Below are 72,089 nucleotides of genomic sequence, written 5' to 3' on the forward strand. Positions count from 1 at the left end.
TCCAGAATATGCTACACTGCAACATACTGTTAAAATATGTACCCTGGTTTAAATAAGCCTTACTCTTAAGAAGCATGCTTAGATTAGGGGGCTGACTAAAATGCAAATGTCGGATATTAACACACAGTTAAGCTTAGCCAATTAGCACCAGAGATCATATAAAAATATTACACTGTATATACTGTAGCAATAGCAATAGCACTTAGACTTACAGCATGCCCCATAATACTTTACCTAGCAAGAATAGAAGGCTGAGTCAACCTCGAACCCCATCAAGATTGAACTCCTCACTGTGGGTAGTTAGTCTGTAATACTGCATTCTAACTACTGCATCACCACAGCTCCTCAACTATACTACCCAACTTTTTTTTCAACCTTCCTGTAAATAACAAATTAGCAGCTTTGCTTATGGTGTTTGATACAGGAAAAAACTTTTACAATGTGACATTTATTTTACGGTACGAAGTCTAAAATAGCGCAGTCGCTGAAGTTGATGGCTTCCCATATTTTTTCTTAGGTGGTTACATTTGTAGATGAAACATGAAATAGTTGTCATTTCTTCTGTTTCCGACTAATTTGGCTTCACTAGAGTGAGGAAAAATAGCTGTTATAAGAGGGTCTTTGAGTTGAACCTTTGCCATATGTTGTGACTCGGAGGCTTGAGCCTGCTCTGTTGGAGGACACAAGCTCGAGTGATGAGGAAGAGGAGGATTTGGCCTTGAGGTTTGAGCCTGCTTTGCTGGAAGATTTGGAATCATCTACCTCCCCTTCTTCCCTGGTTGTGCCTCAGGTGTCGGCAGATAATCAGGAGAGAGTGCCGGAGTCCTTGGCTGAGGATCAAGCCGAGGAATGCTGGTTTGATACAAGGCAAAGATGCAGGCAGGAGCGGGAAATGCAACGTAAAAGGAAAGGTCAAATCAGGGACTGACTTCAGAGACTGACATGCCCCTCAGGAAATAAAAGAGGGCGTGTTAGTTCTGAATCCTCGTTCGGGACAATTTGTTTATTCGGAATAGCAGCTTGACAAATTCTCTGTGCACCGTTTGCCTTTTGATTTATGGTCTTGTTTGTTATCGGACTTGGCAGGCAGCTTCTGGAAGACTGCCAAGGACTTCTCCAGTCAAAGGAATTTAACTCTATCGTTCCTGGTCCTGTCTGTTTATTTATATTCCTTTGGAGGCTTGGACTCTCACTTCATGGTCACAGGTGAGACAGAACAGCCATAGATGCCCCATTTCTTTCCAATGCGATTTCTATTCAGGGGTTGCTTTTTGAAATGTACCTAAAGCCGCAATTTTAACAGAGCTGGTGAAAACAAGTCATACCTCTGTCTACTACTACAAAGGAAGGAAAAGTGTCTCTTGGTAGCACTTGCCTTACTTGTGCTTGGATATTGTAGGGATGGTAGTTGGAGTTTTCTGATATCTTACAATAGTATCTTGTATTGTTCATATTATATGGTTAATTCATTAGTAAACCACTACCTATTAATAAGTGTAAAATATAACATAGAATTTTTTTCTTTTTTCCCCTTCTCAGTATTTTGTTTGTACTTTTATTTTATTTTTTTGTTTTCTTTTTCTTTAAGATTAATGGTTGATTTGTTAATTATGCATGTATAAACACACTCACACTCATACATAGTGCAGGTGCATTGGACATCCACTCTCATGAATTCCCTGTGTATCTACATTAGGAAGCTTTTCCTATACAAACTGAAGCTTGCAAAAGAAATACTTATATCATGTTTGCTTGATTATAAAAGCACTCCGTTACTTAAACTATTCAAATACATTTGAACATTAATTTGTTGCATTCTCCTTTTCAGACACTGAATACTCACATTACAATTATTTCCCCCAAAAAGGAACCTAAATGCATTATATAAAATACTGAAAGGGGTGTGGGGGGGGAAGAGTTGCACCAAAGCTGTTTGGCAGTAGTAACAGTTAGTCTGAACTATTAATTTTTATTGTCTTGTTTTACATCAAAGACACATAAAGTCTTTAAACACCTTCAATCTTCTAAAATAACATTTGCATATCTAATAATAAAGCCATTTTGCAGATGATCTTGATGCTTTATTATTAGATATGCAAATGTTATTTTAGAAAATAGGATTTTCAACAGTATGCATAATTTGTTCACACACATACACAAAGAGACAAATCTAAACCAAACAAGCTACATCTTTTATTGGGCACAGCAATGACAGGCAATATTTCTATCTGTATTTTAGCAACCTCAGAAAATCTATGAATGGAGATGTGGTAATCTTCCTTTAACTGGGACTCTTGGCAACCATTTATCACAGTACTGGCCGTGGAAACATCACCCCAGCTGTCCATTGTCATGTTCCCCACCTCTCCTGCATGCAAAAGCCATGTGTATCCCTTGTTCTAGATTCAATTCTTAAGGCTGAGATGTGCATGCATAAACCCCAGAGGTATATTCAAAATTGCATTTGACATCTCAAGAGGGACAACAATTATAAAACAGACTGTGAAGATCAAATACTGCAGGCCACTTTGCTCCTAAAATTCTACAAGCCATCTGTTATGGGCACCGATTATCAAAACATACTCAATTTGCAATTCTACACAGTCTATTTCACTAAAACAGATGCATAATCACAAACATAAGAGTAATGGCACGACTGCAGCATTTTGCAAAAAAAAAATAAAATAGAAGTGCCATTTCCAAAAGAAAAAACATTGACACCATTATGCCCAGGGGGAAGGGTGGCCACGCCTGACCTGGATGTTGTTCTTAAAACATTAATGTCATTTGGTTTCGTTTCATATTAATTTCATTTGGTTCTCATTCCCAAAAGTAATCAGCTACTATCTTTCTCTAGCTTATTCATTAGCCTACTGCAAAGACTTGTTTTATCATCACCAATTTCCTTCATTATCAAAGTTTCTTTGTCTCTTACTAGACAGGATGCATGTAAAAGGTAGGAATTTAGAAAGTACTTACAAAGTACTTATAAACTATTTTTAGTTTTATAATAACTCCTTTTCAACAAATTAATTAAGAAGCATAGTTAAAATAATTGCTTATCAAAACTTCAGAACAACACCTTGTGGATTTATTGAAGGAGATGTGTGATAACATAATAATGTTAAAACTAAAAATATATATTACTTTGGATATTTTCGTATAAGCCCATCTGCAAATAAGTTGACATTTGAACTTTTAATCACACTATCATGAAAAATCAGCTGATTTTGGATGAGAAGCGAAACATCTTCAAGAAAAACCAGAAAGTCCAGTTGTCTCTTGAAAAAGCACCTTTGGGACACCTATATCTTGGATGACTGAGAATCTCCATGAATATCATAAAAAATGTGCCATCCATAGATAAGACAACCTGCATTTTCCTTGGTATTTTGGTTAAAAATTTATGAGTCTGTTTATCTGCAGATGAATTTATACAAAAAATACAGACGCTTTTAAAAAGTATTACCATATACAGTATATTCATGCATAAGCTCATCTGCAGATAAGCCAGACCTGATTTTTGGGGTGCATTTGTCAATTAAAATTCTCAGCTTATCTGTATATGATAATAGCCAATGTTCTGAATACCCACCTATACTTTCCCATCCCTGCTCCAAAACACATTAAGGAGAGCAACTGGTGGCCATTTTGCTGGTTAGGAATAGGAATGAAAATAAAATCCATGAGTTGCTTTAATTGTTTAGCCAACGAAGTGCCACTCGCTGGCTTTATTGGTGAGACAAAACAGGGAACAGAAGTAATGGCAGCACAACTTACTGAAGAATAGTTCCTGCTACTCTATGATCTGAAGGAAACTCTATGATCTGAAGGAAAGGACTTTAGTGCAGCCACCTGTCTGTGACCTATATCTATTTGCTTGAAAATGTTGGTCCTTTTCTGGACTGAAAGCTCTTCCTAAGTTCAGTTCAAAAGCGTGAAATCAGTATCTTGGATTCCACATTAGACAAACAGCCTATGGAGAGCCTTGCATAAAACAATATATTTCATGTTCAATCAAAACTCAAATATTACATAGAACATGGCCTTTTATCTTAACAAAACAGCACAAATGAGAAGTGCATATATGGATCTGATTGGGTTCAACTGTAGGAGTGTAATCAGGGGTGGGATTCTACCAGTTCGCACCTATTCGTTAAACCGAATGTTCTATTTGTTAGAACATTCTAAGCAGTTTGGAGAACCAGTTGTTAGAAGAAATTACTGGCCTAATCCTGTAAGGAAGGCAGGAAGGAAACATTCTGGTGTTGCTTACAGAAACTCCCTCTCCGTTAACCCTTATTACATTCTTGGCAGGACTAGACTTCCTGTCTCAGGAACTTCTCTGGAGTTTTTTTCCTCCTCCTTTGCTGGTACTTTGCTTGTGTGGAGTGACCATTCAAATTTACAATGGCACTGAAAAAAGTGACTTATGACCATTTTTCACACTTATGACTGTTGCAGCATCCCCACAGTCATGAGAGGCTAGCGAGGAGATGCGTGCCTCGATGTGAGTAATGTTGAGTTGGCCATGCCCAGCCAATAACATGACCACCAAGCCACGCCCACCACCAAAGCCACACCCACAGAACTGGTTGTTAAAAATTTTGAATCCCACCACTGAGTATAATGTTATATGGGAATGACTTCAGAAGTCAAGGGCAGAGATGCTAACTGAGGAATAACAAGATAAGATAGTGTAGCCTCAGCTGCATAATGGGTGGAAAAGAAAGAAAAAACCGCCCTAACTTCTCTGGTTATAAAAGACACAGTGGGAGATTGTTCTACCAATATCAGACCTGGAAGATTGGATATCATCCTTTCCAAGTAGACCAGACAGAAAACACAACCAGATGAGCTAATTCTACCTTATCGTAAGGCTACCTTAACAGTATATTTTATTAAACTGTATTGGCTATATGAATCCTTTGGGAGCTGCATCCAGCTCACCAGAATAAATTCATCATCTGTGCCATAAGTTGTATCACAGCCTCTCCCAGAAAGTCACTCCCTGTCATTGCCAGTTTGGGCAGGTTTTATAATAGGACCACTTTTAGTGTTCATTTATTTCCCGTACTGTCCTCTCTTTGTTCTGTAGTGTAGATAATTATCTGGTCACTCATTCATTCATACTTTAAGTTTAGAATAGGTTATCAGTACTCAGCTATCAAACACACTCTTTAATGTAAATAAACCATTAAGATAGACTTTGGCTCAAACTGAGGAAGATATATACATACAATATGTATGAGGAAAAGAAAATAGATCATCCACCAGTGCCTCCCCAAAGCTGAGACCTTCTCCTTCCTTCCCATAAAACAAAGCAGTGTTTGATGTTTACAAAACTGATAATAGCCTGAAGTCTGTCAAGGCTGAAATTTAGCCAACAACTTGCACTCTGTTTCCCCAGCCCAGGTAAACAAGTTGATGTCAGTGTAAAGGTCAGTAGAATGTTTTATCTAAATCTACAGAGTCTTGGGACACCTTAAAGACTAACACATTTATTACAACAGAAGTTTGGATGGGCTACAGTCCACTTCATTTGATGCATGGAGTGTTATCCTGAAACAGGCATGTTACTATATACAACCATGATTTGCTTGGAAAGAAAGAAAAACGGAGAATAGCAAAGATAATGGTCAGGGGGGAAATGACCATATCTTTTACATTTAATTTTCACCTGGCTTCCTCTTTTACTATTTTCCTTTCTCTTCCTCCCACCTACCTTCCAACCATGGCACTTTTCCTTCTATTATTCCCTTACAAGACCTCTACAAAAACACATTATCCAACAACACAGACATTACTTAATAAAAGCCATACCTATGGTATTAGGGTTGGTGATGGATTCTCTCTGCAAGAATCTGGGTTGTCCAGTCTAATTTAGTTAAAGACTCATTCATAGGGAGAAGGACATTTTAAACATGCCTCTCAGTAATTAAGATCTGAAAAACAGATGTATTTATTTATTTCATGTCTGGCAGCAGACTGATCAGCAGGCATATCAATTACCTGATCACAATCTCTTGCTAATTATAGAAAAATATATTTTCTTTCTACTAAGATATTACAGTATTATTATTTATAACTTCATTCCTATGAAAGTTTCATACAAATCTGTTTCTGTTTAGTATTTGTTTCTCCTCAGCAATTCATTTATTTTGGGGGGGTCATATAAAAGTGGCCACTCCAATCCCTGCTATATACACAACTGGAACTACATGGAAAATAGCCACATTCTGTCAAAGTGTCATATCAGATATCTTTTAGGTCTACAAGTAGAACAGCTTACCTACTGATAACTTACATAATATAAAAGATTTCTTGTGAATGTTCCTCTCCTCATATTTTCCAAATGATGAGAAGCTAGATTTTTCTTTGACATTTATTTGGAAGCAGTCTTTGTATTACAGTAGGGATTTTTCACCAATCCTCCTTCTCACCCTCTATCTCAAATTAAGGTGAAGAAGTACAGGTATAAAACGGGTGGTACCTAGCTCAACAGTAGCAACTATGAGAAGGATCTAGATGTCTTAGTGCAGGGGTTGCCAACCTTTTGGATCCCAGGGCCCACCAAATTCATACTTTTAAATCCCGAGGACCACTAATATGATTTTTTTTAAAGCTAATATATTTAATATATAAATTTTTATATTAAATATAAATTATAAATTAATTATATATATATTCTGAGGTTCTCGCGGGTATTTGTATGTGGATCTTTGGTTGTTCGGGTTTTCTCCTGCGTAAGATTCGAAGTATCTAGGCAACGTTTCGATGAAATCTCATTCATCATCTTCAGGCTGCTGTCTTCGGCTCTGTGCTTCTCAGAGTGCTTCTCTGTGCTTCTCTGTGCTTCTCACTCTGTGAGAACAGCTCTGTGTGTTGTAACAGCTTGGGTAATGGGTTGTGTGATGACCTTGTGAGTTTTATTGCTGTGGTATCCTTGGTCTTGTGCTGTGATTTCCTGGGTCGTTTGCTATGTTGCAACTACTTGAATTCTTGCAGTGTAATTTCCTGAGTTTTCTGATGTGATATCCTGAGCGGGTGGCTGTCTAGCATTCTGGGTTTGGGTCTGGCTTCGAGTTTGGGGTCTGTGTCTGTGTTCTTGGCGTGCATCAGCTTGTTTGGTTTTGGGGTCGGGGTGTGTGACAGCTGGCAAAGCAGCCATGGTCTGGTTTCTGGACAGTGGTTGTCCTTCATTTATAGGATAGGTTTGGGCCTGGGTCTGATGAGCAGGATTGGCGGTGGTGTCCCGTGTTGTTTTGGGTCTGGTGTTGGTTTTCGTGGCTGGGACTCATTTGTTGGTGAGGGCTAGTTTCCAGATGTCTGATAGGTGGGAGGTATTGTCCCGTTTATTCATGTTATGCAGGCATTTCTCTATTTTGATGGCTTCCCTGATTATTCTCTTGCTGGAGTGTTCAGTGTTGGATATTAATTTGGTTCCTTCGAAATTAATTTCATGTCCTGTGGCTTTAAGTTGCTGGAAGAAGGAGGAAGTATTTTCTTCTTTTCTGACTGCGTTTTTGTGTTCTGCGATGAATGCATTTATTCTCCTGTTGGTTTGTCCAATGTATGTGGCTGGGCAATTGTTGCGTGGCATTTCATAAACTCCTCAGTTTTCTAGCTGGATCTTGTCTTTGGGGTTTCTTAGGATGTTGGCTATTTTTTGGTCAGTGCCGAAGGCTGTCCTGATATTGTGTTTGTGGGGAATTTTGCTGATTTTGTCTGTGGTGCCTTTGATGTAGGGGAGGAGTGCAATACCATTGTCTTGTTCTGTGTCTTGCTTTTTGGGGGGTATCTCTCTTTGGGTTAGGTTGGTAATTGTGTTTCTTTAGAATCCGTTGGAAATTAATAAGTTCGTGAGGGTGTGTAGTTCTGTCCTCAGGTGGTCTTTATCAGCGAGGCATTTGGTTCTGGAGATGAGGGTCTTGGCTACGGAGTTGATCTGTGCAGGGTAGTGATAGGATTGTGCATTTAGGGAGTGGTTGGTGTGTGTTTTTTTCTGGTAGATGGTGTATCCCAGGGAGCCATTGGGTTTTTTGTAAATTAGGACATCCCGGAAGGGAAGTTGGTTGGAAGTTGGTTGGTTGGACATCCCGGAAGGGAAGTTGGTTTCTGTTTCCATGGTGAATTGTATTTTGGGGTGTAGGTTGTTAAGATGTGTGAGGAAGTTGTCCAGTTTTTCTTTCCCGTGTGGCCAAATTACGAAAGTGTCATCTACATATCTGAGCCAGAGTTTGGGTTTGTGTTCAGATTTGTCTAGAGTGTTGGTTCCAAAGTGTTCCATGTATAGATTAGCAATGATGGGTGAGAGGGGTGATCCCATTGGTGCTCCTTCTATCTCTTTGTATCTTTGTCTATTGTGGATGAAATATGTGTTGGTTAGGAAGAGGTTGGTCAGATCTAGGATGTGTTTGGGGGGGGTTGTATTTGTTTTGGATGGCTGTCAAGGCTTCTTTGATGGGTACTTGGGTGAAGAGGGATATGACATCGAAGCTTACGAGTAGGTTGCTGGGTTGTAGGTTTTGTTTCTTTATTGTTGCTATGAAGTGGAAAGAGTTTTGTACGTGTGAGGTGATGGATTCTGTGTAGGGCTGGAGTTGTTTGGCGAGAAATTTGGCAAGATTCTGTAGAGGTGAGCCTATGGAGCTGACTATGGGTCTGAGTGGTATTCCTTCTTTGTGTATCTTGGGGAGACCATAGAGCTTAGGGCATCTGGGGATATTCTCTGCTGGATCTCTTCACTGATGGGAGACACTTTTATTTTGGATTTGGTGGTTTTTTCTAGATAGGTGGTGGGGTCAGCATTTAGAGGTTTTTAAGCGGGGTCTTGGAGTAGATTGGATAGTTTGGAGTGGTAGTCCAATGTATTCATTACGACTGCGGTGTTGCCTTTGTCTGCTGGGAGAATGACTATGTTGCTGTCTTTCCTCAGATTATTTGGGGGCAGGGGAGGAGGGGGAGAGAGAGAGTGAGAGGGAAAGCATCTCTCGCATTACCAGGGGAGGAAAGGAGGCAAAACAAAGCTCGCTCTTTCACCAAGACCTACAAAACGCCAATCTACCGCATTCCAGGAGATCTTTAAAACCACCAAACACTCCCACTTGCAGTTCCCGCACCTCCCGGCTCAGGACCCTGAGATGCACGCTCCCACACACGGTGGCGGCAGCAACAACAGTCCCCTCCCCCAGCACCCGCTGTCAGCTCTCCCCATTAGTTCTCTAGCTTTGAATTGCTCCTGCTCTTTCCTCCCCCGTGCCCATGTGCAGGCAGGAAAGGAAAGGGAGATGGAGCCCTGTGCAGCTTTCAGCTCTTCTAGCCCTTTCTGCCTCTCCCAACACTGAAGCCTCGGAAACACAGGCAAAGTCGCCGCCGCGGTAGCGCCCTGAGTTACTTGTTTCTCCTCCTCCTCCTCCAGCACCTCCTTCTCTGGGTAGGGTGATTCTTAACTAACCAACCATGCTAAGGCAACTCAGGGCACTATCGCTGTGGCGGCTTTGCCTGCATCTCCAAAGTTTCAATGTTGGGAGAGGCAGTGAGGGCTGGAAGAGCGGAGAGCTGCGCACAGCTCTGTCTCCCTTTCCTTTCCTGCCTGCATGTGGGAGGGAGGGGGAAGGAAAGAGAGGCAGGGGCAATTCAAAGCTAGAGAACTAATGGTGAGAGCTAACAGTGGGCGCTGGGGGAAGGGACTGTTGTTGCTACCGCCACGGTTTGTGGGAGCTGGTTGGTGCATGCATCTCAGGGACCTGACTCCGGGGTCCCTCGAAGAGCCGGGAGGTGAGAGAACTGCACGGCCCAGATTAATTGCTTTTGGGGGCCATTTCTTCTGCGGCCCACCAAAAATTTTCCACGGCCCACTGGGGCCGCTGTGCTAGTGGACCACCACTTAAGCACGAGCCAGCAATGTGGTGCAATGGCTTAAAAAGTCACAGGCTGCATCAGCAGAGGGATATCATGACCAAAATCATGAGAAGGCTAGTACTGCTTTACACTTGTGATGACCCAGGGTGGGATACAAAACAAACAGTCACAGAAAACAGGTGAAGCTCCTTTTATTCCTTCACTTTGCTTCCAAGCTTCGAATATTCTTGACGGAAGACAAAAAAACTCACACACAAACAGTTACAAGAAGAAGGAAAAAAGCAACAGAAACCAGGCAAGATAAGGGATGGATAGATAACACACACTGGGAAGGATGCCAAACTCGGAGAGGAACCATAAACTAGAGATATTTCCATGCTTTGTTTCCAGCATTCACCTGTACATATGCTCATACTCTTATTCAGTTGTCACAGCTGCAGCCCACGAAGAGGATCAAAGCCCTCTCCTCCCGAGTAGACCAGTTCTCTCCCTAATCCTCTCCTCTCTGCATGCCCTAGGATGGAGAGGGGATGGGCCTGGGTCCTCCTCTGACTGCTCAGCCAGCCTCTGCCCCTCCCCAGCCTCCTCCACAACCTCCAGAGCCACACTTCCACTCCCTGTCAGCTGTTCCTCCTCTGACTCAGAGTCAGTCTCCACCAGAGGCTTGACAACACTGCACTAGCAAGGCCACACCTGGAATACTGTGTCCAATTCTGATCACCATGATACAAATAAGATGCTGAGACTCTAGAAAGTGTGCAGAGAAGAGCAACAAAAATGATATAAAGGATCTGCAGGAGGGTCTAGCCTAACAAACAGAAGAATTAGGGATGACATGGTAGTTGTCTTCCAGTACTTGAGGGATTGCCAGGGGGGGTGGGGTCCCTTCCAGCCTTATAAGCATCTGTAGTCAATCTCCTCTTACTCTTTTCCTTTCAAGAAGTTTAGCAACTCTTTCATTCAAGAAGCTCTATCAGAATGGTATATATACAATCCATTTAGGAACAGAGAGATGTAGATGTTATACAGTATATTATGTTACGGCCACATATATGGGATTTCACATGACTTCCACCCTTTATTTTCGCACAATGTGAAATTTATTTCCTATCTGTTTTCAGTTACAGTAAGCACCAGGACACACTACATTACCAATCTAAACCTTATTGGGATTGTCAGCCAGATGCTGTTCTCTGGAGTTCAAATTCTCTGTGGGAATTGAACTCATGGAACCTCACTTTTTAGGTGACATTAGCTATGGGAACTGTTCAGGTTCTGGTGCTGGGCAATTATACTTCTTTTTGAGGTCTTGAACCTCAAAGAATAACATCTGGCTACAGCATTGACAATTACTAATAAAGATTTAACTAGTAGCACAAATGCAGCTAAAAATAATGATAATCATGAAACCATTTTCTGCATCGTTGGCAGCTGTAAGAAATGAGAGGAGCAAATTAATTTTTGACATTAATAACACATTACATGTATATCGTAATTATAATCCCCACCAAAATACTACACTCTGCAAAACAGATCATGGTAAACTTTAAGAAGAGGAATTATGATGAAGAGATAGCAGAGGATAGTCAAAGAATATAGAGAATTGAAAACTGAGCTCAGATTTGAAACAGGAATTTTCCAGATCATACACTTAATTTAAATCTATACTATTATTCTGTGTGCTTAGAGAGCACTTCATGAACAATAACAAGTAATAAGATAACAAGTAATAAGATAACAAGTTTAAATTAGATACCAAGTCAATGAATAAACTATTCAGATAATAAAGCATTGCTAAAGGAAAAATCAATGAAAAATGAAGATGGAATTGTTCCATTTGACTTCATTGATTCTTCTTAGCAAATATAGAAACCAGCTCCCATTTAACAGATCTTCTCCCTTGCAAATAACGCCTCAGTTTCAAGATAAATTAAAAAACAGTATTCACAATCTTCATTTATTTTTGTTTCCTGATACCTATACAAATTTATTTGAGCAACTTTCAGAAGAAGCCCTATGGCACCACCTGCAGGATAGTTCAAAAATATTCTCCTGCTAAGAAAAAGTATAAATCATGGAATGTGTTAGAAATATGGGATCAAATATAATTACACAATATCTGATACCATTATAACTCCAGACTTATACTCTGAGTTGCAAACAAATTTTGAGGAGGATTAAATGTTGGAGTTCTTTCAAACTATATTTTTCCTTCTAAAATAGTATACAATCCCATTGCATATTGGCCATTCGCTAGCAACAAAATTACTAAATGAATTCTCACTATATGAGTACCTATTCTTAATATATTTCTTTCATGCTTACTGAAATAATTTGAAATAGACTTTTTTTAAAGTCCCTATAACTTAAAATTACAATTGGTCTCATCTTACGATAAAAATGTAACCAAACAATGCAATATTGGACAATCTTTTGAGCTTGTGAAAAAAAATATCCTAAATTTAGGCCTATCTTTTTGGGGCAGGGACATATTTGAAATTTTAAATCAAATAATAAGCAGACTCACAGCATTACTGCCTAAGACTTGCCTGCTTACAGAACAACCGCCATCCATAGTGAGCAGGTCAGTTACAAAACAACAGACTAAACTTCAGGCTCAATAGAGAAATCCAGTAGAATGCTAGAAGATGCCAATAGAGCCATCACAATAATTCCTACTACCATGATAACTCAACCCAATAAACTGATATATGCTACAGCTTTTCTAAACAAATGCAGCATACAGATAATCCTTAACTTGCAATCACAGTTGAGCCCAAAATTTCCATTGCTAAGCTTTACTTACTTTACTTTACTTTATTGTCATTGCACCTCGTACAATGAAATCAAACACCATCTTCCGGGCAAATCATGACCATGAAAATAAACACAAACACACATCCTTCACACTCCACACATTGAATCTAAAACTCTCAACATCGCACTAACACTGGACTATACAGCAGAATTCAAAAGAGCTACTGCCCTGGGATAGAAGCTGTTTTTCAGCCTATTTGTCCTTGTTTTTCCTAATTCTGTCCCGTCTGCCAGATGGTAATAGTTCAAAAAAAGGGCTCCCAGGTTGAGATGGATCTTTGAGAATGTTTTGAACTTTCTTAAGGCAGTGGGAGCTATAAAGCTCTTCCAAAGAGGGGAGAGCGAAACCAATGATCTTCTGGGCAATCACATTAACCCTCTGGAGTGCTTTCCTATCTGCCCCTGTTCAATCGGTACACCATATATAGATGCAGTAAGTTAAGATACCCTCTATGGTGCAGTGGTAGAAGGTCACCAGCAGTTTTTCATTCAGTTGTTGTTAAGTTTCGCTCCAATTTACAACCTTTCTTGCCATAGTTAAGTGAAACATTGCAGTTGTTAAGTTAGGAAGGCAGTTGTTAATTGAATTGGGCTTCCCCACTGGCTTTGTTAAAAGATGGCAAAAGATGATCACATGACCCCAGCACCTTGCAAGTGTCAAAAATACATCCCAGTTGCCAAGTGTCCAAATTTTAATCATGTGACCATGGGGACACTGCAACAGTAATAAATGTGAAAAGTCTGTTGGGTATAACATTGATACACCAACTAAGTTTGGGTGAATAAATATATAAACCAAAGTTTTGGGTGTTTGTAACTTGTAGCTTTAAGCACAAAACTGCTTGTAATTAACTAATTAAGGGTGCGGTTACAAACGGCAATAAAAGGCAGTAAGAGAAACGTAACCTCTCTCTGCTTGTTATCTGCTTGCTACTGTTTGTTTGCTACTGTTTGCTACAACTGTTTGAATACCTGAACGAAAGGACTATTTCATTGATGTGCTGATATCCTGTGAATACTCAGCGTTGTCTTCAAAGGGAAAGGTATCAGAGGAGAAGATATCTTTACAAGCAGATAAGGATATAGAACTGACTAGTAAATGGACTAAGTTACTGAATGGATATATTTGTGAATGACATATGGACTGATTGACAATGTTTAAACTCTAATTGGATTAAACAACTATTTAAACTACAAACAGTGTTTGTAATCAGTGTGTGTAAACTCTAGGGCCCTTCCTCTCTCATTTGGCTGCCTGGCTTGACTGCTGCTCCACATTCTGTTTTTGGGGGTTTGTCCCCAAACACTAACATTGGTTATGGGCCCAGTGAGCACAGTCTAACTAACCAGGATATAGCAGTGAGAGTTGGTGTGAGTTGCACATTACTGTAAAAACAAACTGTTTTTCATTAGTTTTTAAATAGTTACATATCTGAAGAGCAATGGCACAAGTAAATTTGCCAAATCTGTCCATGATATCCAGACTAGATGGAACAAACTATGTTTCATGGTCAATGGAATGTAGTTTACTTCTATGAAGAGAAGGTTTGTGGGACATAATAACAAACCCACCAGATGTGACTAACTTAGATCCTAATGTTGAAGAGGATGACAAAAAGATACAAGACTATAAACGAAAGAATGAGCAGGCTTTATGCATCATAGGACTGACTCTCTCTGACCAGCAACTTATCCATATCCGTGGAGAGGAAAATGCTGCAAACTGCTGGGAGAACCTCAGGAAGATATATGTTCGGGACAGTGTAGGAGCTCATATATATCTTACACGCAAACTATTTCAAACACATCTTCAGAAGAATGGAGACATGTTAACTCGTTTAAATTGTATGAAGAGCATTTTTCAGGAATTACAAGAAAAAGAGCTTATATTTAATGAGTTGCAACAAGTATACATCATACTGTCTTCATTAGATCAAAGCTATGATGATTATGTGACTGCTTTAGAAGTATTGCCAAAAGATAGTTTATCATTAACCGAGATTACTGGCAGGCTATTAGAAGAAGCCAGAAGAAGGTGTGAACGTGACCAGCTGAGAGAAGATAAACCTAATAAAGAAGAGAAAGTATCTTCAAAGCTTGAAAGAAACCAACTAAGTAAATTAAAGCACCCGGAAGAAGAGAATTTATCTTCGACGGCATACACAATTAAAAAGTGTTTTAATTGTGGAGGCAGAGGACATTTGGCAAGATTCTGCAGAAAAGAAAAAAGCCAGAATGTAAAAAAGCCAAAGAAATCCTTTGAACTAGCCACGTTTAGCAACTGTGATGTGAAGAATGATTTATGGGTGGTGGACAGTGGTGCATCCCACTGCATCACGAGAGATAAGAAAAAATTTATAAAAATGTCTAAAAGCTCTCAACATATATCACTTGCTAATGGCTGGAACCTCAAGGCCAAGGGAGAAGGTATTGCATACTGTCCATGCTTAAACCAGGATATAAAAATGTTGTATGTACCACAGTTAAAGGTGAACTTGCTTTCTGTAAGGGTATTAGACAAACTAGGTTATGTAATTACATTTAAGGATAATAATTGCATAATTGAAAAAGATAACAAAAGGGTAACTGCAGCTTTAAATGGAACATTGTACGTATTACATGATAGTAAGAAAGGGGAGGCACAGACTGTATTTAACAATATAAAGCCTCATAATGAATGTATCCATTTATTGCATAGGCGTTTGGGGCATGTAAATTTTAAAATGCTAAAACGTACAGTAGAGCTGTCTGATGGAATAAGGTTAAAACCTTGTGATAAATATTTGCGTTGTAATGTCTGCTGTGAAGATAAGAGTAAAATATTGCCTGCAAATAGGCTAAATGGTTTCAAAACTAAAGAACCTTTAGAAGTAGTATTTGCAGACATTATAGGTCCAAAGAAACCCAGTATGGGGGTGCTCGATATATACTGAGCATTATGGACCATTATTCTAGATATGGGTTTTGCTACCTAATGAAAAGCAAAACTGAAACATATCAACATTTCTTCAACTGGTTAAAATTTGCAGAAAGAAAGACTAAACGGCAACTGATAACCCTGGTGACAGATAATGGTACGGAATTTGTTAACAGCAAATTCCAGAATAGATTAGAGGTAGCTGGAATACAGCACAAGAAATCTGCACCATACAGACCACAACACAACGCATTTATTGAGAGAAGAGGCCAAACACTACAGGCAATGGTTAGAACAATGTTAACTGATTCTGGATTACCTGATTCTTTGTGGGGGAAGGCCACAATGTGTGCTAATAACATATTGAACAACGTTGTTAACACAACTACTGGTGAAATACCATTCACCATGTGGCATGGCAGGAAGCCTGATCTGAGTTATCTGCACACATTTGGTGCACCAGCATGGGTGCATATCCCTACACAACTCAGGCGTAAAGGGCAACATAGAGCTAAACAATTATTCTTCGTTGGTTACCAAGCAAACCATAGGGCATATAGATTTTGGGAGAAAGGCACATCTAAGGTGTTATGTAGTGCCAATGCCCAATTTCTAGAGCACGTAGGATGGGATAAGTTAGAACAGGATAACAATAAAGAAGTAATTATTGAATCCTATAGAAATCCCATTAATTATCCCTGTAACTTTAAGAATAAAGTAAAGAGAGAAATACAGGCAGAGATAGAGCCCATAAAGGAAGAAATAGTTCCAATAGCTGAGCAAGCAGAGGAACAGGAACAGGTAGTAATTCAAAAAAGTCCTCATACAAGCCCTGTAATTCCCAGAAGAACTACACGAATATCTAGACCGCCTGATAGATGCCAGGCTAACACAGTGTGCCAGATTAATAAAGTTCCATATACTGTAGATGAAATAAAAATGTATCCTACTAAAGATAAGGAAAATTGGTATGCAGCAATGAATAAGGAATTGAAATCCTTAAAGGATATGAAAGTATATGAAAATGCGAGATTACCTGTTGATATAAAACCCATTGGCTGCAAATGGATTTTTAAGATAAAAACTGAAAAAGATGGTAATATAATCCATAAGGCACGATTAGTAGCCCAAGGTTTTAGACAAAATGCCAATGACTATGATGAGGTATTTGCACCTAGCCTTAAAGCAGCAACATTAAGGGCAGCTTTAGTGTGGGCAGCAAGCAAGAAATATATAGTCAACCATCTAGATGTAGAAACTGCTTACTTGCACGCTCCAATAAGACATACTGTATACATGAAAAAACCTATTGGATTTAAAGGTGAAAATAATTATGATTATTGGTTGTTAAAAAAGAGCCTCTATGGTCTTAAACAATCAGGCTATGAATGGAACCAGTATATTGTAAAGGAACTAAACAATATAGGGTTTAAAGCTGGTTTAGCCGATCCATGTCTATTTAAAAGGGAGACAAATGGGAAAATATCATTATTACTATTATTCACAGATGATATTGCTTTGATTACAAAAACTAATGATGAAGCCAATAAAATAATAGCATCATTAGCTAAGAAAATAAAAATCAAGCAATTAGGGAGATAAAGAAATATCTAGGTTTGAATATACTGAAAACACAGAAAGGTTTTAAGATATCTCAGGAGGATAAGATATCTAAATTGCTAATAGATTATAAGATGGAACTTTGTAAGACTGCAAAGACTCCAATGAGTCAGGATATTTGCAAAATGGATGCTCAAAGTCCAAAATTTGATAAAGTAATATATCAATCTTTGATTGGTAGCTTATCATACATTAGCAATTGGTCAAGGCCAGATATAGCTTATTGTATTAATCAACTGGCACGACATAATAATGATCCACTTCAATGTCATTGGAAAGCATTAAAGAGAATTTTAAGATATCTTAAAGGAACATTACACCATGCACTGTATCTAGAACCAAAAGGTGATCTAATACTGAGTGCTTATTCAGATGCTAGTTTTGCATCAGAAAGAGACACAAGAAAGTCGACTTCGGGAACAGCCATAATGCTGGGTAAGACATTAATAGGTTGGAAGTCAATAAGACAACAGCATATAAGTTTGTCTACTATGGAAGCAGAATTCTCCTGTTTGTCGTTATTATGTACTCAATTAATCATGTATAAGCAGATGATGAATGACATGGGATTAACTGTAAATTATCCTATAATTGTACATGAAGATAATCAGGCAGCAATTCAAATGGCCACAAATATTGCAGTAAAAACTAGGAGCAAGCATACAGATTTAAGGTACTTAAACGTTAGACAATCTGTAAAGAGTAAAATGATACAGCTGGAGTACTGCATGTCGGAGGACAATATAGCTGATAACTTTACTAAAGCCCAAGGTGCCATTAAGCACCAAGAGAGTTGTGTAAAGTATGGTTTTAGATTGTAAGGGCATTATATATTTATATCACCCAAAAGGGGAGAATGTTGGGTATAACATTGATACACCAACTAAGTTTGGGTGAATAAATATATAAACCAAAGTTTTGGGTGTTTGTAACTTGTAGCTTTAAGCACAAAACTGCTTGTAATTAACTAATTAAGGGTGCGGTTACAAACGGCAATAAAAGGCAGTAAGAGAAACGTAACCTCTCTCTGCTTGTTATCTGCTTGCTACTGTTTGTTTGCTACTGTTTGCTACAACTGTTTGAATACCTGAACGAAAGGACTATTTCATTGATGTGCTGATATCCTGTGAATACTCAGCGTTGTCTTCAAAGGGAAAGGTATCAGAGGAGAAGATATCTTTACAAGCAGATAAGGATATAGAACTGACTAGTAAATGGACTAAGTTACTGAATGGATATATTTGTGAATGACATATGGACTGATTGACAATGTTTAAACTCTAATTGGATTAAACAACTATTTAAACTACAAACAGTGTTTGTAATCAGTGTGTGTAAACTCTAGGGCCCTTCCTCTCTCATTTGGCTGCCTGGCTTGACTGCTGCTGCACATTCTGTTTTTGGGGGTTTGTCCCCAAACACTAACAAAGTCGATGGTCACTTTTTTCAGTGCCATTGTAACTTCAAACGATCACTAAATGAATGGTTGTAAGTCGAACATTACCTGTATACCAAGGTGATGCACTAACCCCACTGCTATTCTGCATAGGCTTAAACCCCTCAGGCAGAAAATCAGAAGAACTGGATAAAGATACAAGTTCAAGAGCGGAGCTACTACCAACTACCTCCTATACATGGAGTACAGCAACTTGAATGCAAAGAGTGAATGAGATATCGATTTGCTGATCCACCTAACACAATCTACAGTCATGGTATCATTTGGACTAGCGAAGTGTGGCCGGATTGTATTCAAGAAAGGGAAAGTATTAAGACTGATGGGGTGCTCACTGAGATATGGGAATTATTTTATTGATGGTTAGAGAAAAAATATGAAAGCTAGAAATAGCTAATAGATTAGTGAAATATAGAAAATAGGCTTATAGAATTAAGCATGTTAAGAAAAGGAGTGTTATAGTCATAGAGATATTATGTATATTAATAAGAATAATATAAAAATAGAGAATTAATACCAAAGTAATGAACACGGATATAAATTTTAATTGTTATTTGTACCCAGATGACACACCGTTAGATGGAAGATGAATTGCATGTACTTTAAATAAAATCTTTAAAAATTGCAAAAAAAAAGAAAAGACTGATGGGATGGAACTATCAACATGGAAGACATGCAGACCACTTACAAGTTCTTTGGTATCACACAGTTACATGGGAACCATGAGGAGAGGGCAAGGAAGACAGCAGCATCCAATTACCACCAAAGAATCAGACAGGTCATCAAGAGTCAGCTCAGGAGGAAGAACAAGATCCATGCCATCGATCTGTATGCCCTACCAGTCCTCAGACACTCTGCCTGTGCTATATGGGACATGTTTCTCTGTAGGGTGGAGAATTATATTAAGTGCTGTTTTAATTCCACTCTTTAACAATAGCGTCACAATACAGTGAGGGCTCCTGTATGCTCTGGGTTTCATTTATGGCAGTGGCGTTGACACTTGCCAAACTCTGCCCAATTTCCAGCTGGTGTACAGTCTCAGAGTGTTGGATTTGGGGTGGAAGTTTCCAAGTCCTTCTTTGGCCAGCTCACTACACCGGCAGGGTGTCTGAAGACTGGCAGGGCATACACATTGATGGCGCGACTTACAACAGTTCGCTTAGTGACCATTCAAACTTACAACAGCACTGAAAAAAGTGATGACGTAGGACCATTTTTCACACTTATGACCGTTGCAGCATCCCCATGGTCATGTGATTTACATTCAGACGCTTGACAACTCATTCACATTTATGAGGATTGCAGTGTCTTGAGGTGATGGGATCTCCTTTTGCAACCTTCTGACAAGCAAAGTCAAAGGGGGAAACCAGATTCACTTAAAAACCATGTTACAAATAGAATAGAATTAGAAGAATAGAATAGAATAGAATAGAATAGAATAGAATAGAATAGAATAGAATAGAATAGAATAGAATTCTTTATTGGCCAAGTGTGGTTGGACACACAAGGAATTTGTCTTTGGTGCATATGCTCTCAGTGTACATAAAGAAAAAATAAAATACATTCATTAAGAATCATAAGATACAACACTTAGTCATAGGGTCCAATAAGCATACTAGGAAACAGTCAATATAAATCGTAAGGATACAAGCAACAAAGTTAGTCATACAGTCACAAAAGAGGGAGGGGATTACTAATTTAAAAACTGCAGTGATTCGCTTAACAAATGTAGTCAGCAGAGTCATACAGTGGGGCAAAACTCACTTAACAAATTTCTTACTTGGCAACATGCATTCTGGGCTCAATTGTGGTCATATGATTACCTGTACATTTGTTCCTACAAAAAATGTGCCTGTCAGGTCACATTAGAGGTCTCCAAACCTTGGCAACTTTAAGACTTGTGGACTTCAACTCCCAGAATTCTACAGCTGGCTGGAGAATTCTGGGAGTTGAAGTCCACAAGTCTTAAAGTTGCCAAGTTTGGGGGACCACCAGACAGAAAAAGAAGACCACAAGGAACTAACTAAGGCAGCCCAGTGGTCTTATTTAAGCAGAGTGTTTTTCAACTTTGTCAATGGTGGGGAATTGAGGGAGCTGAAAACCACACATCTTAAAATTGTTAAGGTTGAAAAACATTGTTCTAGCATATCAAATTCCTGCTTTTCCAAAGACAAGCTAAGCTTGGTATCCGTTCTACCCTTTTCCCTCCAACTCCATTCCCCCACACGCCCAGAAGCAGCAGCCGACATCCGCCCGTCCCAATCCCAGGAAAGAAGCGCGTGTCAATCCTGCTGGGTCGAACTGCTCCTCCCTTCCACCAGGGGCGCTCTTCGATGTCAAAGTCGCCGTGCACGTGCGCTTTGTTTTGGTGACCGCAAGAGACCGAGAAAGAGAGACGGGGAGGGGGGAAGCAAAAAGAGAGAGCCGTTCGTGAGTCAGCGCGCCTGCGCATACCGGCAGGCCTCGCCCCCCCGAAGGGCGGAGAGAAAAGGGGAGGAGCTACGTGCGCAGGCGTAGAGAGCACGTTTCCGTGCGGGAGTTGGAAGTCCTTGCCCCTCTCTCCTGGGTGCCTAATTAGCGGGGTGGTGGGAGGGGGGGAAGGGCCAGAGGTGGAGCCTCGGGCTGCGAACTGACTGAGACGCGGGCGGGCTCTGTTTCCCGGGTGGCGTCGGCGGCGCTCCCAAAATGTCGCAGACTGCCATGTCCGAGACCTACGGTAGGGAGCGGTGGCCCGGGGTTGAGCTGCGAGGGGCGGGCGGGCGGGCGGGAGGGTAGGAAGGAGAGGGTTCGCGAAGGGTCTGCTTTCTTTGCTACCGAGAGAGCTACGGGAAGAAAGCAGGTTCAGAAAAAAGAAAAAAAAAATAGGGCGCCAAGCGTTACGTCCAGCGGAAGAACCTTTCCATTGGCTTGCCGGGGACTGGCTTTGCGTAATAAAGCCGCCCTTCTGTTTTCTTTTTAACGAATGTAAGATGCTCCCTCCCCGCGATAGGATCGCTCCTGGAGACATGAGAGCCTCGCGCATCTCTACCCGGGTTTCTCCCCTTTGGAGCAGGAAGGGGAAGGGTTTCAGGTCTTCGCTAGTAAGCAAGCAAGGTAGAGAGGGGTGCTGGGGGGAGACCTTGACAGCGTACTTGAAACTGGCTTTTTACAAATACCAGGTAGTCCCTGACTTACGACCACAATTCAGCCCCAAATCTCTGCTTAGGTGAGTTTTTGCCCCATTTTACGACCTTCCTTTCCCACAGCGGTTAAGCAAATCACTGCAGATGTTCAGTTAATCACACAGTTGTTAAGGGAATCTATTCTCCACTGATTCTGCTTGTCAGAATGGTGATCACATGACCCCAGGACACAGCAACAGTCATCAGTATGAACTAGTTGCCAAGCGTCTGAATTTTGATCACATGAGCACGGGGATGCTGCAAAGGTCATAAGTGTGAAAAATGGTCGTGTCACTTTTTCAATGCCGTTGTACCTTTGGTCACTAAATGAAGTGTTGTAAGTTGGAGACTACCTATAGTCAAAACTCTGATTCCTTACATTTTGACCTGTCTGATTTATCACTCTAATATCCCCATAATAGGTGAGTTGCTTTCAACCTTTTCTAATAACCCATGATCCGGTGTCAACCAAACCTGCATTTAGAAATGAAGCTTACCCATTGTGGTGGTGTTTTGGTTGCAACCAACTTGGGTTAGAGAAAGACTGTGACCCAACAGTATATCTCACCCACTGATTAAAATTGCTGTTATCACTACTATAAATGAAGATTGCCACACTGTTAGGTAGTGGTTTGGCCTTTACGAAAAATAAGGTTGTGAAACGTATTTTGTATTTCTGGATGAAGTAGAAGCTTCCAGCTAATGTAACTTATACTTCCTTCTGCATATGGCTCCTTAAAAATGCTTAATCCTGTGTGTACAGTGAGTGTAGCAATGTAGTAAGCTCTGTATTTGTAAAGGAATTTAGAGCTGACCTTGTGGAAGATAAAAGAAAGCTATTAAGTGGGGAAAGAAAGGAGCTGGCCATTAATGGCCATTTACACAGTTCTGAGGTAGAGGGAGGCCTGAAAAAGAGATTTAAAATAGTTTAGTATAAGATGGGTCACAACAAAATTGGGCAGGCTTTCAAAATATTGTTATGCTGTCTTGCCACAATAAAGAGCATTCCTAGAAGCCCTGACATACTTGTTTGTTGTCTCAAAGTAGCTGCCTCAAAGACTTGACAATATTGTAAACTTTTACTCAGTGTCAGTGTATCTATTCAAGGAAGCCAAATTACCCCAGCACATAACTTTTCTTCGCAAAGATAATTGGTTTACAATTGCTTTGTGTTAAGTGATAAGATACAGATCTGACCATTATATAAGCTCAAATTGTTCCATACTGTATTTGTAAAGGAGTAACTTATATACCTCATACAAATGGAAACTTGGTTAAATAATGATAAAAATGGGTTTTAAAAGCAGTGTATGTGATGTTCTTACAGCATAACAAGCTCAGAATGAAAGAATACTATGTATAATGAAGAGAATAAGAAAACAAGAATAGGAATTGAACACAACAGATCTTTATCAGGATACAAAAGCTTAACTGTCTGCATAAAATAAATGCCACGTGTTTCAAGTTTACTTCATTCACTTTCCTGAACAAAGCAGTACTGTATTTTCATTGCTAACTGCCATATATTGCCATAACTCAATCCTCTTGGCAGTTAAATTGCTGGATGTGCTATAAAGAGAGAAAATTTACTGCATATTTTCTTTCACTATATCAAAATTTTTCATTAATATTTGTTCTGCTTATAAGGAGGTAGGCTTCTGGGAATTAGTATTCTATATTATCTTTGTTTTCACATCAGTGTGCATAATCCATGATATTAAAATATACATTGAAATTCTCGAGGATTGCATACTGACTTGGAATCCATTGGAGGTATTTGTAGATTTTGAAGATCTTGGAAGAACAAAACTAGTGTCACCTAAGCAAACTTCAGTTCAAGCAGTCTGATTTTACCACTTTTTTCTATTTCCATATTCAAATCTAATTTGAATATCTAGTATCCCATACTCAAATCTACTTTCAGATTTTCAGATTGTTTTAAGGTTATGGGGGGGGGGGAGTAGAAAGGAGACATTCTTTTGGTAAAAGGAGTTAATTCATTTCGAGAAAGGAACTTTGAACAGTAACAAAACACAACTGATAACCATGGAGCAAATAACTATCAAACAATGGTTCTATTCAAAGCTAGAAGAAATTTCTGTTTCATGGTTTTAAGTTTTATTATTGTGCCTACAATATTTCTAGAAATGGCATACTGCACGCTGTTTTGTTTCACTTCTGTCCCTTCCCATCTAATTTCTTTCATGAGGCTGCAATCCTGGTGTTTATATATACTTTTAGGTGAAATATATTTATAATTATGAAAGAATAAAACCATAAAAAATTTAAGTTTAAGAAAACTGACAATATATCAAATAAGACATTCATGAAATACGGTATAAAATATTTTTGCTTGCTGATTTATATATGAATGTGAATTTATGTATGTATGGTTGCCACAAACAAGGCAGGATCACCCTATTCCCCAAAGCACCTGAAGGCAGGACAAGAAGCAGTAGATGGAAACTAATCAGGGAGAGATTCAACTTAGAACTAAGGAAAAATATCCTGACAGTGAGAACAATAAACCAGTGGAACAGGTTTCTTCCAGAAGTTGTAGATGCTCTAACACTGGAGGTTTTGAAGAAGAGATTGGAGAACTATTTGTCTGAAACGGTATATGGTTTCCTGCCTAAGCAGGGGATTGGACTACTTACTAAAAGACTTCCAAGATCCTTTCCAACTCTGTCATTCTGAATAATTCAAAAACAGTTTTTAAATATTAAATTATTTAGGGGAATTTAATTTTAACATTAGAGGATTATATGTTTAATACTTCTTTTTCAGTAGTCCAAATTTTATCATTCCAAATATTAGGTAAAAGTTTGATGGCTATATTTTACAGACTTCATCTTTCTAAAATATATTTATAATGAACATTTGAGCTCTTGGGAAATGAAAATACATTCAACACACAAAATCCTTCTTGGGGATTTTTTTTTTTGTCCCAAGTCAACAAGGTCTTGAAACTCAAAGCACTTTTGTCATTGAGAGAAAAAAGAGAATAAGCTTTGTAAATGAAATGCCTTTTAGAGCTTTCTCCCCCATCTGGTTGAACCGTTTAAATAACCGAGGCAATAAATTCTGTGAATTGCTTTCTTTGTCAAGAAACCTTATCTATTTTGAAAGAGTGAATCCATAATTTGGGGAAAATAGCATTTTGGTCTTGTAGGCCAAATGACATGCAAGAAAGGCTTCTGGCAAGAGTGGCAACAAATAAGACAAAAAGAAAGCACCGCATTCCTTTCCCTGGTGTCTAGTGGTTCCATGGCAGTGAACCCAGGAAGGATCATAAATTATGGTGCCAATGTAATTAACACTCTGTAATTATCACCAACTAAAGTCATTAAAAAAATACAAAATAAAGCACAGACTTCAAAATTTAGGGCTATGATTTTACCTATATTTGCCTTTGAAAAAAAAAGCCTTTTAAGTTGAAGGCAACGTGAATAAAGCTACAATGAAGGATTAAAAAAAAAACAGTGCACAGATGCATTTTACATTAAATAGTCCTTTAATAATTCATTTAAAATATTCATACGTTCTGAAGGATATTTCTCTTAGGAAACGCATTTAATGCTGCCAATTCCGATTAAAAATAATGATTTCCTTTATATTTTGAGCAAATTTTGTCAGAGAATTTTTCAAGCAGGTCAAGTGATCAAATCTTACTAAATACATTTTCTAGTAAAAGATTATCTCAGCATTTCCATTGGCGAGCATTAACTTTCATTAAAAGCAGGAAAACATTAGTTTTGTGTTTCATAATTTTATTCCTTCCATTGTGTGTGTGTGTGTGTGTGTGTGTGTGTGTGAGAGAGAGAGAGAGAGAGAGAGAGAGAGAGAGAGATGTATACCTAAACTTGGTGTAAATTTGATTAGTTATCATGTTAAAGGCCTACCTCCGAAATTTTGAAACTATCCCATCCTTGCCAAAAATGGAAGAACATTCCTGTCTGATGACAACCTTCCAGTTCCTTGCAGCCTGTGCAATATTTGTGAGATTCTTGAAGGGGCTAAATGCCAGGGGTCTAAAATAGATGCCTTAAAATGATCTAAATATTTGTTCTGTTGAGGCAGAAAAGAATTCTCCAGATTTCCAGAAGGAAATAGCATCATTCAATTGCCTGCTTTCATTCTGGCTTCCAGATGTCTTTCATTCCCACTGTTGGGTTAATTATATCTGTTTCTAACAAAACTGGATTAATTTTTGATACTGTTCCTTTGAGGTCTGTGGAATAGTTGATAATTTTTGTAAAAATTAGATAGTTAGCAGTTAACAATTTACAGCGCCTTCTTAATTCATAAAAATTAATGTACTTGAGAACAGAATAACTATGGTAAATCTTTATTTTTTGAAAAAGCTCTCATTCTGTATAAATCAAAAATGTAATAGATACATGCAGCGAATGAAAAACAACTTTCCCCATCTTTATATCAATTCATGTGAACCAATGACATGTTTTAACATTTCAGCTGTTTTAAAAGAAGTATACTGTAGACAAGATTGTTATCTAAATAAGGCAACAATTAGTTTTCACAATAAGTTAATACATTAAAGTGAGAAATAGCAAAGTACTTTATAATCAGGATGCTAAGACTGTATTTTTTTTTAAAAAAAGCTGTACGTCCATTAATTTTTTTGCAAATATAAATTTATGTTTTTATTTTACACCAAGCTTTTGATTAATTATCATATGCTATTAACTGTCAGTAAATTTTGTTCATGAAGATCCTAACCTGGTCATTAGGTCTTTCAACAATCCATTCAACACCTCTGTAACTCAGTCCATCCACTTTGCTGCTGGTTATCCTCTTGTTAAAATATGTGCTTAAGTGGTGTGATACCTATTGAGTATAACTATTGATTATTTCGGTTACAATGTCTTTATGAATGAGCTACTGAATTATAGCTCAGCTGGTTTTTTTTTCACTATTGTGATATGCTTTTAAGACAAGAAAATAACAGTTATAGTATGGTTATGTATTTAAAGATACTAATATGTAATCTTGTTTACAGATTTCCTGTTTAAGTTTTTGGTCATTGGAAATGCTGGAACTGGCAAATCCTGTTTGCTTCATCAGTTTATTGAGAAGAAATGTAAGTAAAATTGTACTTTTTTGCAGCTAAATCTATCCAGTTTGGAATTTGTAGGTGGTAGCATTTTATTAATCATCATATGGTGATATTTCTTTAAAGTATTATTAATGAAGTATGCAGGGGTGGGATTCTACCAGTTCACACCTGTTCTCTAGAACTGGTTGTTAACATTCTAAGCAGTTCGGAGAACCAGTTCTTAGAAGAAATTACTGGCCTAATCCTGTAAGGAAGGCAGGAAGGAAACATTCTGGTGTTGCTTATAGAAGCTGCCTCTCCGTTAACTCTTATTACATTCTTGGCAGGACTAGACTTCCTGTCTCAGGAATGTCTCTGGAGATTTTTTTCCGCCTTTGCTGGTACTTTGCTTGTGTGGAGTAACCATTCAAAGTTACAATGGCACTGAAAAAAGTGACTTATGACCATTTTTCACACTTACAACTGTTGCAGCATCCCCACAGTCATGAGAGGCCAGGCGAGGAGATGCATGCCTTGATATGAGTGATGTTGAGTTGTCCACGCCCAGCCAATAACATGACCACCAAGCCACGTCCACCCAGTCACATGACCACCAAGCCACACCCACCAACTAAGCCACGACCACAGAACCAGTTGTTTAAAAAATTGAATCCCACCCCTGGAAGTATGCCAGAAATCTATAAGCATGGTTGTAGAAGGATATGATTTATTCCAATTAGTTTCTATTTCACTATGTGAGATCATCCAGAAGTGCTCTCCTGTCTTCATTATGAGAGCAGGATATATGACTTTACAAATCAAATCAATCTATGGATGTATATCCAAAGCAATGTAGGATAGGGCACACATTTCATTTGTATATCATTGTGACTTGAGTGAAATCATGATAAAGGTGGTTTTAAGTATAGGTTGGTTAAATTCAGAAACTTTAAAAACATCTCAAGATGAAAAAAATATCAAATATTGAAACTCCTTACCATCCAAGATAAGGCATGGCATATAGTGGGGAACTTTAGTTGCTCCAATATTTGTTGGGAGAAAAACCGTGCCAGGTATAACTTTTCCCATAATGCCCTGCCTTGTCTTCCTAACAACTTTCTCCTTCAGAAGGTAGAGGGAGCCCCAAGAGTGTCAACAATTTGGGACTTGGTGTCAAATAACAGGAAAGTCTTAGGAGAAGAAAAGCAAATGGCAGGAACATTTGAAGAAGATAGTTGTGTTTTGTTGGAGTTTGTGGTGATAAGAGAAACTAAAACAGTATGTACTGATCATGACTTGGACTTGAAGAAAGCTAGTAGTTCAGGCAGAGAGAGAGATCAACTATTAGTCTGGACCTTTATGGCTAATGGCAAACTTGAATTTGGTCTCTTCGACCACATCTTAATGCACACCATTAACACACAATTAACACACCATTAACATACTATTAACACACCAGCTTATTTCTGTGTTCAAAACTTGTTCATCTAAGTAAGCTTTAAAAATTCAGCATGATAAAAAAGATTATAAATAGCAGAAATGACTGTTAGCAAATGTGATAACTCAGAACACTTATCAGTATTTGTTTCTTGTAATAATTTTTTTTTCATTCAATAGCCCAAAATTAAAAACACGGTTCTATTATGATTTATTACTCAGATTTATATTGTGTCCAGAATGCTTACAAATTTAATGTCTTACTATTTTCTTCATCTGATTTTTAGCTTTTCTCCTAATATTTTTTTTCTGATTTTTAGCTTTTAATATACTGGCAAAAAAAATACGTTCTATTTTTTGCAAATTCATAATGGCTACTGGCTTAAGTTTCATTCAGTTTTCAAGCATCCAATTACTATATAAACCAAAAAATTGTGATAGTGACTTTATTAGCATTTCAACCTTTATGTAATATATTTTATATTCTGATAATAGCACAATTAATATCCATTTGTATAGATTTTTTTTTCAATTTTCCTTTTATTCTTTTTCTTGGCTTCAAAAGTTCCGTGATGATGCGTCTGTACACTGACAATGACATAACCTGTTATGACCCTTGCCTTTCAACTGAAGTTGAGTACTAATTACTATTTTTTCCTGTTATAGTCAAAGATGACTCAAATCACACTATAGGAGTGGAGTTTGGTTCAAAGATAATAAATGTTGGAGGCAAATATGTAAAACTGCAGATATGGGATACAGCTGGACAAGAACGGTTCAGGTATAATTTCCTGTTAAATAAGGGAAAGCAATTACAGGTGTTTTCAGTATTTCTGTTAAAGTAAAGGCTACTTTCTTCTTGTAACTATAATATTTTTATAGCCAACTAAGTGTAATTGTATTGATAGAGAATAGCTTTTATGTCACCTCAGCATGGCTAAATAACAATAGAAGATGCTATAACTGGCAAATGGGGTTTGTAATTGCATTGCTATTATCTCAGAAATTCTGACCCAGTCCGGCTAAACTGAAACACATCTGGGAAGTTAATAATGCTCTCGTTAGGCAGAGTTCGATATAAGATGGGTAAGTGTTTTGAATAAACACATAAGTTTAAATGGTGGAGTATGTAAATGCCTAACTCTAGTTTTGTTTTGCAAGTACAAACCTAAACAAGCACTGTAGTTTATGCTTACAATTTTAGCATTGCACAGAACTCAAATTTCTATCCTTTTAAATACTGTAGGGTTTTTTCTTCACAGATCAGTAACACGAAGCTATTACAGAGGTGCTGCAGGTGCCTTGCTTGTTTACGACATCACCAGGTAAAAGCAAAATGCTGGAGAAATCTTTTTCCTTCTGTTCAATCATGTCTGATTCCAGGGGTAGGATTCTACCTGTTTGGTTATGATTCTCCGTAGTTCAGAGAACCGGTAAATCGGGCCTCTGGCTGGCCCCTCTCTACCTGCTTCTTCGCTCCCTGCCCAGTCAGGGAGTTAGTCCTTATCGCGCATGGGCGACATTGCTGACTGCAGCCTGCTTATGTGTGCCCACCAGACCGGCTATTGCTGCCTGCCTTCTGCTGCGGCCCTGCCTGAACTGATCTCCCTGAGTGAGTGAAGCTCTGCCCCTGCCCATTGCCTTTCCCCCTCTCCCCCCATACCACTTTCCTTTTGTTGCCTCCGGCGGTTGCCTTTCCCCCCCACTTGCCTTTTGCCATCGGTGCTGGTTGCCTCTCCCCCCACCACTTGCCTTCCACTGTGGAACATGTGCAGAGGCTCATATAGGCTCCAGCCAGGTCAGTGGCTGCTTCTCTCACAGGCTTCTCTTGCTGAGAGAGCAAGAGAGTTTCCTGGGACAGCGAAAAACTTGCAAATCCCCCTCCCATTGGAAACGGCTCCCGGGCAGCAGAGAAGCAGCCAGGTTGAATCCTGCTTCTCTCTGCTGCTCGGGAACCATTTCCAATTGCAGACTTGCAAGCTTTTTGCTGTCCTGGGAAACTCTCTTGCTCTCCCAGCAAGAGCAGCAGGAAGGAACATGTGGAGAGGTTCGTGTCAGCAAGGTGCCCCTTGATCGAGTAGGGACAGTTGACAGCGGCTGCGGGGAGCAGAGCCTGGAAACCCCGATGGACCACATATGCAGCCACACAGATGGCAGGGGGGAGCTGGTCCCGGAAGCCCTGACGCCGCCAGAATCGCCTTTTCCTTCCTTGCTGCCATCTCCATTGCCGCGCCGCTGCATTCCTCACCACCTGCAGGTATGGTGAGTGTGAGCCCCCGGACGGATGACCAATCACCTCAACTGCTGCTCTCACCAACTTTTTTCCGTGCCAAGAGTGGAGGTGAGAGAGAGAGAGAGAGTAGCCCTCTTGGCACGGAGAAAAGTCGCGCGTCTCCCCATATTCCTCTCTCAGCAAGCAGCCTTTTGCAGCATCTTTAAACTTAGCGTGCTTTACAAATGAGGAGGGGATGAGGCTGCTTGTAGAGAAAGAAATATGGGGAGACGCTCGACTTTTCTCTGCGTTGAGCTGCTCTTGCCAGTGACTCCAGACTGTTTTTCCCAGCTAAGATTAGATTAACAAGGAAGAGAAAATAACATGCAGCAGGTGCCTAGCAAAATTTAGTAATACTGCAGATTGACTGTTTACATTGAAATCAGGTGCAAGATATTGATGATGGGTAAATTATTGGGCAGTTTAGTTTGATATGTATTTCAGTAGGCTGATTTTAGAAAGCTAAACAGGATCAGACCTGGTAAGTACTTGGCTGGGAATCCAACACAAAATAGGGTGTGAGGAGGATTGGAGTTGAGTTGGGAAGGAAAGAAGGAAGATAGGATAAGATAACTTTTATTGTCATTTTTTTACTGTAGGCACACTGGCACACATTAAAAGTGAAATATATATATACATATACATAACACACATATACACATGCTACACACACACATACACACACAATCATTGCCCATTTTGAATACATAGCGGAAAGGAAGAAAGAGTATTGGATACATATGCACAAATGTGTGTGAAAAAAACTGCAAAGAAATAGGATTATTAAAAAACAGGTTACAATCTTAGCTATTATAGATGAGAGAGAGGAAGAGAGATGAGAAACAGAGAAGGAGAAAGAAAGAGACACACACAGAGATACCTATTTAAAAGAAAATAGAAAAATGACTCTTTGAATGTTTAAGGTTGCAGGGTGAGGCAAACACCATGGTCATTAAGGGAACCTTGTGGTCACTAAGCAAACACTGGTTGTTAAACGAGTCCATTTTCCCCAATGGTCATTTTTAACTGGAAACCGGAAGGAATTGTTGGAAACTGGCAAAAAACATAGAAAACCTCAGTCACAAGACTGTGGGATGTTGTAACTGGTCGTAAGTGTGTGTGTGTACATGGCTGTCAAAACACCAAAAACAGGTCAGGTAGCTCTGGGGAGGTCAGTCGTAAATTAGAACACTTGCTAGGCAACTGGCCATTAAGCAAAGACCACTTATATTTGGTTTGCCAGTCACATGGCCACCTAGCCACACCCAGCCAGACAGATGACCACCAAGCCACAGCCACAAATTAGGCCATGCCCACAGAACCAGTTGCTAAGAAATTTGGATCCCACCCCTGTCTGATTCTCAGAGACTGCCTGGACAAGTCCCTGCAGTTTTTTTTTTCTTCAAGGTTTTTCAGAAGTGGTTCGCCATTGCCTCCTTCCTAGGGCTGAAAGTTACTGGCCCAGGATCACCCAGTTTATTCACACCCCAAGTGGAACTAGAATTCACAGTTCCTCAGTTTCTAGACTGATACCTAACCATTACACCACGCTGGCTGTTTTCAGGGAAATCTTAGGCACAGCTAAAATCTGGATAAAGTCACAGCTAAAATCATATTCTTCAGGGGATATGGAATTTTCTTACAGCTAATATGTATTTTGCACATAGAGAGGAAGTATAGAGGCAATGTGATAGTTGATAGTTGAGTTTATGTGCAAAATACATATTAGCTGTAAGAAAATAAGTTAGTTTCACAATCTTATATAAAGTAAATGCTTTTAACAATTAGCGGTACAGGTAGTCTTGTTCCATAATAAGGAAGTCTGTTTAAAACCTCCTATGTATATACCTGCATACATGCATCTATTTGGACAGTTTAGTCAAAACTTCTATGGAGTATGTTTTATTTGATTCCGAGAACCTTATCTGACTTCTCATCAGAAACTTCCTCAGCTCTTTGATTCTAGTTTTACTTTCAGATATTGACTTTCTCCTGGGAACTGAATAGAATAGAAAATGGATAATCTGAAATCATAGCTGAAAGTATTGGATCAACGTTCAGTTATTTGCTTTCTGATCTAGCTCTTCTGGCTATCTTGCTGTTGTCATAGTTTCAGTTCCCATAGTGCATTAAATTAGGTCTCAATATAAGAATGAATATTTTTGTGACATTCCTCAGTCATAACTGAAAATACGTTTCAGGTATCTTATTGTGCAATATCTTCTTTGCAGATTTCTAATCAAGTGCAGCAAAATATTTCTGTAAGGGTGTTGTGGGTGTATTATTAATACAAAATATTTTGTTTGTTTTAGTCGAGAAACTTACAACGCACTTACCAATTGGCTGACAGATGCAAGGATGTTAGCAAGTCAGAATATTGTAATAATACTATGTGGGAACAAAAAGGATCTTGATGGTGATAGGGAAGTCACTTTTCTAGAAGCATCCAGATTTGCTCAGGAAAATGGTAAGTAGTTTTCTTGATGTCTTTTGATTTCCTGATAAAGAGCTGTATTGAAAATTTTCCGCCACAAAAATGTTCAGAATGAAATGGAGGTTTAGGAAAGAAATTTTATAATCTTCCTTGTTTACTTTTTCCACACATTGCTTGTTTTTAAGTACTGTTTTCCAGTCTGCTTGAGTGTGTCTTTTGTGTTTAAAGAAACACAACCAGTCTGAGTGATCATATAGGATTATGTGAATATGTGTAATGTATTTAATTAAATTAAATTTGATTACATTATGACATTGTAAGAATAGTCATTTTTGTCTTATTGTTGGACTCCCTTAATGATCAAAGTCAGGGAGGAGACGGTAAAGGAAAGACCTTAATAAACATCCCTGAATTTTGCCTACATATACTATACTAACCGATTGGTCATATCCTGGTTATATTATATGTTAGTTAGCCTATAATTGGATTCTTGATTCAAGGCTACAGCTGAAAGCACTCAGGATTAAGAATAGGAAATTAACTCTAGCTAGCAGCAGCGTTCTGCAGAGAGAACCACACTACCTGAGAACATTTGTGTTCATTGTACTGTTGCTCCCAACTCTTCACATTGGAAATTTGTTCCTGCTGTGCTCCAGGAGCTGGTGTTTAACAAATTCAGTTCTGTTTTGACTAGTCATGTCTTTCCAGATAAAGGAAAAAAAGCCATATTAAACCAATGCTACCCTTGAAAGGACTTTAGCTGCTATATGCAATTTCTTCTCAGTGAGGAAGAAGGAAGCAGAGTGTAGCATAATCTGACAAGTCTTCGAATTTTCATAACAATAAGCAAATCTGAATTATCCAATGAACATTTTTTTGCCAGAAACTGGAAATAATGCAAGAACCAATAAAAAAGTTAAAAAAACTTCAAAACTTATGGTCACAACCATGGAATGCTTAAAATGGCTGTAAAGATGAGCTGATTGCCAAGTGTCCAACATGTAATCATGTGACTGTGTTGGTGGTACAGCCAACAGAACTTTAAAATCAGGTTGGATGTACTTTTTGTGGGTCCATCTGGTTGTTAAACTAGGATTACCTAGGATTGCACACACTCTCTCTTCCTCTGTAAGTCAAATTGTATGTAGCACAAAGTCCTGTCACATGAGATGAGTAGCCATACATAGCAAAGCAGAGTTGCATTTTAATGTTCTCCAAATAGAATGCAAACAAATGCAGCTGTTGACAATGCTGTTATATTTTCTCTGGGGAAAACGTACTTGCAAGCAGTCCATACTGAGTATATGTAAACATGATTGTCTGTCCTCTGGCTTGTGTACTGTCTTCCCCATTTTGGTATACAAAGTATTGTTTCACTTGAAGGTCTTTCAAATAGTTTAGAATATTGGAACTTCCAGTAAATGTGAATCTTTCTGGAAGGGATAACGAGACAATTTTGGATGGGAGCAGAGCTTTAGAGAGAGGTTCTTGCTCAAGATGTAGCAATTAGATTTTCCCTATTCGTGTTCTAGGATCTTCTTAGTTTGAGAGATGGGAGATATTTTACTGATTGGAATTTTCTCGTAATTGTTTTCTCCCATACAGGCTGCAGTATTGGATGCTCAGTGAAGTTTACTGCTAAGTAGATATAGACCAAAGTGACTTAGGAATGTATAATAAGACGAATTGGTAAAAACTGGTCAGGGAAATCTTCTATGGGAAGAATATGATGACATATGTAAATATAGCAATAGCAGTAGCACTTAAACTTATATACCGCTTTATAGCGCTTTATAGCCTTCTCAAAGCGGTTTTATAGTCAGCATATTGCCCCAACAATTTGGGTCCTCATTTTACCGACCTCAGAAGGATGGAAGGCTAAGTCAACCTTGAACCTGATGAGATTTGAACTGCCAAATTGTAGGCAGCTGGCTTCGGTAGAAGTAGCTTGCAGTACTGCACTCTAACTACTGTGCCACAGAGGCTCATCATGCAATAAATATATTGCATTTAAAGCTGAAAGACCATTATTGGGTAATTTTGAACACTGATCAAATACATTTCATTTTTTACTGTTACAGAGCTGATGTTTTTGGAGACAAGTGCATTGACAGGGGAGAATGTTGAAGAAGCCTTTGTACAATGTGCAAGAAAGATACTTAATAAAATTGAGTCAGGTAATCCTAATCCACGTTTCCGTTATTAAAATATTTTTACCTAGGATTAAGTGACATTTCTGAAATGATAAAGTACTCCTGGATTAAATGTGTTTTTCCTTTGTCGTAAAATTCTACTTGATAATAAACCCAATCTTGTCAAATAAATTAAAGAAGATAAGTTTTTCCAGCTACTGCCTAAATGGTCAAATTTAATGCTTTCTGTCCATGTTATATTTATTTTCTAGTGCAAAAAGTATGGTATATTTTTTTTATTTATTATTTTTTCAGTTATTTCATTATATTTTCAGTTATTTTTCAAATAACTCAAGACAGCAAACACATTCAACACACCTCCCTTCTTCCATTGTCTCCACAACAACAAACCTGTACTGGGCTAAGAGAGAGTATGAGTAGCCCAAAGTCACTCAGCTGATTTTCATGGCTAAGGTGGGACTTGAACTCACAGTCTCTTGCTTTGTAGCCTGGTGCCTTAACTACTAAACCAAACTGGCTCTCTTTATATTTAGATTAATTATGTAATCTTGTATGAACAGATTTGTCAAAAACAAGAAAAATCCTTCAGTTACGATAAATCTATTATTTTTTATATTTTTCTGGCAGCTTTTCTATGTTACATCTGAAAACATTTAAAACAAGTATTTATGAACTAACTGTTGTATAAAACATTAAGATCTAGTGCTAAGGCAAACAATCTCAGATTCTAATCTCCAGCTTTCATTACCATGTGCTATTTCTTGATAGATCTCTGAACTAAGAGGAAGGAAATGGTTTTTACATTGTGTGACAGATTAGGCCAGTAAATATTATTAAACAGTAGTTAACAAAAAAAATCCCAATCTCACCGAACGTAAACTACAATTCTAAAGAAAAATGTATATATTCTTGTTTTTAAAGTACAGAATTTGTGTGTCAATGCTGTGGACATTCTCAATCCTCAAGTGTGATGGATATCGTCCTATAATTTAAATTACATTCAAAAAAGTTTTTTAATCTTGTGTATGCAGTTTAGGACCATATGAGAAAAAGAAATTGTATTTTGTTTTATCAGGTGAATTGGATCCTGAAAGGATGGGCTCAGGAATTCAATATGGAGATGCTGCTTTGAGACAGCTAAGATCTCCACGGAGAGCACAGGCTCAGAGTGTTCAAGAATGTGGCTGTTAAAGCAAACCACAAAAAACTTCTTGTTTTATGAAACAAAAGGTATGTATTACCAAGTTACTATCACCCTTGCTTCAGTTTAGTAGAATAAAAATAGCTTTTCCAAGGTTTTTCGTATAGATTGCAGGAATTCACATACATTTGTTGCAATGCAGAAATTAATTTCAGTGACCTCTTACTATTTCAGCTGAAACTGGTTCATATGTTCTTCCAACAATCTTAGGAAGAGCCATTCTTTCTGACACTTTTGCAGCTGATACTTCATTGCCACTTTCATATTGCTGTGTATAATTAACTAAAAACAGAAAAATCATCCTTAGCTAAAAAGAGTTGAAATTGAGGTTTCCAAGCCTTTTATTTAGTATGAGTGTAGGTTCCAAAGTTGAGAACAGACAATTCTGGAAAACTTGCTTTGTGCTTACCATTTTAATCTGATTGAGATATAAAGTTGGTGATATTTCAAGTTCATTTTCAGTCTCTTTTCCAATCTTCCATTCAGTATGTATGTATTCAATTTCTATGGCAGCTTATCTTAATCAAGTGACTTTGGGTGGCAAATAATAATAAAATCCATTAAAACCACACAGGCACACACGCACGTATACATATGTACATACATACATACATACATACATACATACATACAGAGAGAGAATGAGAATAAGTGTAGTGTGTCTTTATACATACAAACAACTACAAAATCTCTGTTATACTATTAGTAATATGAAATTAATTAAAAATCCTGTAATTTTATTCGATTTAGTTGATTGCTGACTTACTGTCTGGACATTTGAATATAGTCTTAATATGACTATAGAATGTAGTAAAAGTGCTTTATTTTTGTGTTAAAAATAACTTCAACATTGCAGTTATAATCTGCACTGAATTATCGCTGTAGGGTTTTTAACTGAGCAGCTTAGCTTTGGAAAATGTTTATCAACCCTTTTCCAAGAATATATCCAAGTGGTTGAAAACAATATAACAAATATTTACATCAAATATATTATAATTTAAAAACAGTGATCAATCAACATAAAATATTCAGTAAGACCACAATACACAATATTTCCCACAAAGAAGGGTACATGCATTTTATCCCTTGTATCCACAGCTGTAACACTTTTTCCCTAAAATACTATCTTCCCAAAAATCTATTTTAATGGGTTGGGTATTAAGTGAAGAAGTAATAACCAAAATCATTCAGTGGAATTCATTTACTGTTTTTTTGAATTTTTTTCTTTATTGATTAAAGAGCTTACACACAGCTTATATAACTCCAGGAGTGGGCTGCTACTGGTTCACACCAGTTTGGGCAAACCGGTTGCTAATTTTATGGCCAGTTTGGCGAACCGGCAAATCCCACCCCTGGGAATCCCACCTGGAGCCTAGGGAGGCCATTTTCACCCTCCTGGAGGCTCGAGGAAAGCCTCCAGAGCCCAGGAAGGGCCAAAATGTCCCCCCGTGGCCCATTTTTGCTTGTAGGCCACAGTGGTGCAGGAGGCTGAGTAGGCCACGTCCATCCAGCAACCGGGCAGAGTTGCTAAGTTTTTTGAAGCCCACCCCTGTATAACTCCAAATATAAATTTTTTTCAGTAATGCGAAAGGGTTATCACCTTGATCTAAAATGTGCTGTTCTGTAAATAATGATTATTCCTAGAATATTTACATAACCACCTACAGTGATTTTAGGTACACCTACACACAAGATATGCATGCCCATATAAACCCCTGACAGTGACTCACATGGAGAATGGCATCCTGTCAAAACATAGCACGTAGCACCACCTCCATTTTTTCCTAATTTTAATGATGAATCTTTAAAATGTTCCCTTTTTGCAACAATAAGAGAGTGTCACACTTCTTAAAATATTTTCAGCTGCTGAAAGTGTGGGATAAGGAGAGGCAAGGCTCACATTTTTTCAGGGTTTAAGGTATAAATATTTGCTTTTATGACTTCCATTCCTTCTAGCCTTCCCCCGCTCCCCAGCTGACCTTCTTTATCTTCACTGGCCTCCCCTGTGCTGGGCTCATCCTCACAGCCACGCAAAGGGAAGGGCTGCAGCTCAGGGGCTTTTTGCACATTTGTGAACCTTCCCCACCTAGCCAGCAGCCAACCCTCCCCGCCCCCAGTCCCACTGCACCTTGCCAGCCACTCACACATCCTTCCTCCCACCCGCCCAGCAGCAACTACTTATCTGATTGCCAGCCTGCTTGCAAGGTGCCTGGGACTTGCATCTTCCTGTTAGCTTCCCCTAACAATGGCAATGGGGACTATAAGGATTGACAGTCGTATAATCTGTAGAAACTTTGGACATTGCAAAAATATGGATTGGAGAATCACATGAGGCTCCGGCTTGCCCACTCTATTTTAGATGGCAAAGGTATCTGTAAATGCATACATTAAGAGACCAGTATCTTAACCTTGATTGCCCCTGCCAGCTTTCCCCTTTTTAAAAAGTATATCTAAATTTAGATCTTTTAACACGGAAATGCTATTTATTTTTCAGCTCTCCTTTCAAGTAATTCATGGAAAAACTGCCGTTGCTGCAAGAATCTGCATTTTTAGAACTCCTTTTTGATTCAACAAAACAGAACATATGGCATTTTTGTTTTTAAAAAGTACAGTGGAATGGCAGAGCAACACCGCAAAAAAAGAACATTTGGTAATACAGTGGACAATATTGAGACATAAAATACCTGTACGTAAATATTTTCTGTTACATATTTAAGTTTCTTGTTACTTAAAAACACTGGTGTATCCACATGTATATACGACATTGTCATTAAATTTCCAAAGCATGATATACTGACATGATATTGCACTAACACTGTTTTTTTTTAATTAAAATTTTTAACTCTGGTAGGCATTATCATGTTTCAAGGTTACTTTTGTTTTTGTTTTTTTATAAAGGCTTTTATTTATGAGTTGACATTGAAAGCTACTGGCATTGACTGCCAGTGTTTTATTTGCCACTTTCTACAGGGGCTTACATAAACTATTTTTTGAAAACTGTTAGGTCATATGTTTACTAATCTGCATACTGGTTTTTTTTTTTTACTGAAGCGTAATTGTTCTTGTTTCTTGAAATGCTTAAATGTATTCCAGTTTTTCAAATGTAAGCTATAAATACAGTTGTGAACTCAAAGCTTGCTGCTGTCTGAACTTGACCGGGGATATATATATACATACATTTTAGACTGCAACTAAGAATTGTAGTTTCAGGTAAAAGATAATGCCTACTTCTTTTTCCCATCCAGAGAAGTGTTTGAAGTTGTCAGTCACCATTATCTGATTTTTAAAAAAAAAAATTAAAATGATTTCTACATATATGTTTCTCAGTTAAAAACAATTTTAATGAGAAGTAGGATAGTTCCATCTGAAAGAGAATTGTTTTTAATTCCTATTCCACATACAAACTGTAAATTTGTAGAAGCTTAATCTAGAAATGCAACTGGCCTAGACAAAGTTACACATTTTTATTGTAAAGCTGCCCAAAGCTCCATCTTCTGATAATAATCTGTGCCACTGAAAGAAAACCGGTTTGCTTTCATAATAGACAAATGGGCATCACTTGGGAATATGAAATTGTGACTTTGCTGAAGAGATTGTAAAAATGGCCTCTTTGAATATTCCTAGTTCATTTGAAGAGCACCATTTCTAGGTTTGAGGCAGCATATATGAATTCTGGGTAATTGAAAGTTTTATATGGATGAGCAAGGAAAAAAAATCTATTGTTTCCATATCCATTTAAAAAGCAGCCTTTCAGCTGCTGCATACCTGAAAGAGTGTAAATGTTAGTATTAATTGCAATTTAAAATCTTACTGCCTTGGAGCCAAAATAGATGAATCCACATAAACATTCTTCATATATTTGAAGTGCAGCCACAGTGAGGTGATGAGTGTAATTAAAGTTGCAGGTCATTTTCAGTGGTCACTGGTTAGTCAACAAAGAAAGACCTAAGCACTTTCCCCTTGTCAGCTGTATTGTTTTAAATTTGTTTAATTAAAATATGGGCATGCCCTATCCTAATATCACCCAGGGCACTTTTATAACCAAAAATAACTTTGGGGGAGGGGGAGTTAGTGAAAGTCCTAAAAGCCCATGCATATAATTTTTTTCAATAGTTGCAAACAAAATTAGCAGCCAGAAGTTAGGACTAAAGTTAATATTAAATACTTTATTAATCCTTACTGTTAGTGTTACAAAACAGTACCGGAAAATTAAACTGAGTACCAAAAAAAGAGGGGGGAATATTTAGACAGATTTTGCCTGGTACCTAAAGTAAAATAAAGATAGCATCAAAATGAAGATAGCATAAATTGATTGTTGTTAGGAATGAATTCCATAATTCATATGCATAATTACCCAGCATAGATTACCCCAGTTGTAAAGAAGTATGTACTTGTCCACTAAATTTATAATCCCTGTGTGGTAAAACATGGGTCATGATTTTTTTTTAATGGACATCTGGGTGAAATTGGTTTTGGTTTTTCTTTGTGGTCATGGTGAATTGATTATACGGGTTATACAAGTTAGTATTAAGAATATAAAATGCTTTGGAAAAAAATGGGAATCTTCACTTGTAGCAATTTGTTCTTCAAAAAACTAAAAGTCAATAAGAATAAAGTATACCGATGTTGGCAAATAAATCATATCGCAAGAGTATGTTGCTCTAGAACAAAATCTGAATTCTGGTACTTAACAATTGAAAGAAATGAAAACAAATTTTACTAGCATGTGTATCTATGTCAATGTGTATTGAGTTTATAGCATGAGTATAAACAGCATGGATGTTTTGAATGGCTTTCAAGAAACACTTTTGCCTCTTTTGTTGTGGATTTGCTCATGCTAATGCTTTCCCTAAGGTGAAAGAAAAAGAATCCAAAGAAGCTTGGAGATACTTTCCACCTAAGTGGATCTCCTTGGATCCATCTCTTATGTATCATTGGCAGTCCTTTCTCCATCCCCACTCCTTTAGAACTATTGTAAAGTAACCTTGTGTTTTAAATTTCAGGGAAGAGCAATACCAGGTCTTGGCCATTCTGAAGCTGTTACCAGCATTCTTTAGTCTTCCTACACATTGCTGTCACAGTTTTTCCTCTGAACTTTCCTGTAGAGTAATATTTGCTTTACAACATGTGAAATCAGAACAATAAACGTTTTCTTTTGGTCTTAATGCTGGGTAGCCTAGGAAATGAAGAGTCGGGGAAGATAGTTACAGAAGGACAAAAAAAAGCCTTGAGGGTTCCTATCCTTACTATGTCGAAATGAATGTCTTTCCTATTGTTAGCGGCGTTTATGATGGAGATTTTGCAGCATCACAGTTTGTGCTCATATGTAGGTATGCTGTGGGAGGGATTCCCTTTCCTTTTTTTCTCTCTCCCCTCACCCACTTGTGAGTATAACAGGACTCATAAATGAGTTGCTCTTCTTTTTTTTTCTCGATTAATTTAATAAACAGCATTTCACAAACTCTAACTTGCTTGCTTAGAAATTCTTTCCTTTGGAACTAAAGTTAGCTTGGTATCATTAGCTGGCTATTAAAGCTGCAGTTCTTAAAGCACTGTTTCTTTTAGAATAGATATTCTTTTAGAATAGATATAAGCAGCTACAGACCTGCTTATATCAAAATCAGCTGTGTATATAATGTAGAATTGAAAGGAAGCTCTAGAGCAAGATAAGATACAATCTATTCTTTTTCATGCCCACAAATTATTCCTAAATCTTTCTCCTTTTTCCTCTCTTATAAGTAGAATTTTTAAGAGAAAAACACTAGATGGATAAGTATTAAAATTCCCAGGCACTGGCTTTCCGTTGCATGTTCTTCTTTCTTCCTTTATGGTAAAGTTTAGTTAGTTAAAACATTTATATAGTTGCCTATCTTGAACCAAACAGAACAACTCCCAAACCTAAAATAAAATATCTGTAATAAAATAAAAATGTTAACAGCTAAACATAGTCATGCAGGCCACAACAAATTCATCCCAACAATCTCACCCTATCCTAGGGCTTGGGGAAGAACTCATCTCTGAAGTAGTTTTCAGAAGATTAAAAGGCAGGGAGAATATTCCATTGAGCAGGAGTTGACATGAAAAAGGTGTTCTTCCTAGATCCCATAGCAGTATTTAAACGAAGGGACCAAGAGCGTGCCTAGCTCTCTGATCTAATAGGACAGGCAAGTATCCCTAGGGAGAGGTGGCCCTGGAAATAACTCTGTTTTCCTGCCATACATAGGGCTTTAAATGGAATAACCAACACCTTGAATTGCACCTGGAAGGAAACTGAGAGCCAGCCATAAAATAGCACATTGAAAATCCTGTGCTTTCCTTGTAATAGGAAATTCACCACTCAGTTTTAAAAAGGCAGTTAAATTCAGCACTAAGTTTCACATATAGGTAGTTCTTCACTTATGACCATTTGTTCAGCTATCATCCAAAACTGCAACAGCACTAAAGAAAGGGAATTACAACCTCTACTCAAAATTACAGCCACTGCAGCGCGTCTATGGTCACTGAACAAAATTTGGGTGCTTGGCAGTCTGTGCTGAGTTGCTACCATGTTTCCCCCAAAATATGACCTCCTCCAAAAGTAAGTCCTAGCTTGATTTTTACACATGTACCCAATAAGCCCTACCCCCCCCTCAAAAAAATAAGCCCTAATTAAGACCCCCACCCACTCCAGGGTGCACTAGTAAAAAGCTAGGGTGGGGATGGGGGAGTGGAGCTACCCTACTACTTACCTTTGCACGGTTGCAGCCAGGCCTCGCACACCCCAACACTTGCCTTGCCGTTCCATTTTTTTTCTGCCTGTACGGCCTCTGCAGCTGATAACAAACAGAGCTCCTGATCAATCTGGAGCTCTGTTATCAGCTGCAGAGGCCTTCAGGAAAGCCTTGCTGGCTGAAGAAGTTCCTGAAGGCCTCTTGACAGCGAAAAGGAGGTGGGGGATGATGCGTGCAAGTGAGATGAGTCAGTGGATGACATCCCCCCGAAAATAAGACTGGTGACTTTTTTGGTGGCCAAAAAAAAAAAAAAAATGCAGTACCTCTGTTAGCTTAGTTCTGGAAATAACTCCAGAAGTTTCAGCACCCATATTTGTGCTCAAGGTAGAATGTTATTGGTATTTGTGTCTAAAAATAAAAGCACATTTTATAGTATACATAAAAATGCATAGTTTCTAAACTATGAAGATTGTACTGTGCTGCTTAATTTTACAGAAATGTTACTCAACAACGAAATTCCAAATAGGTTTATATCCGTTAATGCAGGATTTTGTGGGGGGAAGAGTATGGTTGAATTGTATTTTCTGGCTAATTATATTTTTCACATAAATGATTTTTATCCAAATCAGAAAAATATCTCCCTTGTGCAACATATGCATTCACTTCCTGTAATTGTACACTCAATTTAATTTTGCAACATTTAATTCCTGTGAAGAGTACTTTCTCAATACGTAAGGCTTTATGATATTTATTGAATAATCCCCATGCTACAAATGCAGATTTCGACCCTAACCTAAGTCCAAGAACTTCGGCAAAACCTGACAGCTATGAAGACAAGTGCAATAGTGTACACAATGTCTGTGTGTCATTTGCTATAATTACAGGCAGTCTTCAACTTACAACTTTCTGAAGCCTTGCACATTTTTTCTCACAGTCAAATAATTGACTTCGTATATATAATTGAAATACAGCCATGTGATTTGTTTGAATTTTTCAAGTCATCTTTATTCACATGTTCAAAATCATGGTGAATACAGTTACATTTAAAGACCACAAAAATATGAGAAAAACATAGCATTTAGAAATATTCTAAGTCACACACCGTTCCAAGCTTAATTTTTTTCAGGCTTTAAAGTGATTTCAGTGCTCCCAATAATTGAGAAAATATATACCTCTGATTTCTAACCACCTTACCCCTTCATTCTTTTTAAATGGATTGCACATAGCAACAGTAACTGTCAAATTTATGGCTTTCAGCCAAAAGCCTTTCCTTTGATCAGCATCTCCTAAGGCTCAGTAATCTGCCCCAGCTACAAACTGGAGTTTGACTTTGAGCTGTGTTTCTTGAAGAACGATGCTTATTATCCTGGTCCAGAGTTAACCCTAAGTCATAAACTGATACAGCCTCATATAAGATTCTTCCAAATGTTGATGTTACATGGAAAGGAATAATGTCAGTACAACGTATACTCTGCTTCCATGGGCCAATACATAATGATTTATCTCTGGCATAGTTACTCTCAGTGCACTTAAGAGACAAAAACGTACAGCTCATTTTTAACGCCATTCTGGAATAAAGATTTCAGTAGATGTCTATATTTCACTTTAAACGCATTCACTGTTTAAGATTAGTGATTTCCAACTGAAGCAGGCACCAGTGCCAGGGCTGGGGAAAGTGTACCTAGCAAGGATTTTTGTAGCAGTTTTGAGGAGAACAGCTGTATTTCAAGCAGCAGGGATATACATCCTGTTATTTTTCTGCTGGTATTAAGGTTGGCACAAAAGGAAACTTCTCAACAATTAAAATCTACTTAATTTTCTGCTGTATTTTAACGAACACTAATGCTAGTGTTCTAGTCTATATGTTCATATTTATATATTATGGCTTACAGAGCATAAGTGGTAAATATAAAAGTTTTCACATGAGAAGCTTGATGGGGGAAAGCAACTTTAATTTATGAAAGACATTTACTTGTTACTATGGTAAAGAGAGAGAAAGAAAAAGAAGCATTAATTAGTGGTGATTTGCTCCAGGTTAGGAAGACTTCATTCTTCAAAAGTGAGTAAGAAACGCATTAAATAAAAGAATAATTGTTCAACTGAGATATGGGAAAATATTTGAACACAAGTACATACAAAGGCAAATATCCACAATGCACATTATGTTAAAGTACAGATCCGTTGGAATAGTTGATATATACACAAAAGTGCCATTTGCAAATTCATGCATTTGTCAACTGAAAGCTGTGCAGACCTACTGTTTGGAAGAACCCACAACTGCATAAATCAGCATTTAGACAGAGTTACACACTTTAGTTTATGATTGTTCCCATACTAAAGCTTATTAAACTAAAAATATCTAGTCAGCAGACTGAAACAATGTTCAGCCAGGCGCTTGATGTTCTATTTCTCCAGATATATTTTTCTTTCTGTTCCAATTTTTCTCCTCACTAATCAGCAGTGCATAGTTATAGTACATGTTCTATTCTCGAAAAGCTGGTGTTAAGGATGCCCTTTGGGGTGTGGGTTTTGTGGTACTTTTCCAAGCCCTAGGATTTTCTTGACATTTTCTAGTCTCTCTGGTGCATAAGTGGCAGTCATTTTATTCTGAAGCCACATATTGTTCAAATTCATTAATTTGATACATTGAAGGAATACTATAAAGACTGAGGAAACAAATTACCATTCCAAAAAAAAGTTCAATTATATCTACCTATAGATGGAAATAAAGCCACCACATGCAACCATAGAAGAGGTAAAATGACATTTGTAGTATAGTGGTTAAATGTTGGACTGGAAAGCAGTTTCACTTTCCGCAACACTGGAAGTTCACTAGATTATTTTGGACCTGTTTTTTTTGGGGGGGGGGTCTCAGCCCCTCACCCATAGGGTAATTTGCAGTGGGGGGGAATAGAAAGCCAATGCAATGAATTCAGGCTTTTTCTTGGCTCCTGGAAAAAGGACAGGCTCTAATTATAATGAATATATCATATTCTTCAGAACAAACACTTTGTTCTAAGCAAAAATGAGTTGAAAAATGAGTTTTAAGGTCTCCCTGTTGATTAATGGCAGGTTTTACAAAGATCTGCACTTGCTGTATCTTTAAAGCCAATTTTTTTCAAGATCTGAAGAAACAGTTTCTAAGACTGAAAAATATTTTATTTCAAAGTTAAAAAATCACAGGTAGTTTCACTGTGGTACAATCTTTCAAGTATGTTGCACTTTCATGATTGCCAATGGCTGCTTCTTCTATAGAAAATCACTTTAAAAACCCAGAAATGTGTGATACATTGGAGTATAGCAAAATTTGCAATGTCACCTGAGTTTTGACACAGAATATAACCCAGCTTGATTAAACAGGCAAATGAAACAAATTCAGAGTTTTAATGTTATAAAAGTCACTGTGCAGAAGCCTTATCTAACAAAACTGTTCACTGGATGTATTTAAGTCCATTCAAAATGAAGCATTTTATTAAAAAAAAAAGTTTAAAACCATTTACTTTCTACAAACTACTCATTAGCCCATCAGTTAATGATTGTCTTTATCTGTCATTTGGTACAATGGGTTCATGATAGGCAAATGTTCCATACCACAATCACAGGATATTACTAATCTACTGCACCAAAATATCCAATTTTGTATGGTCACAACATCTACAGCAGGAATGTAAACCTGAAAAGTCGCTATACATTTATGAAAAGGAGAGATTTTTCTTGTTCTAAAAACGTTCTTAACATTTCCAGCTATAGGTCTTCAACAGATACCTCTGCAAAAACTCATGTCTCTTAGTCCTTGTTGTGATTCCATTAAGCTGGATAAACGGCAACCTCATTTTGGCAATTCCAGGGAGGAAACAACGGGTTATCTAAGGAATCCAATGATCAGCTTCCACAAAACATTCTTTTCCCTGCTAGTTTGTAAAGTGTGTGGTCGTTTTATACATTATTGCCAATCAGCTCATTTCATAATTTAATGAGACCTTCGTTTTTCCAGAAAGACTCTTTACAAATCCTTTGTTGTCAAGTTTTCATGATTATTTTTACAATAAATTGCACTGAAAGTTGGATGCTTTCAATGTAACTCTAGTGCAACCACTTTTCTACTGGCACAAGATTGGTATAATTCAGTAACTATAGAGAAAAAAGCTGTTTCAAGAAAATATTGACTTGCTTTATTTAAAAAATTATTACTCAATTTTAGTTTTTTCGGCCGACGGTCAATTTTTGACATTATCCTTAAAAAGTAAATAAATAGATATAGTAAGGGACCTATATTGGTAAACATAGTTCTCATCAATATGAATCCTCTTTTGCTGCAAAGGTTAAGTAGTTAAAATATAAATAAATGTAACAAACTGCTGGAAAAAACCCGTTGATAAAAAATGGAAAACCTTTGCATAATAGTCTGGAGTTTTCTACTGGTGTCCTAGTTGTTTTCAAAGCACTCTAAATTTTTAAAAAATTAGAAGTCTAATCACCGAGCTCGTGCTGAGTAACACCTCATGTATTCTGTCATCCATGGATTGTCTGGACCTGAAGGCTTGGTTCTCCATGTTCTTTCTACTTCTGCTGTGTGTATCCGTCTTTGAGGTAGCTTCCTTTTTTCTATTTGTCTTCTGTTCTTTGCTCTTAATGCAGATTCGTGTATCTGCAGAGACAAGTTAAAAATTGGGGGGGGGGGTGTAGAAAATACAGCTTTGAAATCATTTGATGAAAGTCAGCCCCAAACAGCCTTCGAAATACTAATTTGGAATTTTGATATATTTGTGCTTTTCGAACTTGGCAAGTTTAAGTGGTGTGGAGTTCAGCTCCCGGAATTCCCCAGCCAGCAATTTCACACATCTTAAAGTTGCCAAATTTGAAAAATACTGCATTATATAGATTCCTTTTTCTGAATACTTCATTCAGTAAGAGATGGCTTATTCAACTGTTAAGTCCTATTTCATAACATTTACACAAAATATGCAAAGTATAATGTATCCCTATTCTGCTTTTGGATTTTGTGAATGATTATCCCTGGAGTTACCAAGCAATAAGTATTCTATGCTAGGATTTCTCTCAATATTTACTAGTACTGCCTAATTGCTTTATTTTTTTTATTTATTTTAAACATTTTATAGCATTATAAATATATATTTATATTATATATCTTTCAACCAACTCTGGAAAATTCTCTATCAAAATAATATGCAATATAATGAAGACTATCAGTATCATAACTAATGATTCTAGCTCTATTATGAAAAGAGCTAAACAGAAAAATAAAAGAACTGTTTATTCCATAAGTTCAGAATCATAGAAATAAACATGCTGGATAGATAGACATGTTCCTAAGATGAAGATAAAATTCAAAACCACTATTTTAATAGGTGAACTGTGCCTATAAATTAGCATTGGACAAAAGCACACAAAATTCATGGTTTAATTTGATATAGAATACATACGATATTATGAAATAATAGTTCAATACCATTTAAAAAAATACTGTAGGCTAGGGTACTTGTTTTAATGCCCTTGCCTTAACAGAGATTTATTTTCACTATAAACAAAAATAACTCATGGAGAGTCTTGCTTGTCTTAGTCCAAACATTTTCTTCCCCAATAAAAAGAAAAGCAATTAGCATCTTGAACAATTCAGCTGTGTTTTTTACTTAAGAAAAACAATGTTGCTTTCACTTTTTTTTTAAAGTCTTCAAGGAAAGAGATAAATGCAGTTTAAAGTGCAATATTTTTGCTGCTGAACCCAGTATTAACGATTTCTATTTTTAAAACTCTCCAGAAAATAATGCTATATGCCAAAGTAGTCAAAAACTTCATCTCATTACTTTGACCATGTTTCTCTTATACACTAGATTCTACTTTTATTATGTATTATGCCGTAAATTATACTGGTTAGTCCCCAAAGGTGCTTTTTTGAAAAAAGCACCTTTGGGGCAATCATGACCTGGATGACTGAGAATCTCCATAAATATATATATCAGTATTTTAACAAGGAAGATTCTGAAGTACTTCAATAGAATGCCAAGGCTAATTCTGAGTGTTGGAAGAAATGTCCGTCTGGGAAGAAAAACACTGGAAACATGGAGGCTGCTTGGAAGGATGGTTTAATGGTGAAGCAAAACCACCAAGCACGTGTGATTCTGGGTAGAGAGAGATTTATACCCTCTCTTGGGCTTTGAATTTGAGCTTCCTGTTCCTGTGGCAAGGGATCCTATTGGAACCAACCCTATTGGTTGCAGTCAGACTCCCATAGGGCTATGCAGTCATAGCTGAGGTTGTCTGTGTCCCCCAGGCTTGGTTGAATCTTGCTGGGTGATGCAATGAAGGGCAATTTCCTATTGAGGCTGAATGGCTTTTCCTGAAGGATAATCCCACCATCCTGGAGCTGAGGTCTTTTGTTTTGTAGATAGACTGCCCAGTCTTTTGTCTTGTAGATAAGATGGCACCAAAATATCTGCTGAGGGCAGGGAGCTGGGATCTTTTGTTTCTGTTTCCTTTAAGATTTTTATTTCTCTTTTAAGGGGAAATATTCTGCCTTTTTAATATTTCCTAGAGTATTTCATTCTTTTAGGAGAGGGGTGGGTGCTAACTTTCCACATGGATCTACACAAAATCAAGGATTATAATTTTCACATTGATCAATACTTTTTTATATGGCCAAAACTGGTTCCTAAATTCCCAACCTTATCTAAAACTAGTAGCAAATTTGCTGGATTCCCTTTGATCAATATGAACTGACTTTTCACCAGTGTGGATTTCAGTCACCTGCTGATAAATCAAAACCAAGAGTTGCAAGAGAAAGCATACAAACAGGCCTGTCAAACTGGAGGCCTGCAGGCTGGATGCATCACGCATAGGCCACGCCCACCCTGGCTCTGCAAAGGCAAAAAAAGAGTCACGTCACATGACGCGATCGAGTTTGACACCCATGATATGTAAGATATCAGCTAGGTATTCAAAAAATTGGTTGGGTGGGGGGACGCAGTGATCAACGGGAATCTATGTTCACAAATTGTCTCTACATTTTAATCCTTAAAGTTGCTGGGCTCTGTAGGAGAACAGTTTGCTTCTGAATCCACCCTGAAGTTCAGATATTATTATCTGGGTGCTTGGCTTTCAGAGATTAGGAATTGAGGAAGGGGTTTTTCTGTCTTGCGTTCAAGTTACAACTAACTCGATACACTATTTCCCTTGTATAGTGTTTACTCTTATTGAAGATTGGACCCTGGACCAAAAACATATACAATTCTTGTTTGTTAGCTTTTCACATAGTTATGAACATATGGCATGGGCACTCTATGCAACATTACTCAAATAAGTTCAACGGATGTTTTAAGGGTGTGCAAAATATCTTAGTTATGGATAGCTCTGCTTTTATTCATGCAGTAAGATGTTTTAGAGAATATTATGCAAGCTTGGATAATCATATTTCAGCTTAATAAGTCAAAATATGGATTTCTTCATCTGCTTCTTGGTCTAGGGCTAGGCCAACTGCAACCAAGAAGCTGTTCTGTTAACAACATGTATTGCCCCATTGTTTTCCAAATTAGAAAGCTATGGTTAATAGCTAAAGAAGAAAAAAAACAATATAACCAACTCACTTCAATTTCATTTTATGTTCCCTCTTGTTTCCAAGCTATTAAGTTTTCTAATTTGGGTGGCCGTAAAAAATATGGTTATTAGAAGATATCCTAGCTGGCAGGCTAACTCATAGGAAAAGAAGAGCAGAGACAACAAGCTACATTACAGAACCTATGAAGCTGAAATATGCTTGGCTGAATACCTTCTCATCTGTTCATACATTCTGTATGAATGTACTCCTCTGTCAAACTCCATGGTCTCTCACATCTGCAGAGCAAAAATGCTTACCTTTTGATCAGTCTTTACTATAGGTACCACTAATTTTACTTGAGTAGAAATTGCCATTACATCACATGGACTTTTGGAAATTGGCTAAGGTTAATCTTAACATGCTGTTATTAATTTTAGTTGATTAAGCTAGCATACATAGAGGTTTAATCGGTATATAGTTGTTAGGGCTTTGGAGGGGGGGGTGCTTTCTTCACAATGCTATCAGAAATACAGTAACATTATTTTGCAAGAACTTACAGCTTCTCAATGGCATTCAACTTCCTATCAAGGTGGCGTCATCAGCACTTCAATGTTTTGTGCCATTCCTAAACTTGCGCTCATCCTGTCTCATCCTGACTGCTGTTTTTACATATATCTTATGCTGATTTTGATAGGGGCTAAGTCATAATTCTAGCATCAAGAGTTCCTTCCACAGCAGCACTGAAATGGCAGCCAAAAAACAAAACAAAACAAAACTTTTCATTAAACCAGAATCAACAAGAAACAAGGATTTAGACCCATGTTATACCACGGCGCTATGATTAACCCAGACATATTAACACCCCAAGGAAACAATCTGTTATATATTCAGAGTGTCTCCTTTGGGACCAAGCCTCCCGTATCAAGCACATTCACAGGCTTCCAGATGCCGCTTACAGGTTTCCCATGGGAACTAGCTTGGCACTGGGGAAACTGGAATTAGACAGGCTTGGATATGACCCAGCAAGGCTGTTATTTCCAAATTACCTGGGGGAGTGGGGGGAGCTCTTTTTAAAAGGAATCATAATTTAAAAATACAGATTTAGATGACAAAAACCTTTTGGCTCTGGAAAAGTTGGAGGAATGCCACAATCACATCATCCTCTTTAAAAATATACCCTACCCCTTTGAAGGGAAAGCAAATTCTTGGCACAGGAAATTCTTGCCCCATAACCAGGGCAATAGTTTTTCAGGCCCCTGTACCCAATTCAATGCATTGCTATGGGCCATGGAAACAAGGATCTTAATTTCAAGTTGTAGGCATTTCAAAAAAATGCATGATGTTAAAAGAACTTTTCCAGGTTCCTTTTCCGAGCCTGGATATTGCAAGCAAACCAGATGCAAGGCACGCTGCTGGAAGAAAGGAGATGATCCATTTATTTCCCAAAACGGAAGAGGTTTGCTCCTGGGGGCAGCTATAGAGAAAGTGGGATACAAAGTGTTTGTTTTATAGGGGGACTGATCCTTGGTGTGACCTTGGGGGCGGGGGCAAAGGTGTGTGTGTGTGTGCTGTTTCTATGTGTGACTCTGTCAAAAGGTCAATTTTAATTGTCCTTTCTTGTGTCTGTTGGTTTGCCTTTTGTTGTGTAGATGGTGTCTGGGCAGCCTGTTTAAAGGTGTGGGGGAGTGTGAATGAACAGGGGTTTTTTTGTCTGATTAATTACACTTGCCCAGGTACTTGATTTGGTGTTTGGTTTTGCTATTGTCAGTTGATAGCTTAGCAGAGGTGCCATTCAGCAATCTACAAGGTATTTCGCATAGTTTCTGGTCTCAGTGGATCATGGATTTGGGTTAATGATTAAGGGATAGCTGAGACAGTGAGAGAAATAAAGTTAATTTGGAATAATTTCCTATGGTTATTAATTTTATAATAATAGGATTATTAATCCCTTGATGATTACAATAAAATTCTTTTCACACTGGGATAATGGGCCAGCAAAAAGCTAACATGGGCCATGTTACTCCAGACAAGTGCTTAGGCAGCAAAAAAGTAAGTGCATGTCGGTCAAAAGGGCAGGCGAACCACATCCAAAGATTTTTCCATCTCCCAGTGTGAGTGTCTTTGGAGAAAGGTGAGCCAGCTCTTATGAAGCAGGTGTCCAAAGTAGCTTCAGACACGGGGACCTCAATAGGAGGGGAACAATCTAAAACTTAGAGCATGATGTCCTAGATATCCTATCCAATAAGTAACACAATAAAAAAGTTTTTTATTAAAAAAAATGTTTACTTCTGACTGTGTTCAGCATCCCATGACACAAAGGCAGGGAAGCAGCGAAATGCTAATTCATCTTGGACCGCAAATACGCTGCCTAACACAGGGCTAGCATAAATCCGAATATTTAGACCAGTGTTTTTCAAATGTGCCACCTTTAATATGGGTGGACTTCAATTCCCAGAATTCCCCAGCCAGTATCTTCCTAAAACACATACTTCTTTTGCTTACTTCGTTTACTGAAGCAGATGCCCGGACGTTGTGTGTCTTCTGACTGCCTGTGTCAGTCTGCTTTTCACCCCAGCCGTACAAAGCAAATGGGTGCTTTATTCCCAATGTTGCTTCTGTCTTTTGTGCGCTTTTTGCTGCTTTTCTGTCACCTTGTCTACCAGAAACACTCTTCTGCCTTAAAGGCTGCTTTTGCGCACAACTTGAACTGTCGATTCCTTCCCCTGCAGTTGTCCTTTCATCTTTCTTGACAATAGCCTTCTCTTCAGATTGTTCTTGAATGTCAGCCTCTGGGAAGAAAATGGCAAACGAACATTGTTTTAGCCTGCTCAGACTTGCATATGTCTACTTTCATCCACCCATCTACTTTTGCAACGTAACTCTTTTGATGGATTAAGAACCGAAGAATAGCCATTGCAGGCTTAGAGTGCAAGGTGGCCCACTTTAATTCCCTCTTATGCCACATTTGCACCTTAGGAGAAATAGCTGTTTGTATCCTACTCATTTAATTTCCCTTTCCCAAGGAGACAATAGCAACAGCACGTAGACTTATATACAGCTTCACAGTGCTTTACAGCCCTCTCCAGGGCTGTAGGCGGTTCGGTGGGCGTGGGTAGGTGGGCATGGCTATGTGACTGGGTGGGTGTGGCTTCTTCTTTTGCGGCAAAACCCCACCACCACTTTTTTTCCTCCTGGGTCTCAGGGAAGTCTCGGGGGAGGGGCATTTTTGCTCCCAGAAGGCTTCCCTGGGGCCCAGGAAGGCAAAAAATGGAGCACAGGGGGAACTGGTCCAAACCAGTAGAATCCCACCCCTGGCCCTCTCTTAAGGGGTTTACAACATCAGCATATTGCCCCCAACAATCTGGGTCTTAATTTTACCAACCTTGGAAGGATGGAAGGCTGAATCAACCTTGAGCCTGGTGAGATTTGAACTGCCAAATTGCAGGCAGGTAGCCTGCAGTACTGCACTCTAATCACTGTGCCACCGTGGCTCTCAATAACTTGGTCATCCCTCCCATTTTCTTTAATTCCCAACAATCCTGTGAGATAGGTTAGTCTGAGAAATATTATTGCCTCAAACCTCATAGGTGAATGGAGAAGTGAAACAGAGTTAGATCTGATTCTAAATCCAACAGTAAAGCTGTAGCAGCAAAGGAAGGACATCCAGAAATGGCCATACAATGTTCCAGTACTTTCCCCCAAGCAGACAGCAGATCAGGAGGAACCATAGATTGTGCTGTGTGAGGTGGGGGGAAAAGTGTCTCTTCCATCTCAGCTGTTGCCATTTGGGGCTGTGTTACAATTCCCACAAAAATCTGCAAATCCTGCTTATTTTTGGCTGGCATCTAAAAGCTTATGCAACTTTTAAAGTGCATGCTGCCATGGCAATGACTTACATAAGCAGCAAGCTGTGTTTCAGTTTGAAAATCACCAATCTTATCTGAGTTGAGTATATATTGTATAAATATGATTCTTATTATTGAAAGGCTACGGGGAAGACCATACTTTAGCCATTTAATTAGGAGTAACAGAAGGCTACTTAAACAATAGTTTTAACATTAGAAATATAATAATGCCCATGGTATCAGTCTGACATCAGCAAGATGACTAAGGATCATCTAAGCCAGTATCATATTACATCATCCTTAAATAATTAGCAACACTATATTGAAAATTTGCCCAGTGATCTATTTATTCTGTCTACTATCATTTATAATAATATATGCCATGTATCAATTGTACATGTGTCTTCCATTTGTTCTATTTGCAGATTCTACGGAAAGAGAACCACATTTCATAATATTAGCATTTCAGAGCCTTTTTGTAAAATTGGTTTCTATCTGCCAGCGAAGTGCTAGTCTCACCAATGTATTTCACAAATGAACTGAAACTAAACTCTGAGTGGACCTATAGCAATAGCAGTTAGATGTATATATCACTTCACAGTGCTTTACAGCCTTCTCTAAGCATTTTACAGAGTCAGGATATTGCCCCCAACAATCTGGGTCCTCATTTTACCAACCTCTGAAGAATGGAAGGCTAGGTAAATTTTGAGCCAATGAGAATTGAACTGCTGGCAGTTGGTAGAATTAGCCTGCATTCTAGCCACTGCACCACCACAACTCTTATAGCTAATATCATTCCACGGCTCTTACAGCTAATATAATTCCAAGTGAACCAGAAAACGTATCTGTTAAGTCTTCAAGAAGGTGGGACTGCAAACCAATAAAGATGTGTTTGAGACCATGGTGAACAATGTTTTGGCAGCTGGACAGCACCATTGAATTATTTTAGAGGAAAGACCCCTGGCATGCATAAGACCAAATTGGGATTTCTTAGGGTTTTCCCCTCCAGGTTTCGAGAGGTTGATTGAGGGACATTGTTTGAGTTATGTTAAGCATACTAAAGGGTTGCACTTAAGAGGTTTCCCATCTTAAAAGTAGGAAATTATCCTGCCAATTTTGCAAACAATGGAAATGGTTTCAGAGACCATGAATTCCCTAGTCAAAAGCAGGCTGTCATAGTCTGGCTTTGTCAGGAGCATGAGGTATATAAATTGATAAATACTCAGCTATTCTGCTAACTTCCTTATGCTATTTATGTCTCTTTATCAGGTCTCCAAATGTGGCAACTTTAAGACTTGTGGACTTCAACTCCCAGAATTCTCTAGCCAGCATAGCATAGCACACCAGAGGGACCTATGCTGTGCTGGCTGGAGACTTCTGGGAGTTGAAGTCCACATGTCTTAAAGTTGCCAAGCTTGGGGACCCCTGCTCTATATGAAGGATAATCATTTGAATGAGTTTCAAAATAGGATATTTACTTTATTACTATTATCTGTTTAATCTATTCATGATATTATGAGGCTGGCTTTGAAAACAGTTTCAAATAACAGATGTTCTGATGAAGCATGTTAGATTAAAATATATTTCAAATTAATTGCAGGAGATTGTTCATGAAATGTGTGGTTTCGCATTATGACGTATAATTCCAACCATGGATGCACTGATTGCATTTGTTGTAAGCTGCCCTGAGAAGATTCTGTCCTGATGGCATTGTAAAACATATGGAATAAATGATAGTTCCATTTTCTTTTAAAATTGACAAATTCTGGAGACTGGAAGTCAACCAAATTAATAGTTAGGCACAAGTAAGCCTGTTGATTTTAGCACAGGGTGTTTTCAAAACCTGATCTGCACCCAGCTTGGATTCAAAGCAGTTAATCTGTTGCGTTAGTATGTAGCTTAGGTTAGTATGTAGGTTAGGTTAGTATGTAGGTTAGTTTGTAGCTTAGAGAAAGCAAGGGGCTTACCTCTGATTTACCTTTAAAGGAAGCTTGTTTTACCACTCAAATAAGGCCATTTGGCAGTGTTTAATCTACAAAGCACAGAGCAGTTATGTAACTTTAAAGTAACTTTTTAAAAAGTAACTTTAAAGAAAGATCTTTAAAGCTCAAGGAACATGTTGAAATGCATAGCAACAAATACAAGGCCAGAACTGTATACCCACATATTCTCCTCTGAGAAGGAGGGTAAGGAAGGGATTCTAATTAGGGTGGAAGCTAAAAAAACAGGAGGAAGGAAATCAAAGCTTAGAAGTTGGTCCCTGGGTGATCAGATCTCTAAATCAGCCAGCTGCCACCTTGCAGTAAGGTCACCCAAGCCATAATGGATTAAGCTTTCCCACACAACCTCTCAAGGCAGAGCAGCCTCCTCCCCACCCCCAGTCGGGTTCCTGCAGGAAAAGAAAGGCCGATCCGCCTTCGCCCGTTCCCTGCCAGATGGGGTTCTCTCATGAGGAGAACTCTGCCATAATCCCCGCTCAGTGGCAGGAGACACACGTCAAGATCGCAGGAAAAGGCCGCTGGGTCCTTAGGCCGACCGGTTTCCCCACCCACCCTAGCCCTGCACGGAAGAGCGTAAAGCGAAAAATCCAAGCCAAAGCCTCCGTGCCCCTCGCAATTCGGTCGATTCAAAACACGCAGCTCCACTGCACGAAGGAAGAAGCCCCTGAAAGCGAATATTCGGGCCAACTGGCTTCCCAGCGGCCCCCATTCACGGGCAAACCCGACTGCCGCCTCCGCCCGCCTGTCTTCCTGAGGCAAACGGCCTAGCGATCCGCTCAAGGTCATTGCAGACTCTTGGGGAGTCTCTCTCGCCCCCCCCCAAATCAACCTCACCCGTTACACCCGAGGGAGCAGCGCTGCTCTGGTACCCGGTCTAGAGGCACCCACGAGCGGCTCTAAGGGACGAAGGGTAGTGGCGATGGCTCGAGTACTCTCCAGGGGCGCAAGAGGTTGCATCGGGGCTGCACAAATCCGGACAAATTGCGTCCGGAAAGGAAAAGTCGGGTGTTTGTTTGTTTTTTTTAGGTGGGGGCCGGAATCACTTTGCCTGCCTATACTATACAGAGAGCACTGCCCTTGTTTTCTGAGTCGGTTCGAGCCTATTAGCCTGCCCGCCGCTCCCTTCCACCTGCCCTCTGCGCTCGGATCCACTGCTTTTGTTGCCTTAGGCAAATGCAGAAGTTCCTCGAGGGACCCGGGTCGATTCTGCCGTGGATATCGCGACGTTGTGTTGTTGTTGCTGTTTTGCTTCTCTTCATGACTGATAGGCCTGGCGGAGAGCCTTGAGCTGCGGAGCCCCAAAGCTCAGCCCCACCGCCTCGACTCTATTCACGCCACTGAGTCACTCCAAGAAGACTGTTGACTCTACCCGCCATCCCAGCCCCATCCTTCAATTTCTCAGGCATTGGGGGAGCACATACCGGGTCCGTCGGGGGGCTCCGCCGGCGCCGGACTGGAAGCCACATCCTCTCCAGGCGCGCGGATCCTCCTGTCGAAAGTCAGATCGCCGCCGGGGACTTCGATTTCCCCTGCAGGATGCGCCTTTTCCTCCTCGGGCTGCCGGACAACTGGAGGGCTGTCAGTGCCCTGGGACGATGGGGAGCTGCCACTGCCGCCGCCGCTGCTTCCGTTCAGGCTGCTGTCCTGCTCCCAGTCGTCCCAAAACCAAGGCCGATGCGCCTGTTCTAAGAGGCGTCGGCTCAGCCGGTAGCGCAGTAACTCCTGGTAACAGGGGCCGCACGCCTCCCATTTCGGTTCTTTAAAGCACTTCATGTACTCGCTTTTCACGCACCGCGACGGCAGCACCATCTCGCGAATCGCCTTCCAAGCCCAGCTGCTCCGCGGGATCTCTTCCCTCCGGTCGGGGAATTGATCACCGCCCGAAAACACACACTACACTGTAACACAACACAACAACACTCCTATTTCACGTTCTTCACCCCACCCTCCCGCTGGAACGTTTAAACACAAACAGCAGCGTTTGGTAGCCGCCTCCGCTCCCTTCAGCCAATCGACGTTCGAGGCGGAGGTTCTGTGCCTATGTCACAAAGCAGGCTTTTTAAGCTCTTCGAAAACATCAAAGGCAGTGGTAACCTGCTGGTGCTTGGAGGTTTGATGGAGGGGGTGGAGAGACAGTCGAATCATGAAATAAAGAGGAAGGGAGCAACAAGCACTTCTCTTCGATTTCGTTCCGGAAACGAGAGCATACTCCCTTCGTAATCCCCAGATCTGAACCACTTTACCAGTGCAGCTGCTACTCTAAAAGGGGGCTCTGGGATCTATCGCCCGTGAGCCAGGCCATCATTTTTATTTTTATTTTATTTATTTTGTCAAGCGATTATAAAATAACAGGTATCAGTATAAACATAGTTACGAATACATGAAACGGATAGGAATAAAAAGAAACAATAGGACAAGGATGGTAGGCACGTTGGTGCACTTATGCACATCCCCTACAGACCTCTTAGGAAAGGGGTGAGGTCAATAGTAGACAGTCTAAGGTTAAAGTTTTGGGGGTTTGGGGAAGAAACCACAGAGTCAGGTAGAGTATTCCAGACATTGACCACTCTGTTGTTGAAGTCGTATTTCTTGCAATCAAGTTTGGTGTGATTAAACTTGAGTTTGCATCTATTGTTTGCTCTTGTATTGTTATGGTTGAAGCTGAAGTATTCATTGACAGGTAGGACATTGCAATGTATGATTTTATATACCATACTTAGATCGGACCGAAGGCGGCATAGTTCTAGGTTTACTAGGTCTAGAACTTCGAGTCTGGTGGCATAAGGTATTCTGCAACGAGTGGAGGAGTGGAGAACTCTTCTTGTGAAATATTTCTGAACTTTCTCAACTGTATTAATATCAAATACGTAATGCGGGTTCCAGACTGAAGAGCTGTATTCAAGTATTGGTCTAGCAAATGTTTTATATGGTCTAACTAGTAGTGTGATATTACCAGAGAAAAAGCTACGTAGGAGTGCAGTTTAGTTGTTAGGGCCATTTATGCACTACATAGTGGCTTAAAAGCATCACCGTCGTCGTGTTAGCTCCAAAATGTCATTGTGCATGGGTTGTCTCAGGTATACGATTGCATCCTAAGTATTATATAGAAGGTTGGGGCTTAATTCTGATGCTTTTATCTGGGATGCTAATACATCTCCCTCTTCCTCTCTAGTATTCTCCCCTCCCCTGCTTCCTGCGCTCACTGTAAACAGGCATCCACAACTGAGCACACACCCACAAATCTGGCAACTGATTGAAGAGGTGCAGTTTATCTGGGCACCATTTCACTTTTGCACCAGGTTAGCTTTGTATGTTTTCTGCACAACGTGTACCCTGAAAGTCATTGCCATTCTTTTGAATGCCTCTTCCTGGGTGTTTTGTGTGGCTGGGGGGGAGTGGGGGGGGGAGACATTTTAGGTTGGCCCAGAAAATGAACTGGAAGCTGGAAAGGCTTTTGAGACTGGCAAAGCATTTTTAGAGGTTTGGAAATGCAAAAGCTTCTGGGTAATTTCCCATTTCTAGTAGAAGGAAGTGGGCACCAGGAGTTGGGAGAAGCTAGATCTTTTAATCCTGTGTTGGAAGTTAAAACCCATCCCTCTCTTAGAAAAATGAAATATTTTAGGATATAATAAAAAGACAGAATATCTCCCCTAAGAAAAAGAAGTACAAACTCAGCCCTCTCACCTTTGTTAATGGGCCATTAAGGCTTGGGCCAATCTATTCTACATAACATGCCTCCTTCAGGCAGAGCCAATTAATTGCCCTACAATGTACCACCCACCAAGTTTCAACCAAACTTAGCACACAGACACTCTACAAAGCTAGCTTTGACCTCTGACAGCAACCAATTGGGATACTCTTCCTGTGCCCCAGGAAGTTCAAAGCCCAGAGGGCATAAAACTCAGAGCCTCTCCCTATTTCTTCCCTTTTCACCCAAGATCTCCAAACCATGTGTCCTGTTCCTCAATAAACCACTTTCCAAGCGACTTCCATGTTTCCAATGTCATTTTCCCCACTTGAAACAACCCAGAAGGATATTTCTTCCAACACCTGAATGAAACTCCTTCATCAGTCCTTGTTGAAGAAGGAGAGTTTAACTCCCAAAGAACTTTGCTGGAAAGACTTCATTCATAAAATAGCAATTATCCAATCTTGACTAATCTTGAGAAAGGGAAGCAATAAAAGCCCTGCTTGGTGTTTTGCACTAAAGTCAGAAAATGTCCTGGAGGTGAGGAACAACAAAGCATTTCCATAGTGCTTCTGAGGAAATTGCAAAGCTGCAGTCATCAGTCATCCTACTGAAAGCATCTCTCATTTTCATTTTTATTTTTAGAGTAAGCTGGCAGCTTTTGCTTTGCAGCAGGAGCACAAAAAGAAACTGTCGCGTTGAGCGACCGGTCTGTTGTTTCGGCTTACTGGTTGATAGCTGAATTCCTCTCAGAGAATAACCCTCGCAAGGGTGAGATAAAGTAACCCTCGCAAGGGTGAGAAAATAGCCCTAGCAAGGGCGAGATAGCGCGGGACCCTCGCAAGGGTGAGGCTAGGCAAGACTCTCGCAAGAGTGATTGCCAAGCAAGCGCAAGAAATAAAACACACAAAACACAAGAGATCTTCAAAATGAGGCAACACTTTGAGCCTGGGGGAGATCGGATTCCCTGGCTGCCCTGGAACAGATGGAAAATGTCCGGGCTTCTCTGCTTCTCCTGCTCCTTGCTTCCCCAGGCTTTTAGCTGTCCCCTTTTATTGTGCTAATTCAAGGGAGGAGGTGAGAGAGGAATTTTACAGGAAGATAAAGAGATACAATGTTAATCTTTTAGACCAGTCTACGTGACATGAGCAACGAACTCTGTAATTGCTACTTTGTAACTGCTATAGATAAGCATATCTTCTTTGAATACACTTTCTTTGTCTGCGGTTAATCTTTTATTAACTCCCTTCCTGTCAGTGCTTTCCTGCTATAATGTTCTGAACTGAATACGTGCTCTTTAGAAAGATCTTGTGGAAAAATACAAGACAGAGCCAAGGTAAAATAGTCACAAGAAACCTTGCCTCAATGACCCTGCATTTGAGATACCTCCATACAAGGCATTTAGGATGTATCATGTGTGTCATGTCTTCTTAACTTATTCATGCAATGCTATGTCCTGCTATGTTTTCTTTGTCATCTTATTCCCTATGGATCATCTTCCTTTTCTCAGAATACTGGATAGACACACCAACTGAGTTCACTACAAAAGTATAATGCAAAACTGCCAGGTATCTTTACTACTATTATGTTGTCTTTGATCAGCATGATTGGGTATTCAATCCGATGAATATTGAATTTATAGAGAGCTGCTTTGGTGTAGTGGTTAAGGCATCAGGCTACAACCCAGGAGACCATGAGATCTAGTCTTGCCATGGGCACAAACCACTGTGTGATCTTGGGTAAGTCACTCTCTCTTTCAGCCCTAGGAAGTAGGCAATGACAAACCATTTCTGAAAAACCTTGCCAAAAAAACCTGGGTCCTTCCAGGAAGTCTCCAAGAATGAAACACAATTAAACATAAATCACATTTTAGCATGACATCATGGAGCCAGCATGACATCATGAGCCTTCTCTCTGAAGCGGTATCTATTTATCTACTTGCATTTGTAGGCTTTCAAACTGCTAGTCTGGCAGCTTGGGACAAGGATTGGAGCTCACTCTATCATATACAGCTCCAGTCTCAAACATGGACTACCAGCTTTCCAGCCAATAAGCCCAGCATCTTAACCGCTGAGTCACCACAGCTCCCTCTTAATTTTTGCAAGCCCTATATTAAATGAAATGCAATTAAATGTGTTTGGTCATCACGAAATAACACAATTATAACTTGCTGGATTGTATCTAAATGGTGTGCCCAAAGTTTTCCCTGGGGCACTGTTTCTCAACATCAATAAGTTTAAGATGTATGGCATGTTAGCTGGAGAATTCTGGGAGCTGCTCCATCCATCTTAAAGGATCCCTAACTCTATGGAGATAATTTCAAAAGTGGAAGGTTCTGACCAAGGCTTATTGAGACACTAACAAACACTTGTTGGCCCCCAAACCCTTTTTTCTTTATTTCAATGGCTATGAATTTTAGTCATTCACAGCCCGTAATGAGCCTCAAACAGTTTGTAATAGTCCCATGGAAGTCTGCCAAAGTCCTTCAGGATAAGTCTGATAAGCATGCACCTTCATCTTCTTTGAAATGCTACCAACAAATAAATTTCCAATTAGTTATACAAGTTCAACCGGAGCACAAATTCAACACAGAGCTTCAGGTTTCAAACAGACCAGTACGAACAAAGTTGCTTCCTGCAAAGGTCCCTTTGTTCCTCCTTTATGTCTTATGGGAGGGGCCAATCACCTCCAAGCCTTACTCCCGAGTCGCTCCTTTTGTCTTAATTGTTCTTTCCTTCTGGCAGCTCTGTGCATGTGCACACTGGGAAAAGGCTCCCCTTGTTCCTCTGCCTCGCTGCTGTCAGATTCTGGAGGCTCCAGAATCAGCACATAACTCCCAGATGGCCGTGGCCCCATCTCTGTATTGGATGCAGGATCCTTGTCCAAGTCCCTCCCCAGACTCCCAGACTGGCCCATGTTCCTCCCCACTGCCCAGCTCTGCTGCCATCTCCATAGGCTGCTGGCGGACCACAACAGATGGAGGGGAATTCAGACCACACAATATTGAATATTGCCCATTTTATTCTAAGATAAGATGGATTCTTTTTATTTCAGTCTTTGGAATTAACAAATTCAGTAAGCAAACCCCGACAGATTTCTGTTATAACATAAAATTATTAATGCATTCACAATAAACAAATTGCATTTTATACTGACATGTCATTTGTTATGGAGTTGACTTTTTCCATCACGCATTCACCTGTAAGAGATTGTGACAATTTTCTTCAATGCAGTTATAATTTCATACTTTCTGTAGATAAACAGATCCTGGGATTTATTCAAAAACAACATATTTTCATCTCACCCAAGTTTTTTTTTCCAGGTAGACAACAATACCCAAAGATTCGTCTAATTGGTATTTAATGAATTTTCCGTACTAAGAAAAAAGCCCTAGGCTTCAAGTATAATATTATGAAATATACATTATTTATAAAAGTCTCTGCATGAAGCAATTGTGCAATTCCAGACTGAGCCATAAGCTTTTGAAATCTAGATTGAATCAGGTGGTCAAGATTGTTGATAGGCCAAGATCATTCCTAAATTTGCCCACTGGGGGTCCTCTTGAGACTTCAGTTTTAATTTTCTTACCCAAAGGATCTTTGCCTTAAAGATTGAGTAATGCTTCCTCAATGGCAGTCATGCAGAACATGCATATGCATGTGCACGTATATGTGTGTGTGTGTGTGTGTGTGTGTATGCATATGTGTATGTATGTGTGTGTGTGTGTGTATATATATATATATATATGTTTTCTTAAATTTTTGCGAGTACTTACATGTATGGCATTCAGCTTTGTTCGGGTATTTAAAAGCACAACTACAATGACGTGTGAAAATACCCGAACAAAGCTGAATGCCATATATATCTATCTCTATCTCTATCTCTATCTCTATCTCTATCTCTATCTCTATCTCTATCTCTATCTCTATCTCTATCTCTATCTATCTATCTATCTATCTATCTATCTATCTATCTATCTATCTATCTATCTATCTAACTATCTATCTATCTATCTATCTATCTATCTATCTATCTATCTATCTATATTTGTTTTCTGAGGTTCTCGCGGGTATTTGTATGTGGATCTTTGGTTATTTGGGTTTTCTCCGCGTAAGATTGGTAGTATCTGGGCAACGTTTGATGAAGTCTCGTTCATCATCTTCAGGCTTCTGTCTTCGGCTCTGTGAGAAGCACAGAGCCGAAGACAGAAGCCTGAAGATGATGAACGAGACTTCATCGAAACGTTGCCCAGATACTACCAATCTTACGTGGGAGAAAACCCAAATAACCAAAGATAGATCTATCTATCTATCTATCTATACACATACACACACATATACATATACATATATATATATATACACATATACATACATACATACATACATACATACATACTTCTACTAGGTTTATAAAATAGTTCACTTAGCCCAAATCAACTGTTCTTTGTTTATTTATTATAAAACTTTAAGACAATTTGGATGCTTTGGCCTGGTAAATAGTAGCAATAGTGTTTATTTCTCTTATCACTACTTTTAAGATTTTCTAATCACTTTATGTGAATTCATGTAGTAGAACTTGGCTCTCGGAGAGTTTTCCGGTTGAGGATGAGCAGATTGTCTCTGTAAGGATTAAGATGACTAAATCTAGGCTGCAAAGATCCAGATGACCAATACATGGCAGAAAAGAGATAGAGAAATTCTGACTATTTTGCAGTCACCCAATTGTTATCTGATGATGCTTGAGCACTCAGAAATATCTTATTGGCACCAATATTGACCTATTTATTTGTTAGATTAGTTGCCCTATTTAGTGTTTTGGGTGCCGCAATATCTTTCTTGCCTTAGCTTGTACCATACCGGTAGTAATAACCTATGGAAATTCTGCAATTTCAGTTATCTCCAAACTGTCAAAAGGACTAAAAAGTTTTTTTATGAAAAAAGAAAAAAATGTACTTGATAATTATAAGGAAGATTTAAGTATGTTTAACACAACATACATTTTACAAAACCCAAATAGCTTAAGAAATCCAGCCGATGTTTAATTATTTGATCCTATATATCGAGACCAACACCTGTCTTTTTAAACTCAGCAAAACATACTCAGATAGAGGTAGATAGAATCTGCACAGAATTTCACTTTTTCATTTCTTTCATTTATGCTTATTTTATGTATGTCTAATTAAACTCTTCTGAAAAGATATGCATTACATTAGACTGTTAATAATCTGCAATAGTTTCATTAATTTTACAAATTAATAAGGCAAATAGTTGATACATTTTCCTTGGATTCACAAATTTCATGACCATGTGCAACTATAGCCACATGCTATGCTCATGCTAGGGAGAGATTTTAGTTGATAATTTCAGAAGGCATTGGGTTGGCAAAACCTATGCTAAATAAATGCCTGGAAAATTACAGTGCAAGCCAGTGTTGTAAACCAAGTACAAAAAGGGGAAAGTAAGGGAATCATAAGAGCACCAAGAAAAGTTTCTTTCCATTCCTAATTGTGATATCCAGTGAGACAGTATAAAAGCCAAACTTAACACCTCTTAAAACAAAATCACATGGTAAGAGAAAAGCATGGAGATCATTTTTCTCCAAGCCATAAATTTCTAGGAAGGCTTAGTGTCTCCATGGAAAGATTATATTTGTGGCCATGATAATTTACTGTTGCGATCCAGTTGCAATGCAGTGTGATAAAGAGATGACAACAGCTGGACACTGTGTACACTAGTGAGGGAAGGGGAGTACAAAATTCAGTGTCAATGCAGTTTCGCAACCTGTAGGTTAGCTCTACACCAACATTGAAAAGGAATTTGTGCATGGCCTAAAATAGGGAAGAGGGGCTGCTGAACAGATATCTTGAAGGAAATTCAAGTGCGAGTAAGCTTTAAGAAAGTGCTTCCACTAAGATCAGGGTGATTTGTGAGTCTTCAATAATCTCCAGACTATATTCAATATCCTACGGTGTTCAAAAAACTAGATAAAACATCTTGACGACTCGTGAGCCATTGGCTGGATGCTGACAGTAGTAATTTTTTTTCAGAACTGATATGAAAGAGTCATAATAAGGATCTCTTATGAATATTTGGAGTGGGAAGCATAATAAAGAGAAGGTCTAGGATCCCTAGGTTCTCACCATGGATTTCTAGTCCCAATATTTACAAATAGTGGGTTTGATCAGATTAGGTCATGTTTGCACATAAAACCTACTGTAGGTAAATCAGTAGACCAGGAGTGTCAAACTCAATGCCTGTGGGCTGATCCAGCCTTCAGGGTGCTTAGATCTGGCCTATGGGGTTGCCCTGGAAACAGGACTGGCCAATGGTGTCTCTGCCAGCAAAAACAGCCTCCCAAGCTCCATTTTCACTGGCAGAGGGCTGCAGGAGGCCATCATGGCCGAAAACAGAGTCCAGGAGGAACATGCGTGCCTCTCCTGAGCTCCGTTTTTGCTGGTAGAGTGCTAGCAAAACAAACTACTAGCAAAAGTGGCCTTTGATCACACAAGTGATGTCAAACTGGCCCTGCCCCCTGCCCCGCGGCCCGGAGTCAAACACAACCCTGATGCATCCTTCAATGAAATTGAGTTTGACACCCCTGTAGTAGATAGTCTTCTAGAGTTCTACATCAACACCCAATTTGCTTCCAACTACATGCAAATGAATGAATTTTCCCAGTGAGGAAATCTCAGATGAATCCTAAACGTATGTGTAAAGCAGTGGTGGGATTCAATTTTTTTACTACTGATTCTTTGGGCGTGGCAGGGGAAGGATACTGTAAAAACTCCAGTCAGAGGAAGTATTTGCTGGTTTTCTGAACTACTCAAAATTTCTGCTACCGGTTCTCCAGAACTGGTCAGAACCTGCTGAATACCACCTCTGGTGTAAAGTTTCTGTAAAATAGGAGCTTGGTGATGATAAGGCATTCTGATTGTCATTGGGAAAATAATATGGAGAGACCACTAAAACTCTTTCTACTTTAGTTTCATGATTATAACTGAAGATGCTCCCAACATTTACTATCACTTCAGAAAAAAACTCTATCCTTAAAATTAAGACAACCTTTATTGTCATGTTCCTGTGTACATAATGGCACACATTAAAATTAAATTCTGATGCACTCCTCTCGAATGAAGAAATTCCACTAATCAAAGAACCTCCTCCTTTGTAATGCTACCTTTTTTTCTGAGACAGTTAGAAGTAGTACAGGTACCGTGTTTCTCACAAAATAAGGCCGGGCCTTTTTTTTTTTTGACCCCCCCCCCAAAAAAACAGCTAGGCTGTCTTTTCGAGAGTGTCTTAATTTCCTCCCCCATCTAGAGCAGCCCATATGCATGTACCTCTCCATGAGGCCACTTCTATCGGCCAATGAAAGCTCCCCGAAGGCAGAGTCCCCAGCTGCTTTGGGGCGTGGCATGGCTGCCCGTGTCCCCTCGCCATTAGGCAGTCTCTTTTGGGTGATGGAAGCTCCCCAAGTGCAGTCACCAGCTACTTCAATCGGCCGGTAGAAGCGGCCTTGCGGCGAGGGGAGTGTGTGTGTGTGCTCGCCCCGAGGCTGCTTCTACCAGCCGATCGAAGTGGCTGGTGACTGCACTTGGGGAGCTTCCATTGCCCGAAAGAGACTGCCTAAAGTGAGGGGACACGGGCAGCCACGCCATGCCCTGAAGCAGCTGGGGACACTGCCTTCGGGGAGCTTCTATTGGCTATCGGGGTATTCTAGCCTAGGCTACCTGCAGGGCACTCCTAAAAGCAAGTTTTCTCCCCACCCCACCCCCCCTTCCCTCCCATTTCTCTTCACCTTGTGTAGTTCTAATGAACGATGTGAGAAATGGCAGGGAAACGCATGGTTTCAATAGGCCTAAATTTGGGGGGGTGGGGCTTAATTTCACCTCATGCCTAGAAATCATGCTGGGCTTTCCTATTGGTGGAGGCCGTATTGTTGGAGAAGCATGGTAGTCCTTGACTTACGAGAGTTCATTTAGTCACCGTTTGAAGTTACAATATCACTAGAAGAAAGTGGCATGACCATTTTTCACACTTACGACTGTTACAGCCACCCCAGGATCACATGATTTACATTTGGAGGCTTGACAACTGACTCACATTTATGATGGCTGCAGTATCCTGGAGTCATGGGATCCCCTTTTGCAACCTTCTGACAAGCAAAGTCAGTGGGGAAACCAGATTCACTTAACAACTATGTTACTAAGTTAACAACTGCAGTGATTCGCTTAACAAATGTGGCAAGAAAAGTAGTACATTGGGGAAAAACTCATTTAACAAATCTCTCAACTAACAACATAAGTGTGAGTGGTGATGCGGTGGTTAGAATGAAGTATTGCAAGATAATTCTGCTGACTGCCGGCTGTCCACAGTTCGGCAGTTCGATTCTGACCTGCTCAAAGTTGACTCAGCCTTCCATCCTTCCGAGGTCGGTAAAATGTTGACCCAGATTGTTGGGGGCAATAGGCTGACTCTGAAAATCAGGGGTCCCCAACCATGGCAACTTTACGTCTGGCGGACTTCAACTCCCAGAATTTCCCAGCCAGCTGGCTGGGGAATTCTGGGAGTTTAAGTCCGCCAGACGTAAAGTTGCCACGATTGGAGACCCCTGCTGTAAACTGTTTAGAGACGGTTGTAAAGCACTCTGAAGCGGTATATAAGTGCTATTGCTACTATAAATACCAATAAATTTTGGGCTCCATTGTGGTTGTAAGTGTACAATGTAAGTGCACTATCTCCATGATGTGGCCATGAATCCCCAGACATAGATACTTCTTTTTGTGCCTCGGCTATCAAAGTGTCATGGCTCTGGCAGTTAACCCCATTTAAATCATGAGTCTCTAGCCAAACTTCCAGAACTTAAAGAAGATTTATTAGGAGTAAGCATACTGGCACTGCCTGGGTGTAGCTGACTCTGAGACGCATCATTCATTGTTACCCTTGACCCTGGTTTCCCACCCACCCCCTGGGTGTATCATAATTCATATTCTCCAATGGGACACATCCATAGCCAAGAGTCATCAATCGTACTTTCCAGTTAGAATTTTGCGCGGCAGAAACTTCAGTCACCTAGAAACTATCTTTGAAATCATGGAATGCGTGCTGATCACTGCTCCCTGCTCCCTTTCTCTTGGCAATTCTAAAAAGACCATAGAAATATTTTATGAGATGACACAAAGCTGCAGATTTTGGTAGCATGCTGAGTTACCTCTTGACAGAGCTGTGTAGAGACAAATGTGAGAAGAGCATGTGTACAAAGCAGAAATAATGATTCCATCATGTTCAGCTCCTAAGAAGTGTTTGTCTCAGTCTTTGTGGAGTGCAATTTATATCACCTAACACTGTTTCTAATTCTGTCACTGGAGAAGCATCTGCTCTTTTCGTTGAGTGGAGTGCCAGGACTCCATTTTAACTCCAGCTTGCCACCACTTCCCTGTTTCAACAGCATGGTTGTGCAACAAATAAGTAGGTAAAACGTTTTACCTAAGATGGAGATGTGCTGATGGGTGATAACCTTTTCTATAAAGGCCTAGGAATAAAGCCACTACGATTTTGGCAGTCCTACTTTCATTTCCCAAACGCTGACTGCGGAGTTTCTACTGAAAGGCTGGAGAGATAATTCTAAAACAGGTCCTGCCAATGAAAAGATTAGGAAAAATAATTGGCACAAGGACATTTTCTAGGAAACAAACTAGGACTAAGGAGAAACTTCCTAATAGTGAGAACAATTAATCAGTGAAATGCTCCATCACTGGAGGCTTTTGAGAAGAGACTGGACAGCAAACCTGTCTACCTCCACAGCGACTCCTGCTTGTGCAGGAGATTGGACCAGAAGACCTCCATGATCCCTTTCAGCTATGTTATTCTATTAATCATCACTTTAGTTCAGAGCCATCCCTAGAGAAGCTTTGGCAGATCTATATGAGCCAATCATTCCCATGTGCAGGGATAAAAATCTCAATCCAGTTGTCCCCTATACTGAGCAAATGGCTCCTTTGTTGAATCATCCTCTGGTAGGTTTCAAATGTTATGTTTGGCAAATGAAAGAATGCCACCTATATTCTTCAGCACATAGAAAAAGCATTGGTGTGTCCACTGTCTATCTGCACATGTAATACAACCCACAATCTGCCACTCGGGTGTAAAACTGAGTCTATGCTTCAGATTCTTTTGATGTAACTGAGAACATGGCTTGGCTCACTGTTGGCAGACAGAAATGAGCCATTAGCTAATCTAAGCCTAGCGAATTCTAAGAACAGCTACTTGTCAACATAAACCCCTGCTTTCCCGTTGGTTCTGTCGAAGGCCATGAAATACTGGGCTGCAAAATTAGGTTCAAGCACTCGAGCTTCTCTCTATTCTTCTGTCTAATGGTGAACACAGTTTATTTTCAGTTTGTTGTCCATAATAACTGCTGATAGAAGAGAAGGAAAAATGATCAGTTCCTAGATTATAAAAAATGAAAGCAAGGTGAGACAGACACTAGGTAACTACAGGTAGTCCTCAACTTACAACAGTGCTTTTAGTGACCAAAGTTACAATGGCACTGAAAAAAGTGACTAATGATACTTACAACCGTTGCAGCATTCTGATTGTATAGGAAATCAGAGGATATTTCAGAGACACTTTGGTTTTCCCCGATTAGAAGTTGTTGCCAAATGCTATTTGTTTTGGAGAGTATGCTAAACAGTATCGGGTGCTCTCTTCATAATCATAATATGTCATGGAGAGAGGCATTAAATAATATTTAAAAATATATGTCTGCATATAGAAATTAGCACATGCAACACTGCATGTTTCCTCTTTTCTCCTGTTTTGCTGACAATATGTGTGTGTGTGTTTCTTTAATAAATAATTACAAATTGCTATAGCTCAAGTAGTCAAATTCCTTAAAATCATGATTGTCCAGATGAAATCTTACATTAGTCAAACAAAGGAAAGACAGTGATTTCTACTAAACTAAAGGGAGGGCATAGGAGATCATTTGAAAGAGAAAGTTTGCAGTTGGTTAACCAAATTTACAGTTATCTTCTTGCAAATGTATTTTGCACTTGAGCAATTTTCCACTTGCTTTGCTTCAGAACTGGACCCAAGAACACAACTTGGAAATGCCATCTGCAGGTGAGAATGGAGGGTGCAAAATGGGGTATCTCTCTCTCTCTCGGGATCAGAGTTTGAGTCTCCCCTACAATTTTTTTCCTGCTTTGTAATCCTGTCTTGTTTTAACTGGGTGTTATTTTATAGGATTTAATTTCTAGACCTTACAATAAATGTTACTTTGGATATGCCTGGTTGAAGGTCATATAAGAAATCGCCCATTGTTTTCATTTATGAAATGTCACAATCCAAAACCAAATGGATAAAAATGACTTTCTCTTCCAGGAACTTAGCTAAATTGTCACAGTAGCTACCTGTGGGTTCTGTCTGTGATTCTTTCAGAGCCAGAACCTCTTCTTCAGCATCCTTCTAGGATATATTTACCTAATACATTTGTCAGGTTTATATTGTGCTTTTTTCTCCAAGGCAGCATATTAGAGCCTGAAGCAAAATATATCATTTTGGTTGCCTCCCTCATCAGTCTTGCAAAATCTAGGACGAACCTGTCTCCCCTGTGCTCATTCTTGGTTTGTAATTAATACAGATTATGTAACCGCATTTCTAGCCAAAATTGGAGTCTGCCTGTTTGTTCCCCTAATTTCTATAGTTTCTGTTCTGTACCTTTTCTTAGGAATAATATTATGCCTTTCTTGGTGATGGTCCAGGATAAACTTTCACTATTTTGGAATTGTTCCATTCCATATGCCATATGATGCTATAATCACAGCGTAAATCCTTGCTGTTCTTTCATCCTACAGCCTTTAGCAAATGTATTAAACACAATATGAGCAAACATCTAATGTAACA

At 39.2% G+C, this 72,089-nt stretch overlaps 2 protein-coding genes across 4 annotated transcripts; one reads left to right on the top strand and one right to left on the bottom strand.

The window, feature by feature from the left end:
* The first annotated feature begins 21,282 nt into the window (after positions 1-21,282).
* RAB4A (RAB4A, member RAS oncogene family) lies at positions 21,283-41,852 on the top strand. Its single transcript, XM_026705183.2, has 8 exons — positions 21,283-21,387; positions 26,853-26,933; positions 28,992-29,106; positions 29,588-29,650; positions 32,910-33,064; positions 35,113-35,208; positions 36,260-36,414; positions 38,880-41,852. Exons 1-7 carry the CDS (start codon positions 21,357-21,359, stop codon positions 36,373-36,375), a joined length of 657 nt encoding a protein of 218 aa, XP_026560968.1. The 5' UTR covers positions 21,283-21,356; the 3' UTR covers positions 36,376-36,414; positions 38,880-41,852.
* A 2,222-nt stretch (positions 41,853-44,074) lies between these two features.
* Positions 44,075-58,439, bottom strand: CCSAP (centriole, cilia and spindle associated protein). Of its 3 annotated transcripts, XR_015744389.1 has the most exons (4): positions 57,914-58,432; positions 53,150-53,436; positions 51,205-51,387; positions 47,607-47,743 (listed from the first exon to the last, which is right to left on the bottom strand). XR_015744389.1 is itself a non-coding variant. In XM_087937679.1 (3 exons), the coding sequence occupies exons 1-3, from the start codon at positions 58,299-58,301 to the stop codon at positions 47,550-47,552; spliced, it is 882 nt and encodes a 293-aa protein (XP_087793805.1). In that variant the 5' UTR covers positions 58,302-58,439; the 3' UTR covers positions 44,075-47,549. The 3 variants fall into 3 exon arrangements, 2 of the variants coding, with proteins under 2 accessions (XP_087793805.1, XP_026560966.2); XM_087937679.1 differs by lacking the exon at positions 51,205-51,387 and having other exon boundaries at positions 44,075-47,743; positions 53,137-53,436; positions 57,914-58,439; XM_026705181.2 differs by lacking the exon at positions 51,205-51,387 and having other exon boundaries at positions 44,075-47,743.
* Between the last annotated feature and the right edge of the window lie 13,650 nt (positions 58,440-72,089).

Source organism: Pseudonaja textilis, chromosome 1, assembly GCF_049901715.1.
Source record: "Pseudonaja textilis isolate UNSWEBS1 chromosome 1, rPseTex1.2, whole genome shotgun sequence".
Lineage (NCBI taxonomy): Eukaryota > Metazoa > Chordata > Lepidosauria > Squamata > Elapidae > Pseudonaja > Pseudonaja textilis.

Excerpts from the sequence above, each read along its gene's own strand:
- RAB4A (XM_026705183.2), top strand. The coding sequence starts at position 21,357 with ATGTCGCAGACTGCCATGTCCGAGACCTACG. Across the intron at positions 21,388-26,852 it reads TGCCATGTCCGAGACCTACG|ATTTCCTGTTTAAGTTTTTG; the intron begins GTAGGGAGCGGT and ends TCTTGTTTACAG. Across the intron at positions 29,651-32,909 it reads CTTGTTTACGACATCACCAG|TCGAGAAACTTACAACGCAC; the intron begins GTAAAAGCAAAA and ends TGTTTGTTTTAG.
- CCSAP (XM_087937679.1), bottom strand. The coding sequence starts at position 58,301 with ATGGTGCTGCCGTCGCGGTGCGTGAAAAGCGAGTACATGAAGTGCTTT. Across the intron at positions 53,437-57,913 it reads GGAGCCCCCCGACGGACCCG|AGGCTGACATTCAAGAACAA; the intron begins GTATGTGCTCCC and ends TTTTCTTCCCAG. Across the intron at positions 47,744-53,136 it reads AAACGAAGTAAGCAAAAGAA|ATACACGAATCTGCATTAAG; the intron begins GTATGTGTTTTA and ends TTGTCTCTGCAG.